We start from the raw sequence: 61389 nt of genomic DNA on the forward strand, positions 1-61389 counted from the left end.
GAAAAGTGAGTGCACTATAAGATAAATGGGAACACTCAATCTTCCTTTCATTGGCCTTCAGCACTATACAACTACCCGTATTTGTGAATGAGATCCTGTTAATTTTATAGTGTGAAATGAAGCAAACAGCGTTTTGAGAGAGGACTGATATGCCTTGTTGATGAAAATATGTGTGGTTGAATCGGCAAATGTGAGGATCGGACAATACACTGTCCTCTGAATACAACTTTGAAAACATGGAAAGCACACACCATATTACTAGAATACTTTATTTTATTTTTTATTGATGGCTGTTAAAAATAGATCCTGGTAGTGGTTATCTTGAACTGTGCCCGTAGGCAGTATGCACAAGCTATTGGTAGTGGGAACAAGGCTGATATTTAAAATTGAAAACGAACAATGTTTTTTGTTGCATAATTGCTGTTTATTTTTCCTCAATGTGAGTTGTTAGTTATACACACAGTTCTGTAGAAGTGGGTAATACAGAGAATTGGTTGTTAATAAAGGTTATATGAAGAAGAGCTTGTTCTGGAAGGTTCTAGAAGGTAGATAATAAGGATAGATAGATAACATATGGCTTCGAGGTTTAGAGGGCATGATCACAAGGTTCTAGCGTCCACAGCTGAGAGAGATAGTTGTAACATAGTATCCATAATGAGGTAAGGGTGAGACAGCTTGGAGTGTATCTGGCTTATACTATCCTAACAAACCAAAACAAGGGAAATCAGAACAAACATTTCCTTATTTAAGTTCTTGATTTTCCAAAGCTGGAAAAATCATTAAAAGGGTTTAATCCTACTGACTAACAGCAATTAGCTAGTTACACAATGACCTGAGGTTTATTCTAGCTGGTTTCCTGGCTGTCATACTAGTTGATTTTCATGGTTTTCATATAGGATTTCCTGGTTCTAATAATAGTGAATTTTTCTGGTTTTGAACTAGGTTGGATTATTGGTTTTATATAGCTAATTCACCTGGTTATCATATACTAGTTGATTCTCCTGGTTTCATATAGTTGGGATTCCCTCCGGTTTTAATAGTGGTTCTCCTGTCTCATTCCAATTTATTCTCCTGGTTCTCATACTAGCTGGTTCCCCTGGTTCTCATACCAATTGATTCAGCTGGTTCTTACTTTAGTGATGGTGAATATCTGCATGGTGATATATCAGAAGATACCACCTCAAGCTTTGAACCTCTGGCAAGACGGGAGTGTCTCCTCCGGAGAATGCCCGCTCCATGATCTCGCCATCACGCAAGTGGATAAACCCGCTGTGTCCTCCTCTCCCAGAGGCGCGAAGAGCTTGGGGACCTGGAAAACACCCCGTGTTAAATAAAGGTGACCCGATCCTGCAGTGTCTAAGGCTCTACAACATTCCGACGCTAAAGAAGACAGTCTAATCCAGGCACCTCCTGTATCTCCCCTGGCCTGGGATTACTGCAACTCACAGTTGGCTGGGCTCCCTGCCTGTGCACATTAAAAAAATCCAGAATGCGCAGAGCGCCGGTAATTCAAAGTCACCCCCCCCCTCCACACACTCCACTGGCTTCCAGTTGAAGCTCAATCTACAAGACCATGGTGCTTGCCTATGGAGAGTGAGGGAGAACGGCACTCTACACCTTCAGGCTCTGATCAGTCCTTTACACCCAAAACGAGGGCATTGCGGTCCATCCACCTTCTGGCCTGCTGGCCCCCCTTCCTTGCGGAAAAGTCCGCTCAGCTCAGGTCAAAACTGTTGTCTGGCACCCTAATGGTGGGAACAAGCCCCCCACGACGCCAGGACAGTGGAGTTTATCAACACTTTCCGGAGACATTTGGAAACCCACCTCTTTAAGGAACACCTGGGATAGATTATAAAATAAAAAAAAAAAAAATAAAATAATAATAATTGTAAAGTGGTTATCTAATGGCCATAGGGGTGAATGGTACTAATTTGTAGTCTTCCGCTCTGGGATAAGAGCTGTCTGCTGAATGATCGTAATGTGCCCTTTGAGCAAGGCACTTAACATTTTGTAAGTGTGGATAAGAAATGCGCTAACAAATGACTAAAAGGTAAATGTAAATGGTAGATTTTCCTGGTTCTCATACTAGCTGATTCTTCCTGGTTTTAACAATTGATCTGGCATGGTTCTCATACTTCAGCTGGATTTCCTGGTTTATACAATTGATTCAGCGGGTCATACTAGTTGATTCTCCGGTTTTCTACAGCTGATTTTCCTGGGTTCTAAGTAGTTGGTTTCTGACGCCTGTTCTCCACGGGAATATGGACTCAGATGCAGTGGAGACGTATTATTTATTTTCAGTAGTGGTACTGAGGTAAAGAGGGAGGGGGTAAATAAAGAAACGTATTATTTATTTATGGAACCTTCAAGCAGTAACGTTAACCAAAGTGAGTAAGCACAAACAGGGGGTGTATGCTGTGTAGTGTGGGGCTGTTGCCTGGGTGCGTTGGAAGAGGTATTGCTGAGGTATTGGGTGTGTATAAGAAGGAGATGGAGTTACATGACCTTGTGGAAGCTTTACTGGCTTTTGATGGAGTTTGTGTGGAAGTAGATGGAATGGCTAATAATCTCAGGATTGGAGTAAGTGTTATATGTATGGTATGTAGTGTATTGGAAAATGTTGTGAGAGAGGTAGTGAGAGAGAGAATGTATGCGTGGAGGACATCCCTTGAACCGGGTTTTGAAAATAATGATGATTAAAATATGAATAATGAGCATACCATTTTCACCCGAGGACGATTTATCCTCTATCGGGAATCAGGGAGGGGTGGGAGATAGACAGAGGTGGCTGTGTTGGTTGTGTGTGCTGGCATGCAGCCTTGTCTGTTGATAATGGACTACAGGGGCTTGGTAGGGGAAGGTGTTGTTGTGCAGACCCTGTGAAAAGGAGCCCCAGCACCTATACACCAGCCCCAGCTCCTATACGGGCTCAACCCCAGCTCCTATACCCCCAGACCCAGCTCCAGCTCCAGCTCCAGCCCCAGCCCTATAACACCCCCATAACCCCTACCCAATACTCAGCCTCAGCCCCAGTGATACATTCTAGCTTCACAGCCCCATCCCCATACTCCAGCTCCAATTATATCACTCCAGCTTCCCCTCCCAAACCCCCAGCCCCATCCCTACATCATGCCCCCAGCCTCCCCCCTCTCCCTACCAACAGCCTCAGTCCCATCCCCCCCCCTACCCCCACCTTTCAACCTCATCCTTCAAGCCATCACCACCCCTCTGCCACTACCCACCTCCATCCCTTTTCAGGCCCATCCCCTACATCCAGCCTTCAGCCTCTCCCCCAGCTAGCCCCCAGCCTCTCCTCCCCAGCTCCTCTCTTTCCAGCCCCATTCATGATATGTTATTTTGGGCAGCAGGGATTATGTGAAATCTCCTGACTATTCACTGCTTTTTTCATTACCTCCTCACTTTCTATGGAGCTAGACAGCTGCCCGTTCCCTTTGATTTAAATGCAGTTGCTTACCGGAATGGAAATGGATATTAGCAGAACCAGAGAAGAAATGTGTGTGTGTGTGTGTGTGTGTGTGTGCGTGTGCAAAGTGACAGAAGGAGAGAGAGAGAGAGAGAGAGAGAGAGAGAGAGAGAGAGAGAGAGAGAGAGAGAGAGAGAGAGAGAGAGAGAGAGAGAGAGAGAGAGAGAGAGAGAGAGAGAGAGAGAGAGAGAGAGAGAGAGAGAGAGAGAGAGAGAGAGAGAGAGAGAGAGAGAGAGAGTTAAAGAGTAAGAAGCAGAGAGAGAGAGAGTCAGAAGAGTGAAGAGAGAGAGAGAGAGAGAATTAAAGAGTGGAGAGAGAGCGAGAGAGAAGATGGTGGGGAGGGGTTGTTGCAGGGGAGTAACATTGAAAGAAAAAGTACTCTGGAGTTACAATGAAAATGGGTTTTGTTATGAATAGCTTGAACATGTCACAATATGCTCTGTACAGGGCCTGCATATGTGAGATGAACAATGGTTGTCGTAAGTATTAAATTATGCAGTAGCAGCAGTAGACTAGGAAGTAGAACTTGGAAATAGAGCTGAAATGATTAAATTATTATAAAAGAGAAGCTGGCCCAGAGGCTGACTAGCGGTAACAAACAAAGAGGTTTGCTATTTATTGTTATGCCTAGTGTATGTACTGTACGTAATTGTACTGGTACTGTATGCACGATATTGTACTGGTACTGGCAAATGTACGCACTGTACGTACATTTCTCTTCAATGCTCTGTAGAGAGTAAACCCAAATGTGTTTAATTATATTAAGGCATAGCAGAGTAGGGTGTTGGCCTGCTTTTGTTTGGAAGGATTAGTTATTTCACATGTGGTGAAGTCCGGTCACAGACGAGCAGCAAACATGTATTTATTTGACTTGACAAAAAGTTAATGGTGTGTTCTCTGGTGTTGATTACTTTCAGTCAGCCGTGAGACTGCTTGCAGGTTTGCTGTGTGTGTGATGACTGGGGGGTGTGGGGGGCTCCGAGTGAGTTCCTAGAAAACCAGTGAACAGACAGACAGTTTGGCAGACAGATAGATGTTTGTTATAATTCAGCAGTGGTTGTGTCTAGATGCTGGTTTTGAAATTTGAACGATGTGCACAGACACTTAGTTAGATACTAAAATAGCATTTTCAGGGAGAAGCAGTGGTATAGAGGAGTATCATTAATGTTTTTTCTGTTGGGCTCGCCACAATTGAAGAGGAGGTAACAAAAAGTTGGCAGTGTGGTGCCTGTTTAGCTTTCAAGTAGGAGTATGATGTAAACATGGAGATAAACATAAGGCCTGCAGCGGCTCTGCGCTACATGGTCACTTAGGAGGTGTGTGTGTGTGGTGTGCATGTGTGTGTGTTTGTATGGTGTGTGTGTAGTGTAGCTGTGATGAATGTGTGGTGTAAGGACATCCGTCTGCTCGTTCCATTTGGAATGTTGAAATACACGTCCACTCACTGTGTGTGTGAGAGGTCTGTGTAGGTTTACAATTACAATGTATGAATGTCACATTAGAACAATCCATGCCATCCTGTTGAGAGACAGTCTCAGGTCTCCTCTCTGGTTTGTGAGCGAATGTTAACACTGCATGGATGTGTCCTAAGTGGCACTCATTCATAGTAATGCTTTCCATAGTACATTGTGGTGTAGTTTGGGAACAGCAGATGGAGGGAGAGACAAGACAGTGCAGGCGGGGGTTTACTGGGGGGTGGGTGGGGAGATGTGCTGGGCGGAGGCACAACACATTTTAAAGACCAGCTCTTCAGTAAGAGTATGCTGTTTCCTCCCCTGTGTGTCCCTCACTCACTGAAGCTTAACAGGTCAGAGAATTAGAATCAGGAGTTATGGCAGAGTTATGCACCATGTCTTGGAGCACCATCCACCATCCCTCCTCACACTACTACTACAGAAGGGCACAGCTAAACAGGTTATTGGAAAAGCTATGCCATCATGGTGGGACTTCAGAAAAACTATTGATCCATTTTGAGATGCAACACTAATAATGGTAGATAGATAGAGATTATCCCCTCCCCTCTCTGTCTCTCTTGGTGGATTTGATGCCCTGAAATCCCTTTGGGGAGGGAGAAAAACAAGATGCAAATGGTAACGTCATATAGAGTAATACTTTTGGGCTCATTGGAAAAGAACTAATAGGGATAAGTATCATTTGGGACAGAAAATTAGTTTCAGGAGGATATTTTGGTAGAGCGCAACTCTGTTGAATGGGATGAGAGGACTGTCTGATCTTTACAGTAAGCTGCCTGCCTGCCTGGGTTATTGGGTGATAAATTGATGGCATCAGTATACTGAGGAGAGGAGAGTAATCAGTGAGGATCTCCTGGAGAGGACGCCATTGCTCGACCCTCAGTGGCACACACACACATACGCACGCACACACCAAGGTATTAAACCATAACTCCCGCCATCCTCCACGTGTTTCTATCCCAGCAGCTTCCTTGAGTATGTTGGGGTCAGCGGAACGTCGGAGGCAGGAAGATGGGAGAGAGAGAGGACGAAGGGAGCTGCTCCCTAAATTCAAGCCACTAATCGGGAGGATATTTTGGATATTTATATTATTAAAAAGAGGGGCACAAGTTCTGTTTTTATTGATATAATTTTGATTTTGCAGTTTTGGGATTGTACTGTAGTTAGGGGAGGTGGGTGTGTGAACCTGTAGTACCACTGGGGGATTGGCTGGGTGGGTGTTAGACTTGAGTAACACCCACAAGGATTGGCTGGGTGGGTGTTAGACTTGTAGTAACACCATTAAGGATTGGCTGGGTGGGGTTAGATTGTAGTGGCACTACTAAGGATTGGCTGGGTGGGGAATAGGGGGTCAGACAGCGGCATGGGGGGGTGATAGTTGGAGCTAGTAGTGAGATGATGTTTAAATGGGACCTGAGTAGTGTTTTTTCCATCTCTTTCCTAGAGTGGTTGTCTGTCTTGATTCCTCTTTGTTGAGAGACATGAAACACTCAGCTTGTTTTACTTATCTCATTTCAATAATGATATTCCTCTCACCAACAATATGGTGGAATACGGACAAATTTATGTAAGAGGGGATCTCTCTAGCTACGCAGTGCTAGTATTTGTTTCATTTAACTTCTCTCCATTATCCGTGAAGTGAGGGGCACCATATCCTCACGGGGCAGGAAGATTTAGCTGATTGTATTTAAATGTAGAATATACAGCCGATAGTGCTGCTGCTGCTGCTGGAAAGGAACAGTGGAATGGAGGAAAGACCAGATAGCCCTCACGGGTTCACTATAGTAGGGAAATAACACAAGGAGTTTTGAGAGAAGGATAGAGGGATTGAAAAAAACAGTATAAGCGTCTCGGTCTGAAACTGAATTGTTTTTGGATGTTTTGGAGTGATAACTGGAAAGTGAGAGAGACCACAGATTGGGGAGAGCGAGGGAGCGCTTGAGATGAATGCATCCCGGATTGAAAGATACAGTAAGATGTGTATGATCTGTTGTGTATATAGTCTCAATGCTATCAGCCCTTAAACGTCTAGGGACTGTTGGAGACTTTTCTTATTATCTTCGCCTGTGTAATCTAACTTTAATGTGGATATTTTTATTTTTCACATAGTCCTTTGTATACACTATGATGGACATGCGTAACCAGTAGGTAATGCAGGGACTCTACGATAGATATTATCACGATAGTTAAGTGCGAAAAATGATTGTATTTCACTATTTAATGATGATTGATACGTGATTTTATTGGGATTTGATGTTAAAATATATTATATATATATAAAGAGAGACATAATAAAAACAAGTTTTGATAAGAAATAAAAGTGCTGGAAAACATGTTGATACTATTTTAAAAGAAAATGGAGAAAAAGGAATGAATATATTTTGGAAGTATAGCTAATAGCGCTAAATAACGCTACCTAACAAAATCGATACTTGGATAAAATGATATAATGTCAAAATAATATCAGATATGTAACTGTATGGTTTTTCCCACATCATAGTAAACTGGGCCAGCCCAGCACAGCTTTGGCTGGCCTACAGCGGTGTGAAAATTGGATTGGTGAGATGTTTCTAGTACAGTTGAGATGATTTTATCCTGCACTAATAGCAGTATGAACATAGACTTATATCTGCTCTGAAAATGTAGGGGGTAAATCAAACTCCCATAAGTTATTGAGGAAGGGAATTGTGTGTGTGTGTTTGGTGTGTGTGGGTGTGTGTTTGTGTGTGGATTTTTGTTGGTGCGTGTGACAGTAGTTTATGTGTTGTGTGCTATATAATATTGAAACCAGCAGTAATTCATGAAGGGTAATCAGATGACTTCCTATTGATCTTCCGTTGAGGCATTCCTGATAGTATTTAGCATATCGAGGAAACAGTGAAAAAGCGCTCTCTAATTCTAGAATCTAATAACACCTTATGAATCTTTGGTGAAACAAATAGTGTCTATGTTTAGGGTAAAAAGATAATGGTTATTGTATGTTAAGGAGATAGGATAGTTTGTGGGATTGTAAATGTGTGAAAGACATTAAAAAACAAATTAAGGACTGAGATGGTAACATAAATATTTTTGTTATGTAAACAGAAAGCAGCATTTACAGCACTTGCATCTTTGGACGTTGTACTCGCAGCTTTGATGTGTAAAAAGGTTTAACATATCTTCCGGTGGTTAGGTGATAGGGATGAGAGAGAGAAATTGGGAACAGCACACACACACCCTCCCCCCCCCTCTCCTCCTCTCACTGTAATAGACTGTGCAATGCCTAATAATGAAGTCTGATAACCCCTGCTTTTTATGATAAAACTGCATCAAATGTTAATGATTTGTCACCGCAGAGAGGGCATTCTGTTGGAGCCCCAGAAAACACTTAATCATCATACACACACACGCAACATACACACATACAGCACACACACACTCACACACAACCTATGTACAGAAGTTACATGCATCACCATGTTAAAGAGCACTACATTTAACATGTTATCCTTTCAGTGAACAATCAATTTAATGTTTATCTAAACATTAGATTCTAGAACACTGTAGACTTCATGTTAGTACACAACACACAGAACGAAACAGGACAGGGAAAGCAACCAGTGCAATGATTATGAGACTCAACACTGTATAAAGTCATAACAACAAGAAAATGTATCAGAGGCGGCACCTAGTGGCCGGACTTTAATGGTGGGACACTTAAATCCGCTTGTACTAATTCTACCAGCATGTTACATGTGCAACAAGAGGAAATAGACTACCTTTACTCACACACAGAGACGTAAAGCCTCCCCCGCTCCATTTGGCAAATCTGGATATAATTTATCCTCCCTGATTCCTGCTTACGAAGCAAAAATAAGCAGGAAGTACAGGATCGCCAATACGGGAAGTGGTCAGATGACGTAGAGTAAGCTACAGGAGTTTGCGGAGTATACACATCAGTCAAGCAGGCTTCAACAATAAGTACGATTGATGACGTTGTCCCACAGTGACCGTACGTACATACCTCTGCAACCAGAAGCAACATCGACTGAGAAAGGTAGAGCGTTAAGGAGCGGAAAGGACGAGAAATCAGCTCAGAGAATATCAAACAGGCAAAATAAGGACTAAGAGATTGAAACTTACTGACACTGGCTCTGCGCACTCGGCCGGATGTGGCAGGGCTTGCAAATATTACGATAACAAAGGGAAGCCTTAACCTGCACAGCTGCCCAGTGAAACTATGAAAGAGATCGAGGCAAGCAACAAAGATGAGAGCACCAGCTGTTCGGGACGACTGTGAGATCACGCTTGTAATAAGAAAACAGTAATATTATAGTTTTGAGCTAGATGGATTACCAGGACGGTATCAAAGCATGTGCTGACCAACTGGCAAGTGTTTTCACTGGGACATTTTCAACCTGTTCTGGCCAAGTCTGTAATACCTTAAGCATGTTTCAAGCAGACCACCATTATGTCTCGAACAAGAACACCAAGGTAACTTCCCTAAATGATTACTGACCGTAGCACTACGTTGTAGCCATGAAGTGCTTTTGAAAGGGATTAATAACAATATCCAGAAACCCTAGACCCACTCCAATTTGCATACCGCCAACAGATCCACAGATGACGAAATCTTATTGCACTCAACACTGCCCTTTCCCACCTGGACAAAAGGAACACCTACGTGAGAATGCTGTTAATTGACTACAGCTCAGTGTTCAACACCATAGTGCCTTAAAGCTCATTACTAAGCTAAGTGACCCTGGGACTAAACATACATCCCTCTCAACTGGCAGCGTCCAGGTGGTAAGGGTAGGCAACAACAATCTGCCACGCTGATAAGGGGAACTCCTGTACTCCCTGTTCACCTGCAGACTCTGAACGACCAACACCATCATTAAGTTTGCCTACAACATAACGGTGGTAGGCCTGGATCACCGACAACGATGAGACAGCCTATACGGAGGAGGTCAGAGACCGAAGTGTGGTGCCAGGACAACAACCTCCCTCCCTCAACGAGGATCAAGACAAAGGAGATGTGATCGTGGACTACAGGAAAAGGAGGGCTGAGCACACTCCCATTCTCATATCGACGCTGTAGTGGAGCAGGCTGAGAGTTTAAAGTGTTGATAACACCAACAAACTATCATGGTTGCAAACATGAACACTGACAGTGTGAAGAGAGCAACGGCAACGCATTCTCAGAAGACCGAAAAGATTTATGGTCTGGATCGCATAAAGTCTACAGTTGTACCATCAGAGCATCCTGACTGGCTGCACACACCGCCTAGCATGGCAACTGGGGGGTGAGGGCTACAGAGGAGAAGGGAGTTGCAGTATATCAGCTAAGCTTCTGCCATCCAGGACCCCATAACAAGTCAGAGGAAGGCCCCGAAAATTGACAAAGTTCAGCCACCTTAATCATAGACTGTTGTTAATCGCAGAGGTAAGTGGTACGAGCGCTAAGTAAAAGGGTTAACATTTTTACAAAGATTTGCTGGAACAGCTAATCAAATGGCTACAGATCTATTTGGTATTTTCTTTTTACTACATGTACATATTACTTGACCAATCAAATGTACGCACATTGGACTGAAGTTTAAAATTTCTTTATATAGCCTAGTTATGATATTATTGTTGTATTTTTTATGTAGATTATTTAGTAAATATTTTTTTTAACTTTATTTTTTTAAATATATTTGGTAAGATAAAAGATTAAATCCGTGATTTGATTTGATTCACTGGCTGGGTACCAGGTTAGCCTAGCAGCAGATTAGGGTAAGGAATGAGTTAATGCATGCCAGTACTTACATCACTACGCTTAATGCAGTTAGATTTCCAGACGGTAGGCTGAGAGGCTGGTGGATGAATCATTGTCTGGGTTTTGGAATGACGCCACTATTCCATTCCTCCTAGCTCCCATACCGCACTGGCAGCTTGGGTTTTGGACAATGCTTCTGAATGCACAATGCTCTCTGAATGCACAATGCTCTGTGGAATGCACAATGCCCACTACACTGTATCATACCGGCATTCTAGGAGAGAGAGCTGGAACTTCCTTGTAGTATGCAGTATGTGATGTGCTGTCGTGTCTACTTGTCCTTCGGCCGGGGCGTCAGTTGGTCCGGTCCGCCTGTCGGACAGCAGTTTGGAATGAAAGTAAGCATGGGACTGTTTCATAGGGAGCTGGGAGCAGCAGGAGAGCACAGAGAGACATCACTAAAGAAAACCCATTCCACTACTGCCACAGCAGTCAGTCGTGGGAGATCCTATATTTGCGGAAAGAAAGGTAATAGAAATAATGTTTATTATACAACATGTATTCAGAACAGGGGAGGGGGAGATAATGTAAGATCATCACAGCAGAGTGGAGTTGAGCTAGTTGTAAGGTCTGGCGCTTGGATGACATTAGGCATGATGCTGTAGGCAGATGTAGTAGTAGTGGTAGTAGTAGTAGTAGAGTGTGGTAGTAGTAGTAGTAGTAGAAAGGTAGTAGTAGTAGTAGTAAGTGTGTATAGTAGTAGTAATAGAAGTAGTAGGGTAGATGGAACGTCTGTTGGACGCAAGATATAGGTAAACAGGACTAACATAGGATATTTGAAAGTAAGTAGAGTAGGGCTTGAAGGGATGAATGTAGTGGGGTATGTGGGGGAGTGTGTAGTATTTCACAACAGTAGCAGTCTGGAGGGGATTGATAGGGGCCTTAGGAATACTAATAACTCTAAAAGCATTTCTCAGTGTAATTGTAGTACAACCCCATCCCCCATGAAACACATACACACACACACACACCCCCTTCATCACCATGCCTGCTCCTACAGAGACATGCTGACAATGCAACACATACACACACACACATACCCTGCGGCATGTAATAGTAAAATATTAAAATCACTTGCCGCCTCTACCTTGGTTTTTTCCCGGGCGAAGCAGCGGATTGTTATTGTCGGAAGATATATGATAATGCATGAGCCTGTACAGTAAAAGAATGATTGGGTAAAAATAACATTTAATGAACCTGCTGTTGGAAATGTATTGGAAGTGTTAAGATAAAATAACTCAGAAAGCATTGGAGTCTAACATGTCATTGCCTCTTTTTTCCAAGAGGAAATGATTGTGAAGAGGAAGGGACAAAAGGAAATTAAACAAAGTTACAAAGGCTCCTAGAATCTTATTCCCATTTCGCCTTTGAGATGCTGAATGATATAAGATGTAATCTCTTTATGGCACACTACTTTGAACAGGGCCATAGAGCTATAAAAGTGAGTATATAAAGGAAGTAGGGAATAATGGGAGACAGTCTTTGGGGTGGTTTGTAGCTCAGCTGGTAGAGCACGGCGCTTGAACGACAAGGTAGTGGGGCCCGGGATCTCCGGGAACACCCAAACAAAAAAGTGACGCATGACTAAGTGTAAAAAAAATATTATATTATTATTATTATTACATAATATATCATAAATCTTGAACCAGTATATTATATTTGGCCCAAATAATATAGTGACAAAAACAAAATGGTGGCTGCTGCTTCTATATTTACTGTCAATGGATAATACTTGAAGTTGGTTGGAAAATATTATGAAGTGTGAAAGGTGAGTTGTAAAGTCCGGTGTGAATACAGACTGAGACGAAAAGTGTGACATGATCCTGCTCTCCATCCTGGTTTGACAATACCTTTAGCTAGGAACGACTACAGAAGGCTAGTTGTGTTGTATGTGACTCTACTGGATGTGTGGGAGCAGGAGCAGTGGTTTGGATGGGGATGGAGGGAGTAAAGTTCCTCCTCCATTATTACTCCCCCCCCCCCCCCTTCTCTCCCCCTCCCTTCCTCTCCCCCTCTCCCCCTCCCCCCCCCCCCCTCCCCTCCCTCCCTTCTCCCTCCCTCCCCCCCTTCCCCCCCCCCCTCCTCTCTTCCCCCCCCCCCCCCCTTCTCTCCCCCCCCCCCCCCTCCTCTCCCCCCCTCTCTTTTTTTTGCCTCCCCCCCCCTCTCCCCTTCTCCTCCCCCCTCTTCCCCTCTCTTCCCCCCCCTCCCCCCCCCCCCTCTCTCTTCCCCCCTCCTCCCCCCTCTCCTCTCCCCCCCCCCCCCCCCCCCCTCCTCTCCCTCCTCCTCCTCCTCCCCTCCTTCTCTCCTCCTCTCCTCCTCTCCTCGTCCACTTCGCTCAAAGTCGAAAGAGATTGTTAATAATCCTTTTTCCCAGCATGCTTAATTTAGGCACATTATAGCAAGTAAACCCCACTTCCCCCCCCCTCCCCCCTCCCCTCCTCCAGACAAGACATCTAAGATAGGAACAGAGAAATATAAAGACCGACCCCCCCCCCCCTCGACATGTAGTACACACGACACACACACACACACACTATTCATTTGAAAACACAAACAAATAGAAGTGGGTTAAGCACTGCGTGCTATCTAGCTGTTTTGAAAGATTGCAATAATTATCATTTAACCGTTTACAATAACACAGTAATAGATGGAATGAACATGAAGATGAAAGATGACATAGTAACAAAACCAAGAGGAAATGGAACCATATTATAGATCAATAGGATAAGAGAAAAATGTAAGAAATATAAGGAATGTATTTGTAAGACTGTGAATCTTACAGGAATAACATCATTTGTGATGGGAAATATTTGTTTGAGACTTAAAGGTTGTTGTTGAAAAGTGCCTTTTCAGGGATATCTGATTTGGGTTGGCTGCCATTTAGGCCCTAATATATTTTTTTAGGTGAAGAGAATCAAAGAAGGGGGATATTCTCCAAACCCCCGAGCTCAAAACTCCCCAGCTAAAACCCCAGCTCCAGCCCTGTTATGTGAGCTAGCGTAGGCTTTCATCAGACATCTATGAGTGTGTTTCTACTTGCAGGGGGAGTAACACAAAAACACACACACACACACACACACACACACACACACACACACACACACACACACACACTGGTGGCCACCCTGTCTAGGGAACTGCTGTGTTTGGAGGGTTTAGAAGGAGGTGTAACAGAGCAGAAAGCCCGAGATTTATCATAAGCATCAGGAGATTATATATGGTGATATAATGATATAAAATGGGATTTATGAATAGTAATATACAGCCTTCAAACCCCTCACTCAGAAATTATACTTGACCCACCCACAACAGTCTTTTTTTTTTTTGATTTACAGGGAAACGAAGCCTAATAGCATCCAGGATAAAACAAAAATGCGATTACAAAGGGGGAGGAGAGGGTCAGTATGCTCAGGGGGACGGTACATGCCCAGATCACCGCCCTGACTCACGGGGATGGGGACCTCGGCGTGAAGGCTCCACGGAGGTGGACCGAGACGCTGAGGGGCGCGCGGGGGAGTACCAGGGTGGGCGGAGCCGCTGGCACTACAGAGGACTAACTTGGACCAGGGTGATGTGGCCTACCCCCTCTAGGACGGGCAGCCCAGTGAGTAATGGAGCTGCAGCGCGCCGAGCGCCAGGATGAGTACCAGACACGCTAGCCGACTCCCAACCCGGGTGCACCTGGCCAAGCCCCTCAGCCCCTACGAAGAGCAGAAGGAGAATGCATGTTGAGGTGGAAGGACGAGAGGCGCCACAGTGATGTGTTTGGCCAACGGAGCAGGAGAGCCTCAGGGACCTGATCTCGCTTGTCCAGACAGCACCTGACCGAAGCGACTGCCCTCATGGGGCACCCTACTCCATGGACAGAAACCCCCCGGAGGTCACCAGATTTAATCACAGCCCACTCACACCGAGGGATGGGGGAAGGTAGGGGACATGAGGCGGGGGGGGACATAGTTAGGGGTAGTGATTATCTGGATCCCAGCTCTGCAGTAGGGAAGACTAAGAGGGAGAAGATGGACTCCATGTTGAGGAACGACCGAGCTCCGGGGACTGAGTCTGAGTCCATCCGGCCGCGCCACCAAAGCCCCACAAAACCAAAAAAGGGGGTGAAATATGGAGGGTCCTGAGAGCTGGGAGGGAGGAATCGCTACCACGCCGGAGTGGGACACCAGCTGTGAGGAGTGGGAGATAGAGAGGTGAGTCTGTCAGGAGAGAGGAACACCTCCCCCCCTTAAAAGGGGAATCTGAAAGGAACATCCCTATAGAGCAATTTATAGGGTCTCTTTACTAGGGTGAGATAGGAATTATCATATAGTAAGTTGTATATAGGAATAGAGTGCCATTTGGGATGCACAGAGTTATGTAGAGATAGTCAAATGACTCTTTGCATTATTCATTGGGAAGTTTATTCAGTGTCACTGGTCAGCTCATGTTGAAACATGTTTATTGACTAATTGCCACTGTTACATATTCAGTGAGTTAGGTGGTACGACAGTAGTTGTAGTCAATGTTAGGACTGAGGATAGCATTGATGAGTAATGAGTAGCCATACCATCACAAATTTCTTTCTCAGTCTCCTTAATTATATGAAGTAAACTAGAGAGTTTATCCGTAAAAACAATACAGATGTTATTACTGTTCTGTTTATTGTATTTGCATAACTAAAGTGACTATTTGATTTTGGTAGAGAGAGTGCAGTAGTGTAGTGAATAATGTGTTTAATGTAGTGGCTAGTAATCTCTGAATTAGTTAATCATTTTCATGTATAATAATGTGATATGTAGATTCTGATAGGAATTTGATCTTAATGAGTCGTAATAAAAAACTAACCTTTATTTCACAGAGTCTATGTCCTGTCGTGTTTTATTACGTGATCGTCTGTTCTGTTCTGTTCTGTTCTTCTGTGTGTGTGTGTGTGTGTGTGTTTAAGTCTATTCTACACTGTAAAGTCAACTGCGTGGAGGGAGTTTTATTAAGGCCGACAGGGGTTGGCCAGATGTGTGTAAATGTTATGCAAGAGAGGGTGTGTGTGTGTGTGTGTGTGTATGGTGTTGGGGTAGATATATTCTCCTGTCTCTGTCCTCCGTGGCACACACATTGAAGGGCCTGGCATGACTACCACTGCTGCTTAACATTAATCTGATGTGGCTGGATCTATATTATATAACAAGAGAGAGGAAGAGATAGAGATAGGAGAGGAGAAGAGAGGAGAGAGGGGGAGAGAGAGGGGAAAAGAGGGAGAGCGAGAGAAGGAGAGAGAGAGAGGGGGGGGGGAGAGAGAGAGAGAGAGAGAGAGAGAGAGAGAGAGAGAGAGAGAGAGAGAGAGAGAGAGAGAGAGAGAGAGAGAGAGAGAGAGAGAGAGAGAGAGAGAGAGAGAGAGAGAGAGAGAGAGAAGGAAGAGGAGGAAGGTGATATGATGAATTGTAGGTCTGATACTGTACATTTATAGTGACAGGAATACACACTTCATCGCACACACTTTGAAAAGCGAAGGGGTGAGGGTGCAAAGTTGTAAGGGTGTGTGCTGTGTGTGGGTTAAAGGATAGTGCCCAGTCATTCTTGCCTATAGGGAGTAGACAAAATAGGTGGTTAGTTGTGGTGTGCGAAGGTGAACAATGTATAGTTATATTAATTAAGTAAGGGTGAATAATTAGGGTTTCTCCTGTAGGATTCTAGCCCTTGCAAGCCACGTGATCTCGCACGCTTACATGAATGGTTCATTGCACTGATAAGCTCGGCGAGATCAGGCGGCTTGCAAGGCCAGTAGGATTCCCCTGCACGACTCAACTAAACTCTGTAGGATCAGCCATGGAGGACGGGATGGGATTGGAGTAGACAGTGGAGTTGAGGAGCTGGGCTGAGTGGAGGTTTGGAGATCAAATGGCTTTTGAATGGCTTACACCTAGCCCTTACTCCTAGCCCCTACTCCTAGCCCCCTAACTCCTAGCCCCTAATCCTAGCCTGTAACTCCTAGTCCCTAATTCCTAGCCCTAGCCCTAACTCTAGCCCTAACTCCTGTTCTCTCTCCTCAGATGCAGTGAGTAGATAGTTGTTATGTATTATAAGGTCATACTACTATTCATCTCATACTACTGTACCACAATGCTTCTGAACGATCGAACCACCCTCGCCCTCTGGTGATGTCATAATGTTAAGGACACTAACAAAGTCCCAGATAGAGGGAAAGAGAGAGAGAGAGAGAGATTAGGGCTGGGCTGGCAGAGGAGCGGTCACCGTGCTGAAAGCATTGCTACACTGGCGGCAGGCTGGCTTTGGGGTTTACATATTAGCCCTTTAAAAAGGCAGACAGCTTCCAAAGGCGTTTCAAAGTGTTTGTAGAGCTGTTTCTGAGGAGTGACCTATATAGATTCCCCTCTAAAGCAGACTGTATGGCACATCTGCAATCAAGGGTTACTTCCCTGTGTGGTGTCTCTGTCTCCTTTGTATGACTGTGAAGGACTGAGTGAGGTGAGTTAGTCCCTCTACATGGTCCCTTTCACATAGCTTTAAAGTGAAGCAGGCATAGTTCTTGTTATTTGTATTTGTATTTATTATGGATCCCCATTTGCTGCTACCAGATATAAAGCTGCAAAAATCGAAATATACAGTGCATTCAGAAAGTATTCATACCCCTTCCCTTTTTCCACATTTTGTTACGTTACATTTTGTTACACCTTATTCTAAAATGGATTAAATAAATCAATTTCCTCATCAATCTAGCACACAATACCCCCATAACAACAAAGCGCAAAACAGTTTTTTTTTGTGTGCAAATGTATTAAAAATAAAAAACAGAAATACCCTATTTACATAAGTATTCAGACCCTTTGCTATGAGACTCGAAATTGAGCTCAGGTGCATCCTGTTTTCATTGATCATCCTTGGAGTTTGCCAAAAGGCACCTGAAGGACTCTCAGACCATGAGAAACAAGATTCGCTGGTCTGATGAAACCAAGCTTGAACTCTTTGGCCTGAATGCCAAGCATCACGTCTGGAGGAAACCTCACTACGGTGAAGCATGGTGCTTGGCAAAGGGCGTCATGTGGGAATGTTTTTCAGTGGCACGGACTGGGAGATTAGTCAAGATCGAGGGAAAGATGAACGGAGCAAAGTACAGAGAGATCCTTGATGAAAACCTGCTCCAGAGAGCTCAGGACCTCAGACTGGGGCGAAGGTTCACCTTCAACAGGACAATGACCTAAGCACACAGCCAAGACAATGCAGCAGTGGCTTGGGAGAAGTCTCAATGTCCTTGAGTGGCCCAGCCAGAGACCGGACTTGAACCCAATCGAACATCTCTGGAGAGACTCCAAAAATAGAGGACAATGATCAACAGGACAATGATTTAAGCACACAGCTAAGACAACGCAGGAGACTCACTTCCACGCAGGTTCACAGTCATTAGTAATTGCAAATTGATTTCAATGAAGGCAGCGCTGTAGACAAAGGAAATGACCCTAAGCACACAGTCAAGACAACGAGAGTGTTGGGACAAGTGAATGTTTGAGTGAATTTTAATTAATTTAATTTTTTAGTGTTTAGCAGATGCATCAGAGGTATTTACAGTTAGTGAATACATATTTTTTTATATTTGCATGGGAATCGAAAATAAACCTTTGGATTGCAAACGCATGCTTATCAACTGAGTTGCTACATAATTGACCCAGAGCCAGAGCCTGGACTTGAACCCGATCTAACTTCTCTGGAGAGACCTAGAAATAGCTGTGCAGCGACGCTCCCCATCCCCCTCCCACGGGGTGCCAGAAAAAAAAAAAAAAATTAATAATAATAATAATAATGTATGTACTCACTAACTGTAAGTCGCTCTGGATAAATGACCAAAAAAAAAAATCTGCAGAGAAGAATGGGAGAAACTCCCCAAATACAGGTGTGCCAAGCTTGTAGCGTCATAACCAAGAAGACTCAAGGCTGTAATCGCTGCCAAAGGTGTTTCAACAAAGTACTGAGTAAAGGGTTTGAATACTTATGTAAATGTGATATTTCTGTTTTTTATTTGTAATACATTTGTAAACATTTCTAGAAACCAATTTTTGCTTTATAATTATAGGGTATTGTGTGTAGATTGATGAGGGAAAAAAACTATTTAATTAATTTTAGAATAAGGCTGTAACGTAACAAAATGTGGAACAAGTCAAGGGGTCTGAATACTTTCCAAATGCGCTGTATGTTGTTCTTGAAGAAAAGCTGAGCATTAGGATCCTCCAGTAAATGGGCAGGTTGACGTTTATTGTCATGTGTCTTGCCCTGGAGGTAGAATTGAGCGGTTTACGCTAGATAGGCCAATTGCTAAGTCAAAATGGGCTATATCGTAATAATTCATGAAAACAAAAATTTGCATTTTGGTCTTAATTTAAGGTTAGGGTTATGCATTAAGGTTAGGTTTAAAATCCGATTTGATGACTTTGTGGCTGTGCCAGCTAGTGACCACTCTGCAGAGCTGCCTCCAGGGCAAGACTCATGACAATAAACGCCAACCTGCACTAAATGGTTGGCAAATATCAACATGAATCAGCCTCATCATGTCGGTTTCCCTTCAACACTATAGGATAGGATTCTGGACAGGATAGGTATTATACTGTACGACATCTGTAAGGGTTTAAGGCCTGTATTTCAGATCTCCACTACTCCTACAGACAACTACATGCTAAATAGCAACACACAGACTCTCCCCTGTCCCCTGTTCCCTGTCCTCTAGCCTTCCCACTTTTATGTTACAACAGGAAATGGTTATAGACAAAGGGTTGTTTTTCATTCTCCTGCTTCTGAACGAAACTCTCCCCTTGACACACACACACACACACACACACACACACACACACACACACACACACACACACACACACACACACACACACACACACACACACACACACACACACACATTGAATTAAACCCAATTTTCGTACAGAATTAACATCCAAAGCTATCCTTCAAGCAGTTGGGCCACTTGACTCACTCCACGCAGGCCCACAGTCATCATAATTGTAAACTGATTTTGTTGTCAAATCTGTAATTATGGGGGCTTTTACCTTGGCGGCGTCAAAGGCAGGAAAGACGGATGAGGAGGAGAGGAGAGGAAGGAGAGAAAAAGAGAGAAGAGGAGAGGAGAAAAGAGGACAGGGGAGGAGAGTAGGAATGCAGAGCTGCTTCGCAGGGAAAGAGGTAAGGAGGAGGTGGAGGAGGAGGAGGAGGAGGAAGAGGAGGAGAATCCAGGCAGTCAACATTCCCCAGTCCCTGTGTTATGTAACTGTCTTCCTCACAGAGGGAGGGAAGTAGCACATGGCTAGGTTAGCTCAAACTGGCTCCATATTGAAGTGTACGGATCGAGGGGGCTTTCCAAGGTTTCACACAGACCGATAGACAGCAGATAGATGACGAAAACACAACATTGTATTGTGAAGGTCGTGGGCCTCCTGTAGCTCAGTTGGTAGAGCATGGCGCTTGCAACGCTAGGGTTGTGGGTTTGATTCCCACCGGGGGCCAGTATGAAAAATGTATGCACTCACTAACTGGATAAGAGCGTCTGCTAAATGACTAAAATTTAAATATTAAGGATCATGGTATTGGTGGGGTCACAGAGTAGTTTGAATGTGGGCTGCTGAGGTGAGCTTCTGATGTAAGGTTTTGTATTTAGGGGGGGGGGACGACGACTTATATTGTCTTAGACTGTCTGTCATTAAAACCCCTGTCCCGAGTCTGTCAAACACCTGAATTTAACATGCATAGTAAGCAAGCGCTCAATGATTAGCAATAGGAATGGTGTCTGGCCAGCAGAATTTTCCCTTCACCCAGTCAGTCCAGTGTGACATTGAAGGACGAGCCATAACCAGATAAGCAGAACATACATTCTAATAGCTTGGACAGAGGGGGGAGAAAGCTGAGGGTAAGAGTAAATAGGCAGAAAGCACCTTTTGGCCATCTGTGGCCAGTCAGCAGCACTATGGTCTGCTCTGCTATGTAGTGCACTCAGTGAGCTGCTTGACTGGCCTGGAAGGGCTCTGCTATGTAGTGTACTCAGTGAGCTGCTTGACTGGCCTGGCCTGGAAGGAAGGGAGGGAGGCCGAGGTGGGTGAGGTGAATAAATGGGTGTGTTATGGCAGGCTAAGCACGCCTCGTGCCATGCTCTCTGACCCTGGGCACTCTGGGGGTCTGGGGTGGAGGTGAGGGAGGGAGAGATAGGGAGGATGTGCCATCAGTAATGGCCTGAGCTCCTGGCTGCCCCTGGCTGGCCCGTCGGTAGTGAGGCTGGGAGACTGATTTAGTGTGACGTCCCTCTCCCTCTGTTTTCCTCCGTATTGATCTCCTGACATGCCGCCTCATGATAGTGCAGGCAGGACAGAAACGAGAAAAGAGGAGAGGAGACAGAGAGAGAGAGGCAGTGAGGGGGAGGGGGAGAGAGGGGGGAGAGAGGGAGGGAGAAAAGGAAGGATAGAGATGAGAGAGAGGGGGCGAGCAAGAGAGCGAGAGAGAAAGAGAGAGGGGGGGGCAGAAGAGAGAGAGAGAAGTGGATGTTGTGTAGTGATAAACCAGACTACATTCTCATTACAGCTCTATCGCTCGTCTGGTTCTGGAGGTTTCGTGCTCTGTCTGTTAGGACAAGGACTAGTCCAACATCACCCTGCTGAATAAAGGGCATTCTTATGTTCAATGCCAGACAAAAAAACTCATCATATTATAGTGTGTGTTTCTACATTGTAATAACAGTACATTGATTATTATATATATATTTTTTAAGCATTAAGTATTGAATAAAAAGCATATGACCTAAATAATAATTGATTCTGTAGCTCTTTAACCTGCTACACATTGGATGTTTTTGGACAATCTGCTTTCACACACACAATCTGCTCCCTTTCCCTCACAGCATGGATATGTTTAAACATACACAATGTTTCACCTCTTTCTCTCTCTCTCTCTCTCTCTCTCTCTTTCTGCTCTCACCCCCCAAATTGTAGTAAAAACAGCATCAATAATTAATGATCCAATTAATAGTTTACACTGGTTTCTATTGAGTTGTCAAAGTGATGGATGGCCTGCTGGCAATGAGCTCTTTCGCCGCTGTGTCTTCCCCACGTTGTGCTGCTGCCGGAACCCTGAATCAGCACTTTGGTGGTGGGCCTCCGCTCCTGCTGCGCAGAGCCCGAGTGAAACCAAATGGGGGGCCGGGAGGGAGGGAGGGACGAGGGAGGGAGGAGGGAGGGAGGAGACTGCTGATGCTCACAATTTACAGCCGTGATGAGTTTCCTGTTGGCTGAAGCACCCTCAGTGGGGTTTTTACTGGGCCTCACCAGGGCCACACCTGGGATCAGGGCCCAATTGTGGTTGGCACTGTTAATAAAACAGGAGGGAGAGGGAGGCAACAGAGGGAGACCACATTCTCTAGACTGGGACTACAGTAGCCTAGCCCAGCCCCCATCTAAGGCATGTGGCAGCGGCGGTGGATGGTGTGTGTGTGTGTGTGTGTGTGTGTGTGTGTGTGTGTGTGTGATAGCCTTCAGATGAGCTGGAGAGAGAATGACTGCGGTTCCAGGGACTCACTCTTAGTTTAACACACTGCTTCGGTTCTGCGTCTATGTGATTTAAACATGTCTATGTGATTTAAACGTGTCTATGTGATTTAAACATGTCAATATGATTTAAACATGTCTATGTGATTTAAACATCTGTGATTGTTAGAATTGCAAGCCGTAAGCTGTTTGGGGCTATCATGAACACAATTGCAAAGTAATTTGGTTGCAGCAGCTGAGACAGAGAGAGGCAGGGAGAGGAGAGGCAGCGATGCTAAAATGTGTTATTGTGTTTATGGCGAGTAGCATCAGCAGCTCGGTGTGTTTGTGTGTGTGTGTGTGTGTTTGTGTGTGTGTGGCAGGGAGGGTAATCAGTGTTGAGTGTTGTCAGCTGTTGGTTTCAGCAGGTCACGGAGGGCACAGCCCATCTGGGGACTTCCATAATGTTTTATCACTGGGCATAACTGTATACAGTAAGTGGTTTGAGCACCCACAGGGACGGGTGGAGGGGTGAAGGGATGGAGGGCTTGAAGCAATTATGGATGGATGAGGAGTTGTTATAGATGAGGTGGTGTTAGCAGAGACTCGCGGGAGGGTGAAGGGATGGAGTGTTAGGACGGGAGGGGGAAGGGGGATGGAGGGTCAGAAAGGGACAAAGGGTGGAGGGATGGGGGGCTTGTTATAGACATGGGAGGGTGAAGGGATGGAGGCCAATGGACATGGAGGTGAAGGGATGGAGGGAAGGAGACCATGGAGGGGTGAAGGGATGAGGGTTGTTATAGACCATGGGAGGGTGGGAAGGAGCGGAGGGCTTACAGATAGAATTATGGGAGGTGGAGTGGAGATGGAGGCTGTTATAGGACCAATGGGAGGCAGGGAAGGGATAGTGGAAGACATGGGAGGTGAAGGGATGAGTGGCGATGATCATGGGAGGGGTGAAGGGATGAGGACAAGACCAAGGGGAGGGGGTGAGGATGGAGGGCTTGTTATAGGACCATGGGAGGTGAAGGGATGGAGGTTGAAAGGACAAGTGGGAGGGTGTGGAGGGATGGAGGGCTTGTGAAAGGACAAGGGGAGGGGTGGAGGGATGGAGGGCTTGTGATAGGACCAGGGGAGGGGTGGAGGGATGGTGATAGGAGGAGGGTGGCTGGTTGTTTTGTATAGAACTTGACCTTGCTCTGCCATGCAGTGTCTCGGCCAGGCTTGAAAAATATTCATGAATATTGATGTCGACGTTTTTTACTGTTTTCTCAGCTTCCAACGACATGATCCTCAACCCTCTTGATAGCAACCCTAGAGTAAAGCTACAGGCCAGGGCTATACATTTAGAGAGAAATATTGAGAGAGCATCTTATCTCCCCCCATTCCCTTCCCATCTTACCCAAACCCCCAACCCTAACAGCATATGAAGCATAAAGCAAATTTGATGTCCTTCCAACAGAATTCCCTGACTTCTCCCAGATGTAGTTATGTATTCACCAGGCTAACTGCTTTATGGAGAGCTGATGCGAAGGAGATGATGCGTGCAGCTTTGGGTTGCATAAATGCACTGGTTCTATTTCACGTTACCTGTGCCTGCAGACATATGGGCACACTGTGTAGTGTGTATTACAGTCGGTTGAACTCACACACGCATACTATTAAAAAAATCTAGTTGTTTCAACTAATTATTATTAAGTAACTTGTTCCACAGCCTATTTTTTGTTGACTCAACTTTTCCGGCCAAGTGTTACCTGAACAAAATAAAAGAGTTTGCCCAAACTTAGCTTCAATTTTAGAAAACGTAGGCAAAAATTCAGTCAACTTAAAATGATGTGTTTGCTCAAATTGTCTCATATGTTGATTCAACTAGACATTTTTATTTGAGTGTCTTACCTAAAAAAGGCTGTGAAACTAGTTACACACACCGCACTTTTAACACACAATGTTTTCACCTGTATTGCTACACTTTGCACTTCAAAGTAAATCTTAGCTCTGTTAAAAGTACATTCAAAATTGCTGAAATAAGTAAATAAAATAAATGATGGGAGAATAGTCAGATTAACTGATAATTGACACAGACATTGTGTCATAGCAGGAAAATCGAAATGCCATGAACCAAAAGGTTGGGAGTTCAAATCCCACGTGAGGACATGTTGAATATGAATTACTCTGTAAATGAACATGCACAATGTCAACGTGTATCAAATTTGTAAGTTGAAAACATTGTATGTTAAAAACCGTGTGTGTGTAACCAGTTGCAAAGCCTTTTTTTTTGTTCAGATGCCCAAATAATAATTTATAGTTGAGTGAACATATGAGACAAGTTGAGCAAACACATCATTTTAAATGGACTGGATTTTTGCCTACGTAAAAAAATAATAATAAAAGGATTAAAAAAAAATACTGCATACATACGCTAAGCTATATATCGCCACATCGGCAATGAAGACAGATCCAGTGTCCTGAACGGTCCATTGTGACAAAATCTGTGAGCAAGTGGCTGGCCATACCTCATACTATGTAGCTGTATGCTTTTAATTTGAATAATTTCATGATGCCGAATTTTTATCTTATTGGGTTGTAAAGTGAGTGGCCTATGGAAGCTAATAGTACTACTAAATAGGAGTGTTTATCAGGAGTGTTTAATGTGTTGATATATTTTCCGTTGGCTGAGAGAGACAGATAGAGAGAGAGACAGACACTAATATCTCATGTTAACTTCAAAGAAAGAATGCTGCAAAAGTACTCATCCTCTCCTCAGCCCTCCGTACCTCTCCTTCTGTCTGGGAAGACTTCAACACTCACTACTTCTCACTCTTTTCATTAGCTGGCTTTACAAGCCTCTTCATCAAATTGAAGTGCTTGTTGCAATCTCTCTCTGAACATCCACCACCCACCATCATCAACCAGAGGAAACGCTGCTGAAGTCTATAACGAGATGATGTCGTTCTAGAAAACAGGTCCAGAAGTCATGTTGGATATAAGATGATGATCTCTCTATCAGGAGAGAGATGGGTTGAGAATGGATGGAGGAGAGAGAGAGATATATCGGCATTTACAGGGACTAGTTGTTGGTTTGTCTGAGGGAGCCAGTCTCCATCGATCCCCCTGAACCACATCAGACAGATTACAGACAGACAGACTGACTGAGCCTTATTGGAGAAAGTGCACACACAGAGCACAGACACAGAGAAAAATATGAACTCTCTCCCTGACTGCTGAAGTCCCTGCCTGGCCTGCCGGGTTGAGGGAATATGACTGCTACTCACTCAACACAAAAATAAGGGAAAAACTGAACATGTAATGGCATTATAGCCATTTGCCCAGCCTCCATCTCTCAAGGCTGTATCCATCCATCCCATCCACTGATGCCTCCAGTACAGATTTGGGCAAGGCAGTAATCGGGATAGCATCTTTAAAAGCTCTCCCAGGTGCACTTTAGGTTGAGGTTAGTTAAGGTTGCTGGGGCATTGCCGTCTTTGTCCCCGTTAAACATATTACATCCCAGGAAGCACATTCCTCTCTCGCTCTCTCTGATCCAGACCCAGGCTGGTAAGATAGCAGGACGCACAGACGCTATCTTAATTTGAACAATATTAATTCCTGTCTGTCTGTCTGTCAGATGCTTTAAAGTTATGACTGCAGAGAGTTACAGCGATATATTTGGCTAGTTTGCTTCAACAGAATGTCTTGGAAAAGAGGTTTGACTGGCAACATGAGTGAATGATTTATGAATAAGTGTGTGGGGCCTGGTTTGGTCTTGGAACCAATGAGAATTGTTCCAAGACTAAACACAGCGTGAAGATACTGGTTATTTTTTTTGGGGGAAACCTGAATGGTCTGTGCTTGTGCTGTCTGAATGTGTGTTGTAGTGGTCATGTACTCTGTGCTGTATACCATCACAGTATTGACTTCAGAGAGGCCCATCTACTGTATGTGGGCTGCATGTTTCTACTCTCTTCACAGGAGCTATTGTTGTTCACCTGTGAGTGTATGTGTGAGTGTGTGTGTCTGCGTGTGTGTGTCAGCACTGTACGTTGGGGTTCTGTGGTCCTCACCTGTCCCTCTCGCTGTCCTGTCTTGTGTGTGTGTGTGTGTGTGTGATGTGTGTGTGTGTGTGTGATGTGTGTGTGTGTGGCTCCCACAGGAGATTTGGATGGCCACTGGTTGGACCATGCGTCATGGCATAGCAGCGAGGCCTCCCCCAATGTCTTTGGTGAGACATGGAGCCCCCTAACCCCCTCCTTTTCCCCTCTGAGTCCTTTGTCATTTCATGTTTTGTTTTATTTACACCTCCGCATGTGTTTTCTTCTTTCTTTCTGTTTTTTATCCCACACCTGTAGGGGACAGTCAAAGGGGAAAAAGAAAAACTATTGAGCAGGCATTTTTGTCCGACTCAACACACAACACCTTAACTGAGAGGCAAAAGAAAATTGTGCGCTTTGGGGGCCACTCATTGGAAGAGGACGCAGAATGGTGCGAACCCCAGGTTAAAGACTCTGGCGTTGATACGTGCAGTAGCACTACCCTAAACGAGGAGAATCAGCATAGCTATAGTGAGAAGGTACTGGAGACTATGTAGCCAAACTATCTGCATTTTCTTCTTTATTTTTTATTTTATTTTCTTTAACTACCTCCTCCGGTCTTTGTTTGCTATCTGTCTCTAATAGTAGACATGTTTATTTGGTTTAATTTGAATTGATTGATTTTCCTTTGAGCTTCGGTTGTATTATTATTCCGGGGAATTGATTTGATTGATTTAATTTCGACAGCACCTTGCTGGGTGTTGCCGAAATAGGAGATGGGGAAACCCTCTTTCTTGCTCTGCTGTTTGCTCTCTGGCAACATAAAGATTCATCCAGGAGCATTCAAACACAACTCTCTTTTTGTCATGGCACACAGGAATGTCCACTCCTCTAGTTGCATGTTGTTAGTTGCTCTTAGTCTGTTGTGTTATTGTTACTGTAGCGGCCATCTTAGTAACGTTACAGTAGGGTAACGACACCTACCTCTCACAGACACAGGCCTCCAGTCCCTCACTGGAATGACCCCTCCTCTCCCAACGTACACTACCTAGTCAAGTCATTATCTCCCCTAGATCTCCACTCAGTCCAATACCAAAACTAAACCAAGCACTTATAACTTATAACAGGGACGATTAGATTTGTTTTACACAAGTTACGTTTTTATTTTTTCCCTTCTACTGTCATGTTTGTTGTGATTTCATCTTTTTCGTCTTGGCCTTAATCATCCCTCTGTGCTGTTCTTTTGGGAGTTTTCATCCATAAATCCTACTTTGTTTTTTTCCATAATGAATTGTGTCTAACTGTTCCATTGTGAAGGTGTAGTGCTGTGTTTAGCAGAGCAGGGCAGAGAGTGGTGGAGTGCAGCCCTGCCTTCAGCTAAGGCCTCCCTCACAGACCATCAGACAAAATCTACACTCATCCCAACTCAACTGGATTTGATGCCAATGTGGCTGAGTTGAATTGAGATGTTCTAGATTGAGTGTGCAGTGATTAGGACTTTGAATGGTGTTTGTGCCAGGTGGTGGTTCGAGCGCAGGACCCGCGAGAGAAAGAAAAAAGATGCAGAGGGAAAGAGCGACAATGAGAAGAAAACTAACCTAATTCAGTGCAGATTTTCTCTGATGTTTTGTGTGGAACTTCTGCTTTGCTCTGTGGTGACTAGGAGGGCGGGATGGTTTGCCTGTTTTACCCTGTATGGGGTGCTGAATGCACTTTACCTCTACCCTGTTCGCAGGATCACACAAGCCCTGCCATTGGATGTGCAAAATTTTTCATTTTAATTGAATAACACTTTTATACATTTAGCATAACATAACATACCAAGAAAAATGTGTATTGAATATTTTTAGTGAAAATAGTACCAAAAATCAGATTGAAGTACTTCCATGAAATATCTTTATGGACATAGCTAGTCAAAATGTGGGCTGTGTTATTGTGAATATAGTTTTGCTTGTATTACGCCTTTGATATAACATATGCCGTAAACTACGGACGCAGAAGAAGATGATGATTTTTCGATTATTTTTGTTATTTTGGTATTTTATTATCTAATTGTGACAATCCGGCTAATCCCAAAAGAAAAGACAGGTTCTATAATCTGAAATAGAAAGGATAGAGACAGAGCTATAATCACCAGATTAGATAACTAACCAGAGCTTGTATGATCTTTCATTAAATCAAATTAATTGAACACCCCCCCCCCCCTCACCCCACCTCCTCACATGATACCCACTTTTCTGTAGTAGTCTTTTTAAAGTGTTGAAGTGATTGAAGTGAATCTGGTGTGATGAGTTGAAACACAAGGTGTGTTGTTGCTGTGTGTGCTCCTGTAGCATCCGGTGACATGGCAGCCCTCCAAAGATGGGGACCGCCTAATAGGGCGGATTCTGCTCAACAAGCGGATGAAGGATGGAAGTGTACCTCGAGACTCAGGAGCACTGCTGGGGCTGAAGGTGAGTCCGTCTGTCCGGCCCACTAGGATTGACCCGTCTGTCTGACCTCTCTGTCTGGACTTCTGTCTATCTACTGGGACCAGTCTGACCTGATGGTCAGAGGCTGTTTATTATTACAGTTGTCCATCACTATTTAAAGGTTGCTTCCCAAATGGAATAGGTTGGCGTTTGGGCCTCACTAAAGAGTATACCCAGCGGACATAATTTGGCAAATTATGTCTTATTGACATAATTTAAATTTTATAAGACTAAAACTGATACGTATTAAAAAAATTAACATTTTGAATGATATTTCTGAATGGTATATATAGTGGCACTAGCCTTTGTATCAGAACAAAATAATAAGTAATTCTTCACCCAATAAGCATTGTAAAAACTATGTTGTGGCTATTTTTACTGTGATACATTTGGGAGAAAGGTGGCTTAATTACATCATTGTATTATTCATGATTTAATATTCATTAGGCGGCTAATTATTTTCCTGATTAATACTAATGAGCTGTGTCTTGATATCAAATACTTTATGTTCATGCCTGTGTTCCAAATGGCACCCTTTTCCCTATACAGTGTACTTATTTTTACCAGAGCCCTGGTCAAAAATAGTGCACTATATGGGGAATAGGGGGCCATTTGGGATACACATGCTCACATTGAACCGTTTTAATGAACGACATTCGTTGGCACAAACACATCTCTCCAAAACTCTCTCTGCATCCCAAACTGCAACCTATTCCCTATATAGTGCGCTACTTTTAACCAGGGACCTGGTCAAAAGTAGTGCACCAAATAGGGAATAGGGTGCGATTTGGGATGCTGTCTCTAAACTACCAGATGCTGTGAGAGCGTACTATACACTATGGTTATGTAGAAAAGCCTATTTCAAATGCTCAGTCAGAGACAATTCCCCATTATGTACAGTACTGTAAGTAGGCTACTAAACATATGCCTCATATTTACAGTATATAATGATTAGACGGTTAGATTCTCTGATGAAAAGTAGCTTGGGTTTTCCTTACTCTCCCTAATGCGTTCAATTGAACGATCTGTGCGGCCTGAGCAGCGTGGGCTGGTAAGAAAGCTGAGCACACACAGCTAGCCAAAGCACAATGAGAGCTAGCACAGTGAGGGCCGTCAGAGAAAAGGAGAGTGGCAAGATCCGAAAATCATTACTGATTGAATGAGCTTCCTGAATTGGTATGTTTGTGTCTGGTCAGTGCCTCTTTGTGCTGTACGGTACGCTATGTGTTTTTCCTCGCTCAGCAGCAAGCAGTGACCAGCCAGTCTGTTTGTCTCTCTCTCTCTCTCTCTCTCTCTCTCTCTCTCTCTCTCTCTCTCTCTCTCTCTCTCTCTCTCTCTCTCTCTCAGTCCCTTTCCTCTTCTCCCACTCTCCCGCCCGGCTGTTACATAAAGCCATTTCATTTAGGAGACTTCCCTAAGCTCCTTTGTATGTTGGCATTCAACTGTCATTAAGAGGGGATTTTATTTGTCTGATGCCTGTGGAGGGAGAGTGGTTCAGGGGCTTACAGAGTAGAGCAGAGCTGGGCTACCTGGCCTGCTATAGGCCCCCCAGGCCTCAAGTGTTCCAGCACAATGGAGAGAGAGCACCAGACAGAGAGAGCACCAGACAGAGAGAGCACCAGACATAGAGAGCACCAGACAGAGAGAGCTGGCCCCAGGGCTCCAACACAACACAACACACAGGGACATTCAACATTATGAAAAGAGATGTACATTTTCACTAAACATGTAGCTACTTTCTCTATTCTCTATTCAAGAATAGCACCCTACGGGCAGAATGACGCTATGTGGCTACATATGCAATTAGAATTAGCTCTAGATCTGCAGGTTGCAATTTTCAAACATGGTAAATAAATATGTTTCTGTGAAACAAAGTGATCAGTGCATCCATATTCCTTCCCTGCCAGACCGCTTACACTATATTGAGGGTGTGATTATGTTACAGTATAATACTATATACTAACACTACATGTTGATGTGTGTCACCTTCACAGGTGGTGGGTGGAAAGATGACAGAATCTGGTAGACTTTGTGCTTTTATCACTAAAGTGAGGAAAGGAAGTCTAGCCGACACTGTTGGACACCTCAGACCAGGTACCTACTGACCTCATTTTATACTCTAACTACGTCCCTTACCATGTTTAGAACTACACTTATAGATACAATATTTTTTCAAGCACGCTGAAGATTGTCAATACATTTCTCATGTACACAGCACTGTAGATTTAATAAACAACTTCAGTGATTCAAGAATCATTTTGATTACTTGGTGAGCTGGTGTTGAACTGGGTCAGAACCTTGTTTTAACTTCTGATACCCTTTGACCTTCATTTAATAGCACTATTAATTACAATAATATCATTTGTTTTTTAATTACAACATGTATGAACTGGACAGATGTTATTTGTTACCATAAGGGTGGCGACCGAGGCCTGTTCAATGATTTATAATATTACCTTAGCAGGAAGATAACAATGATGTACTGTTTGTTTATGTGTGCCGTGTTTTCTATAATACCATTCATATTCTCATTTTTTTTCCATAATGTGGGCCTGCTCATGTTTATAACTACACCTGTCATGTTTTTAACTACATTTATAACTATGCTTCCCATGTTCAGAGCTGCACCGTGCCAGCTGACGTCTTGGTGTGTGGATGACTGACTGCATCTCTTGTTTTACAGGCGACCAGGTGCTGGAGTGGAACGGGAGGTTTTTACAAGGAGCCACATTTAAAGAAGTTTACAATATCATTCTAGAATCAAAGCCAGAACCCCAGGTGGAACTGGTGGTCTCAAGGCCCATAGGGTAAGACCTCACAACAACAACCACACGTATTACTACTGAACCAATAAAAACTGGAGTGTATTCTCATTCATACACTTGTAGAAATATGTGTCTTGCGTATGTGTCTTGCAGAGGAGAGAGAGGATGTGAGAAATGGAAAAAAGGGAGCTGAGTGTATTTGAATTTAATTTGTTTTGCACCAGCTTGTTTATTTAACATCTCTGCCTCCCAACCATCCCCCCTTCCTCCCTCCCAATATCCCTCCCCTCCATCAGTCCTCCAGTGTGATGGCAGTCAGAGGCTCATATGGGACTAGCAGTGCGGCACAGTGAAATGAACAGTGGCTGCCGCCTCTCTCTCTCTGTCTCACTACCCACTCTCCCCCTCTCCTCCACAAACAGCGGGATGCCAATCGTTTTTGAAAGTAGAGATACCCAGAGAAATCAGAAACCCCTTTGCTTTGTCAGTGTCTATATTTGACCTGCTTTGTGTTGCTGAGGGAGGGAGCTGCTGTACGGGAAAATGAAGACTAATGCTCTGCTTAGAACTATTCAAATACAGTGCATTCAGCATTAGCACAAATTGATCCCCTCCTCCTTCCTCATCCCTCCTCTCCTCTCTCTCTCTCTCTCTCTCCTCTCTCTCTCTCTCTCTCTCTCTCTCTCTCTCTTTCTCTCTCTCTCTCTCTCCTTTCAGAGATATTCCTCGAATACCAGACAGCACACATGCACAACTGGAATCAAGTAAGTCTGGCTAGGCCTATCTTTCATTTCCCAATGATAGCTAATTAGCCTCTCTCTCCCTTCCTCTCTTCCTCTTCTTGAAGGATGTTACCAAAACCACATAATCTTCATAGACAGACAGTGTTTCAGATTTAATCATGTGACCTCCCCACTGTCTGTCCTGTCTCAGGTTCGAGTTCCTTTGAGTCTCAGAAGATGGATCGCCCCTCCATCTCTGTCACGTCTCCCATGAGTCCCGGGATGCTGCGGGACGCCCCACAGTACCTGTCAGGACAGCTCTCAGTGAGTACCCTACTACAATACCCACAATACACCCTGGCTCTGTCTGGGCCTACATTACCTGCAGGAAAGGATCATACAGTGTAGCTTCACACAGAGGGTTTGAGAACAAAGGCTTTCTTTCTCTCTTTCTCTGCAGTATTCAGGGAGAGTAGCTGGAGCTCTGAGAGTAGCTGGAGCTCTGAGAGTAGCTGGAGCTGTGGGAGTAGCTGGAGATCTGAGAGTAGCTGGAGCTCTGAGAGTAGCTGGAGCTGTGGGAGTAGCTGGAGCTCTGAGAGTAGCTGGAGCTGTGAGAGTAGCTGGAGCTCTGAGAGTAGCTGGAGCTCTGAGAGTAGCTGGAGCTGTGGGAGTAGCTGGAGCTCTGAGAGTAGCTGGAGCTCTGAGAGTAGCTGGAGCTCTGAGAGTAGCTGGAGCTGTGGGAGTAGCTGGAGCTCTGAGAGTAGCTGGAGCTCTGAGAGTAGCTGGAGCTCTGAGAGTAGCTGGAGCTGTGGGAGTAGCTGGAGCTCTGAGAGTAGCCGGAGTTCTGGAGAGTAGCTGGAGCTTTGGAGAGTAGCTGGAGATCTGAGAGTAGCTGGATCTCTGTAGCGTAGCTGGAGCTCTGGAGAGTAGCTGGAGCTTTGAGAGTAGCTGGAGCTCTGAGAGTAGCTGGAGATCTGGAGAGTAGCTGGAGCTCTGGAGAGTAATGGAGCTTTGGAGAGTAGCTGGAGCTTTGGAGAGTAGCTTCGAGCTTTGGAGAGTAGCTGGAGCTCTGAGAGTAGCTGGAGCTCTCTGGAGAGTAGCTGGAGCTTTGGAGAGTAGCTGGAGCTTTGGAGAGTAGCTGGAGATCTGGAGAGTAGCTGCGGGCTCTGAGAGTAGCTGGAGCTCTGGAGTAGTAGCTGGAGCTTTGAGTAGCTGAGATCTGAGAGTAGCTGGATCTCTGTAGCGTAGCTGGAGCTCTGGAGAGTAGCTGGAGCTTTGAGAGTAGCTGGAGCTCTGAGAGTTTGGTTCAGTTAGACCCATCCCAACCCAACATAGGACCATACATCATGTTACCCTGAACCATGTTGCTTATTATCTGATGCCTAATATACTCTTGGGGGAGGTGAGTAAAAGGCTTGTCAGTTGAGATAAACATGGGAGGAATGAACTCTGAAACTCAGGAGGCCAGACGGAAATAGACTAGTGCTAACCTCCAACACCTCTTTTGTTGTCTCAACACTCAGGATATTTCATTTCTTGGAGAAAATATAAAGATAGTTATGAAATTGTCACAGCTTTTCAATCTCTTCCCTTATGAAAACACATCCATATTATATGTTATTACAAATAAAAAGATATCAATTAAATATATCAAGCTATCAAAAAATATACCAGTCTATATCAGTCAAAATATATCAGTCTATCAAGAAAGTCCATAGTGTATTTGTTTATCAGAAGACATGAGAATGTTTGATAGTTGACTGTGTGTCGGTAAACACTGTAAGCCTTGTACTGTAATGTTGCTCTCTAGTAAAACTGCTCCTAGAGCCAGAGAAGGAAGGAAGAGAAGGAAGGAAGAGAAGGAAGCTTTTGATGTCAGTGTTCTTTCTGCTTGTTGTTGTTTTCTTTGGTGAGGAGGGGGAGATCTAATCTGTGCTGCTGCTAGCGTCTCCGCCTGGCTCCTCTCCTCTCCTCTCCTGTCTGTATGTAACAGGAGCATGGCAGAGCAGAGTGAGAGCCTGGGTGAGAAGGAGCGCAGAGAGAGGTGGCATACACACACAGGCCCTCAAGTATTCATAGGCCTACACCCAGGAGGCCCGTGCTGACAGTTATGACGCAAATAGAACCCAGTCAGCCAATCAGGCTGCAGCTCTGATCTCTGCAATCCCTACCTGTAGCACACAGACACACAGCACTCAGATCCAGAAGTTCTCTTCATTTCATCAATGAGCTGACCTTGAAACCAAAACAGGAGTATTTGAATCGTACTGTAGTTAATATACTGTAGTTATACTGTAATTAATATACTGTAATTAATATACTGTAGTTATACTGTAATTAATATACTGTAGTTGATATACTGTAGTATATTACCTTGCTGGATCAAGTGCCAGCTGAATAATACATTGGATGCAGTTATAAATTGTATTGTGTTTATTATTATTATTTATATTCATATTCATATTATTCTCAAACTGTGTTGAGGGAACAATTGGAATTGAATACGTCATCGTGACACAAATGTTAAATGAAGAAAGGAAGGAAAGTTACAGTCCAGAGAGCAAGGAAGGGAATGCTTAGTTAGAAGTCATCAATCATTTTCTGTGAAAACGGGAGCGGAGCAGCCTGAGGATTACAGTGTGGAGGTACAGGAACCCACAGATAAGGCTCCAAGACAATACAACACATTAGTGAATAATGAGATGCAGATTGATGCTAATGAACGGTGGGGAAAAACACACACAGCTAGATTGACTCTCCATCCCCTCCTCCTCAAAATGTGTTTGTGTTATTGTGGCACTGGTTAGAGTCCAGTGAGTGTGTTTTGTTGGTTGTTTTATGTTTTTTTGGTTTTATTGCATTTTTCTTTGTTGTTGTTTAATTTTGCTTACCCAGAGCCAAAGCCTTAGTAGAAGAACAGCGCCTTTTGTCCCTAGGGTCCAGGTAAACACCTGTCTGACTCACAGACTCACTCTCTTTGGTCTTCGCTCGCCTTTTTCTTTTGCCTTTTTGGTTTCTTCCATCTTGGAAAATGCATACCAGGGAAATGGCAGCATCTTTCCCTTGCAGTGCGGTGCATTCTATCATCATCATTATTATTATTATTATTATTATTATTATTATTATTATTATTCATTGATACCATATAACATGATCATACCGTTATGCCAGGAGTCTCGACTCTTTGCATGACTAACTAATCTAAAGGAAATATTTCAGAGAGACACTCTTCCGTTGCCAGATCCTGTAGCCTACGCTCAACAGCAACAACAAGCTCAAACACATTGCTCAACATGTTAGCTGACATGGGACTTTTGGACCTAGTCAGCTGCAACAGTGCTCCACATTGGCAATTAAAGGAGGGTGTCTCCTTAAATGTTTTAGAAAAACTATTACATTTTGTGGGACAAATAAATGAGCTTATTTGTTCTGTGGAACATGAAACTAGACTGGACCCTCATCCTCATTGGCTTGAATCCCTCAGGTCCTGAATAGGTTGCTATAATAACAGCGGTCAACAACTGGTAATCATGAACACAACGTTTGCCAAATATTTATGTTGACATTTTTGAATGGCCGTAAATGTCATATTGCCCCGTGTAGCTCAGTTGGTAGTGCATGGCGTTTGCAACGCCAGGGTTGTGGGTTCGATTCCCACGGGGGGCCAGTATGAAAAATGTATGCACTCACTAACTGTAAGTCGCTCTGGATAAGAGCGTCTGCTAAATGATTAAAATGTAAATATTGCAGTTAAAAGTGGGCTAAGATAACTGTCCCTTATTTTAAAGCAGATTTAAAGTAATATTTTACCATTTGAATTCACTTGAACCAAACATGCAAGGAGTCTCTATCTTTCTGTGGGACCTTTTTGAGGAGTTGTCATTATTCTGGCTAGCTTGTGAGAGTTGGAGTGTGGAGTACTCATGTTATTTGGGAGATCATATTTGTATATAGGTCCCATCATGTCCTTGTCAAGCATCAGCTTAGCTTAGAACAAAATATATATACTGTATACTGTATAGGAGTTTCTGGTATGATATGCATTGTTGGTTTCCTCGTTTAAAGGTAGGTGATGTATAGCCAACACCTCACACTATCTGTCAGATAAGGAGAGGGTGAGAATGGAAGTCTATAAATAGGTGTGTAGTGTACCCTTGGCTCAGCTCCTGGAGGTCGATCTATTAGCCTTCTGTAGAAGTAGTGTTATGCTCTACTTAACCAGGCCATGCAATAATGTCAATGTAAATGATGTAGCCGACTGTACAGGAAATATAAGCAGTGTAATGTATTACATCAGGGGTATCATTTCAATTTCAACTTTTCAAGGTGAATCTGTTGCTTAAGAGTTATACCATCATTCATATGGGGGGTACTGTAGTATGGTCAGAGCGGACTTCAATGTTGAGGAAGTCTTCCTAGTGCAAGCTGTTTGACCTGAAGGCCCCTACTGCCTATGTTGTTTGACAATATCAGATCTCCTGACTGATCTTGTATGTATTAAATGATTGCTGTTGCTTTTTGTTGCTGCATGTATAAAGAGATAACTGTGGTAGTCAATGCAATGATTTAAGACTCCTCCCGTCATTATCTACATAAGCAAGTATGGGCAAGAGCTTAGAAGGCTTGATTTTCCTCTAGTATTTCATTTATTTTCTTTAAACAAATATTTCGGTTATTTTTTAAAAACAAATATTTTCGTTGATTTTCTTTCTTTCATTTTTTACTTCTAAGTGTTCTCTGTTATGTCCATACTTCGCTCTGACAAGTGTGAAGTGTATTTGATGCCACTCATGACAGCATGATTGATTTATATGTATATTTTAGCTATACACTGAGTATCTGACACTGCATTGCAGGGCTCTACAGGGCGACCATTTTACTTGCATATACGCCAAATATTTTGCTCTGCGTCCTGGAATTGTAATTTAGGAGCACTAGTACGCCTACAAAAATGAAGGATTCTAGGTTTAATACCTCAAATATTTGTAATTGTGCTCCTAAATATCTTTGTGTGCGCCTATATTTTTCAACTTACGTGCACATGTGCTCCTTGTAAAAAGGGTCAGCGTAGAGGCCTGCATTGTGTTGTATGTTTCCAAATACAATTTCACAACCAAAAGCAGTAAGTGTTCATTTCAAAGCATGTTAGTCTAATTCTCATGTTGTAATGGTTCAGATACCAAGAGCCAGGATACTGTAGATATTAATATAGATACACATACTGTATAATCCTTTCCACACAAACACACCTAGAAAATGTGGATAGAGCAGCCGCACGGTAAGATATAGGTCATGCTACATAGAGTACATATCTGTTTTGTGGACACTATTAAGCTAATTTAAGCTCTCATTGTTCAACCTTTGCTACTCTCTTTTCTTGATATGATCATATCATCTCCTTATTTCCATATCTCAACAAACAAGAATGCTTTTAGTACCCCCATACCCCCCACCCCGCTAAGCATGTGACCTGCTAATGCCTAATAGGTAAACCAGGGGGGGCCAACCCTCCTCCAGGAGAGGTACTGGGTGTGCAGGCTTTTACTCCAGCCCTGCTCTAATATAACACAACTCAGTGATTCTACTAATCAGCTGCTCACCATGCAGGACCTTGATTAGCTGAATCAGGTGTGTTCGTTAGTTAGTATAGAGCAGGGCTGGTGCTAAACCCTGCACACCCAGTAGCTCTCCAAGTGGAGGGTAATGAGGTCACCCTGATATAGAGCCCCCCCCTCCCCACTGGCAGCCCAGTGACCATGTGACCCTGTTCTGTCCCATCCATAGGTCAAACTGTGGTATGACAAAGTGGGCCATCAGCTAATAGTCACCATCCTGGGAGCCAAGGACCTGCCTTCTAGGGAAGATGGTCGCCCTAGGAACCCCTACGTCAAAATCTACTTCCTCCCTGACAGAAGGTAAGAGTAGAGACAGTAACTACGGGATGATCTAGCTAGCAGCATTTCACTTCATTCCATCCACAGCCATTGCTTAGTGGCTAGACCTATCCTCCAATATCCTAAAGTTGCCATTGGTTGATTGATACAGATATGGGCTCTCGCATAATAGTGGAATTTATGGTAAGAATGTCTGGCTTTATTTACTTATCATTTTTTATTTATGGTAATTGAATTTGGGGACATGTCACATTGCATTTAAACTGCTACCATCACAAAGATCATCATATGTTTTACTCTACATTTACCGACACCTTCACTGTGCTCAGAGAACCCCTTCTCAGACACATGGAAGTAATAATAGAAAGTTGAACAGGGCTCCAACATCACTCACTCCCTCACCAGCTCATCCCATTGTGCTGTGCTTTGCTGTGTCGTGTTGACCTGTTCGGGAGTCTTTTCTACCATGGTTGTAAATAAAAACAGTTTGAATTATTGTTCCTCCAGCGACAAAAGCAAGAGGAGAACAAAAACGGTAAAGAAATCCTTAGAGCCCAAATGGAACCAGACCTTTATGTATTCTCCTGTGCACCGGCGGGAGTTCCGTGAGCGCATGTTGGAGATCACGCTGTGGGACCAGGCCAGGGTCAGGGAGGAGGAAAGCGAGTTCCTGGGAGAGGTAAGCCCATCCATCTCTTTTTTTTTCATAATAGTTTTCTATTGTTTTATGGACAGTGACAGTCAGAAGGTAGAGAAAAAGACATATGGTACAGAGGGAGACAGAGATAAGGGGCTGAGGCGATATTCATAACAGGAGTCGGCAACGCTACCACTTAACCAGACTCAGGCACTCATCCATCTCTGATATAATACCAAACATACCCATCCAGTCAGGATTTGGACAGTAACTCTGATAGCTCAACTAATCCAACCAATAGGGTCAAGCTCTTGATAAAACCCTACATTCCATAAGTAGGATGATAGGCTACTGGAGGTTGATGTCATCGACCCATCATACCTACTGTAACATCAGCACATACTCACTCTCTGTCCTCACTGCCAATAGGGTTGCAGAATTCTGGTAACTTTCCCAAAATACCCAGGTCTTCCAGAAATCCCGTTTGGAATATTCTGGGGATCAGGAGGAAATAAGCAGGAAATCCAGAATGTTAATAATAATAATAATAGGTGCGCAGACTATTAAAAACATTCAGGGACCGTATTTTTTTTTGGGGTGACCTCGACCCATGTTCCAATCAGGATTTCTGGAAAACCTCATAAAAAATGTTTTATGTCGGGCCAGGCGTGTGGAGGTCTTGATCTGAGTCCAGTTATCAGTGGCTAGTGTGTTGAGGACTGTGAGTGTTTGTGTGTGTGTGTGCATGCATGTGTGTTTGTATGTGTGGTGTGTGTGTGACGTTGGTGTGTTTCTTCTTTAGATCCTGATAGAGCTGGAGACAGCCCTGCTGGATGATGAGCCTCACTGGTACAAGCTGCAGACCCACGACGTGTCCTCCATGCCCCTACCCCGCGCCTCGCCCAACCCCCAGCGCAGACAGCTCCACGGAGAGAGCCCCACGCGGAGGCTACCCATACAGAGTAGGTTACCCCTCCGCCCTAACATCCATAACCTGTATACTAGTTTATACTAGAACTGTGTAGGAAAGCTCCTGTCTGTTCAAGCCCCAAACCTCAGGATAGGGAATGAGACATGAGTGGCGAACCAACCGTCCATTTCGTAAGACATGCACTGTGAAAAGTGACAGAAAGTCAGATAATTTTGAAAAGCCAATATGGTGGCAGGCAGGTGCCCTGTTACCAACTGTCTTTGCCTGTCTGCCAAAGCCTGAAGGATTTATGAAGTATTTATTACTGTTAGTATGTTGATACGGTGTTGTCTGTTTTCTTATCCCTCTCAACTCAACCTGATACTTACAGAAAAAGGCCCGTATTCGTACAATTCAGGTAACGGCCCCCGCATGTTGTTCCATGCTGCTCTCGCCACTGAGCTCTCTCTCCACTCAGTGTTGCTGTTCACAAGAAGACTCCGTCTCTCCCCTCTGCTTCAGTCCTATTGCACTGTTCTCTACCTCCAGTGTTCTCTCATGCCACTCCTCCATTAGCTATCTCACAATTCCCTTCGATCCTCGCTATGCTCCCTCTCCGCTCCACCTCAGTTCTTAGACAAGATGGCCGCCTCATGGTCAGCCTCAGACCCAGCAGGTTTCTGTTTCCCAGTCCAGATCCTGGTGATTTAGCTATATCAAAGAGCTCTGTCCACTCCTCTGTTTATCATTTGAATATGTTGACCACTTGTTTTCCCAGTGCAATGCATTGTCTCATCTCCCGCCCGATGCCAACATTTTCCCTTTGAAAAATATTATGATAATTATTCTGGTTTTTGTTCTTCTTCTCCTTGGCTTGTGTCTGTGTCTCTGTTGTCTGTTGGGTGTGAACTTGTATTTGCACTTGACTTGACATATTTCTAATGTATGTAACCGGCACATGTATTTCCAATGTTAAGGCTTGAGATTATTGACAGTGATAGCTGAGTTTTACCATTTTTACGGGGCGTTTGTGCGTGTGTGTGTGTGAGGTGAAAGAGCTGACCGCTCTAAAACAGGAGCATTAAAACAGTTTCTGCCCATCTGAGATGTGAGGGAGAGAGAGAGAGTGTGAGAGAGAGAGAGAGAGAGAGAGAGAGAGAGAGAGAGAGAGAGAGAGAGAGAGAGAGAGAGAGAGAGAGAGAGAGAGAGAGAGAGAGAGAGAGAGAGAGAGAGAGAGAAGAGAGAGAGAGAGAGAGAGAGAGAGAGAGAGAGAGAGAGAGAGACAGAGAAAAAGAGAGGGAGAGAGGGAGAGAGAGAGAGGCTGAGAGAGCGGCTGCCAGAATGCAGCTCTTGTCATTTCTGTAAAAGCCCAAGTGTCCAGTTGATTTAAGTTGACTGAACAGTGAAGAAGTCAGAAAAGCAGCCAAGTTTAGAGTGAGTGTGGGACGACTTGGAAAGAGGGATGAGGGAGGGAGGGAGATGTTCTGAAGACGGTTGAGACGGTAGAATACCTCTCAGACTCGATCTTCAGATGTACAGTTCAAAGCACCACCGTGAAAAACATGGAAGCTATTGCCAATTAGGCTAGATGGAGAGGACCACACAACATTGTTTACATCACATCCAACATCATGTCTCACACTATCTATATGTTACAGTTGTTCTCTTTAAATTCTACTTTATATCACATTATAGCTAAAATAGGCAGCTCCCACGTTGGTGGGTAAAACCAGAAGAGGCAGACTTTATATTTCTGGAGAGTATATGTAGGTCTTGGCTCCCTTGGTTGTAAAGTGTGGTCAGTATTGGTCAGTGTAAGAACGTGACTTTGAGATACAATATAATACTGTTAAATAGTGTTCTAAAAATAAATAGTGTTCTATTTCTGTGTCTGCGGCTTTCCCTGACTATGTCCAGGACTGGAGCATTGGTCTAGACCAACTGGACATCACTGGTGACAGCTAGGCCACAGAGCCATGGTCTGACCAGGGGAAGAGGACAGACCCTGCAGTAAACTAACCTCTATCCTTCTCTTCTCTTCTTTCTTCATCTCTCCTCCAGGATCTCAGAGAATCAGCGACAGTGAGATCTCTGACTATGACTGTGAAGATGGTGTTGGTGTTGTGTCAGGTAAGATACTACTGACAGAGTCACACATGAATAATAATCATAGTCGCTCACAGTATAATGTTGATGCAGCTAACGCAGGGGTAAACAGTATATGAACATACAGCTGTATGTATGTCTATGTACTGTAATGTATCATATTATGTTTTAGAAGAAGGTAGCTAGCTAAGATATTGCAGCAGCTCTATAAGGAGCAGTGAGTTTCTTTTCCTTCCCTCTGCACTACAGTAGATAGCTGCTCTCCTCTACGCAGGCAGCAGGCGCCCACGCTAGTCGCAGCCTGATGCTGCTGCACTTCAAATGAGAGGCTGTTGCGAGAGAGAGAGAGAGAGAGAGAGAGAGAGAGAGAGAGAGAGAGAGAGAGAGAGAGAGAGAGAGAGAGAGAGAGAGAGAGAGAGAGAGAGTTAGAGAGAGAGAGAGAGAGTGAGAGAGAGTTAGAGAGAGAGAGAGAGAGAGTTAGCGAGAGAGAGAGAGTTAGAGAGAGAGAGAGTTAGAGAGAGAGAGAGAGAGTTAGAGAGAGAGAGAGAGAGAGAGAGAGAGAGAGAGAGAGAGAGAGAGAGAGAGAGAGAGAGAGAGAGAGAGAGTAGATTACTGTAGCAGGCTAGGCAGAACCCAGACAGCTGTGTGTGTAATAGATGAGGAGGAAACCCTCCCACCTCTGTAACATTCTCATCAGTCCCCCTCTCTCACATCACAGCCTCCTCCCTCACTACGCCCACGATGTCCCTTCACTCAGTGGGAATACCCCTCTCCTCTATCTTCTCTCTTTCTCTCTTTCTCTCTCCTCTCCTACCTCTCCCCTCTCGTTTCCCCTCGCTCTTTCTTCTCCCTCTCTCTCTCCTCACCCTATCTTCTCTTCCCTCCACCCTTGTTTCCCAGAGATTTTTATAATCCCCTTTCCTCCTATCTTCTCCATATCAAACTACTGATACTATACTAAGGGAGAAGAGATGATACATTTTCACAGGAATAAAAGATTGATTGGTTTTGTCCTCTTGTCTCTTTTAGTAGTTTCTCTTCTCCCTGAATTGAGATGTCACTGCTGTGGTTTTAACTAAGTGAAGCTGTGATGCAGTCACTCTTCTCTGCTGGTTATGTCCTGTTAATTAAGATCTGAGGTTTTCTCCTCTATATATATATATATATGCTTAACACACAGTTTCTAGTCATGTGTGAAGCGGCTTGTCAAGAGAACCAATGAATTACATTTGGGTTGTGCACGCAAGGCAAGCTGATTGCAGAGCTGGGTACTTAGCTAGCCCAGTGTTGGGCAGATGTTAGATAGTGAAATGTAATGATGTCAGGTGGAATTGGTTTAATGTTTCTCTATTGTTTCCACTATAGTAAATATGTATGCTGTAGTGTTATGCAGGACTTGATTGTGAATCATTTTAACATAATATTCATGCACATAATACTGTCCTTTTATGTTAACAGGGTTCCTTCTATGCATAATTTGAAGAAATTCAGGTTTCACAATGCAGCAAACTCACTTTCAAACATATTTCTAAGAGAAAATCAAATTATTTGGAGATAATTTATAAAAGTATAAAAGTATCAGACTAAAGTAGCTGTGAAGGTGAACTTTTCCTCTCATATTTCATAACGTCTTGTGTTTCCTTCCTAATCCTACCTTTGATTCACGGTTACGTTTAACTCATTTTAATGTGCTATACACTCTATTGAATATTAATCAACGTTAATAGTGCAAAGCGTTGACCTTAACCATGGCTCCTGGCCATGGATGATTATTGAATAATGAACTCATTCAAGTTCTATGGACTAATCAGTCTAGCAGGGAAAAGTCATTATAATGTTTCTGATTTTTGAAAGCTATTTTCATGTTTAATGCAAAAATGTTAACCGCAATGACTTGAATCACATGAACATCGATTTGAGACCAAGCCCTCATTTATTTGAATATAGAGAGCCTCAGCATTTTGAAAATTGAAAGCCATCAACCATTATGCCACTGTGTGCAACTTCTGAAAAGTTTGAAAGAATCCTCTGAAAATGAATGTTAAGAAACCTAAATAATTTTTGTTATGCTAGGTGAACTGCTAAACCATATTTTATTACCGTTGACAGTATGGTTGTTATTTGCAGCAGTGTGTATGGTCAATAGGGAGGAAAGGTTGTAGCCTGGTACCAGATCAGTTTGTGCTGCCTTGCCAACTAGACAAGACAGTACACACAGATCTGGGACCAGGTTAGAAAGGCTGTGCTCAGAACAATGAGTCTGTCTCTGAATGACTTCTGACATCTCTCGCTCTCTCTCTCTGTTTCTCTCTCTCTTTCTCTCTCTGTTTCTGTCTCTCTCTCTGTTTCTCTGTTTCTCTCCCTGTTTCTCTCTCTGTTTTTCTCTCTCTCTCTCGCTCTCTGTTTCTCTCTCTTTCGGTCTCTCTCTTTCTGTTTCTCTCTCTGTCTCTCTCTTTCCCCCTCTCTATCCAGACTACCGGCAGAACGGCAGGGACCTAATAGTTCCACGTTGTCTGTCCCCGAACAGGCGATGTCATCCAACCACTGCTCGCGGGTCGGCAGATATGAACCGGCGCGGTCGCGGTCTCCCAGTGCCCTCCACAGAGGTAACTCCCCCACCTCACTTATCCCCCATCTAGCCCAGCATCCCAAGTTGTATCCCTTACACAAAAACAAACAGTATGTGCCAAACTGCACCATACTGGGAACTGAGAACCACAACTGATATCAGAGGTTGTCCTTTAAGTGGTATCTCTGTGATAGTTGTCTTGATAGTAGAACGTTTAACCCAAATAACCGCACTGGGATCTCACTCACACTGACAGTGATAGCATTAAGGTGAGTAGGTGCATCCCCGAGCCACTAGGGGACACTGTGGGGAGTTTGTACTGTGACTGTACAGTACTAAGGGGGTGATCCAGTGATTCTGTTGTATACAGCAGAAGTCTGGACCCCGGCTATGACATTGACCCCGCGTCGTCTCAGTACAGCTCCTCCAGTAGAGTGGACCGGCGCAGTGTGTCCGATGACCACCACTCACCTGACAGGTAGATATGCCTGTCTCACACAGCTTGACACAGCTTGACACAGCCCTAACACAGCCCCACACAACCTCGACACAGCCTCACACACCAGCTCCTGCAGACAACACAACCAACTGGGACTGACAGGGTTCCAACCCGGGATGTCTGCGAGCCACAAGACTGTGTAACTGTTAGACCTCTGAGCTAAAGGCATTAGCTCTGGAGCTAACCCAAATGTTCAGGTCTCAGGCACGGTTACTAATCACATGAGCGTGGTTTCACTGAACTGCCTCTGTTACACAACCATACACCTGTTTAATCTGCCTGATGCTTTCACACCTAGAACTGCTATACGGATATCTCACAAGTGCTCACATGTCAACCTGTCCCTTTCCCTAAAACGTCCTATGAACTCAAATCTCCTCTCTGATGTCCTGCAATCGGTGGATCTTAAATTAACCTCTTCTCTTCTTTGTGTTCAAATCCTGTTGCCTTATTAATACTGAGCGGGGACCATTAACTCCGGTGCTCAGACTCATTAGAATCACAATGTGTGCATCCCAAATGGCACCCTATTCCCTATATAGTGTACTACTTTTGAACATGGCCATAGTTTCAAGTTTCAAGTTGTATTAGTCGAATGTACGGGATACGCATGGTATACATGGTCCAACGAAATGCTTGCTTGCAGGTTCCTTCTGGACAATGCAACAACAATAAGAACTAAGGAAAGATAAGGACAGGGCTCTGGTCCAAAGTAATGCGCTATGTAGGGAATAGGGTGCCATTTGGGACGCAACCCATACAACTACATTTTAAACACATGACAATTTACTAGAGGTTATAGTAGATAATTATATATGGATATATACCATATAACTAATGTAAATGCATGCCAATATACTGTAGATAGATCTACAGTGACCATAGAACCAAACACATTCCAATCACCCTTTAATGAGTGTAGTAATAGAGTTTAATAGCAGCTGTTAATCTGTGAGAGGGAACTAAACTACAGTATAACACCACTGTCTCTTCTACTGTTCCTCTTCACTGGAGCCTTTTGCTGTACCCATATGGCATCCTATTCCTATAGAGTGTTCTACTTTGTCACCAGAGCCCTATGATTCTTGGTCAAAAGTAGTGCACTATGTAGGGAGATATTGTGCCATTTGTGACACATCCGCTGTTTGCCTGGGCCATGTGGTGTTATGATGTTCCTTCCTCCACCACACCTGAGACTTAGTAATATAATCTCTAGAATGGACAACCCCACTCAAGTCATTACATCAGTGTACTGTCAAATTGCTTGTGGTCTGAGGGGCCTTTCCCATTCTAGTCATACTGTTTCTATGGCAGTGCCAGACAGGTCCTGCTTACAGCACCAACACCAGCCCAGCTCGTCTCAGACATACAGCTCAGCCTTGGCACAGTCTTCTCCTTACTTACTTACCTCCTCTCCCATCGTCCAATTAAGTTGATTTGATATTTCTGAGGCGAGGATGGTTGAGGGCAGTCTAAATCAGGGCCAGACACAGGAAATGCACTTATCTAGATTGTGTGTGACAGACAGTTGCTCACTAAGACTGTATTTCAGCTTCTCCTTAATCAACTACTGCTGTTATTTATAAAAACAGTTGAAAATTAGGGAAACAGGAAATGAGTCATTCAGTGTAGGTTATAATACCCTATTTCCTATAAAAGTGAACTACTTTTGACTATAGCCCTATGGGCCTGGTCAAGTAGTGCATGTAAAGGGAATAGGGTGCCATTTCCAGATGTATTCATAGATCATTTGGAAATGACCCAATCTATCTCATAACAATAATAATATTTTCTTACATCATTATCTTTGGGGAATTTACATTTTTAGAGAGGTTGTTTATATTGCCTCTGCATGTTATTTTTTGTTTTAAAATCCCAACATATGAATGTACTTTAGTTTGTTTTTCCAGTTTATTTGTAAAAAATTTAACTAATGCAGAAATTGATGTGTTGAAACTATTTTGGACAGTTAGGGGGCCATTCTGAATTGGATTGCGAATCCATACAGTAAACACCCACAACGTTCAGTATCTTACAAGGACAGCTTGGGATCCACTGTGCAGCATGTAGTGTTGACGTGTTGTAACAAGTAAGTTAGGAGCGCTATCATGCATCGCAGAATGGGTTTTCTAACACGGGAGGAAGAGGAGGGGGGTTGCACCAACATCCCTCTCCTTCTTCTCCTCCGGAACACTGTACCGCTTCCCTCTCTCTCTCTCCGTTTCTGCTCTCTCGCTATCTCTCTCTCTCTGTCTCTCTACTATCTCTCTCTCTGTGTCTCTAAGCCTCTCCCTGTGATCTCTCTCGCATCTCTCTCTGTCTCTCACTGTGTCTCCTCTCATTCCCCGGGTGTCTCTCTCTTCTTCTCTCCTCTCTCTCCCTCCCCGTGTCTCTCTCTCGCTACTCTCTCTCTCTCTCCTGTGCTCCCCTCTCTCACTCTCTCTTCCCCGTCTCTCTTGTTATCTCTCTCTCCCGTGTCTCTCTCTAACCTATCTCTCCTCTCTCTCCCAGGTCTCTCCTGTCTCTCTATCTCCCTCTCTCTCTCTCTCTCTCTGTGCCCTCTCTCTATCTCTCCTCTCTCTCTTTCTCTCTCTCTCTCTCTCTCTGTCCCTGTGTCCTACTCTCTACCTTCCTCTCCTCTGCATATCTCTCTCTCACCTCTCTCCTGCCTGCTCTCTCTTGTTATCTCTCTCTCTCTCTCCTGTGTCATCTCTCTCACTATTCTCTCCTGCCCAGTGCTTCTCTCTTCACAGCTCTCTTCTTTCCCGTGTCTCTCTCTTTCTTCTCCTCTCCATGTTCTCTCTCTCGCATCTCTCTCTCGGTCCCCACTTGTGTCTCTCTCTCTTGTTCCTTCTCCCGGTCTCTCTCTACATTCTCTCTTCTCCCAGTGTCTTCTTCTTCTCGCTATCGCTCTTCTCCTCCCCGTGGTAGCCGCCATCCCTGTGTCCTCGTGGATCGCCCACCCAATCTCTGTCGCCATCTCTCTCAGTCTCTCTCCCCGTCTCTCTCTCACTATCTCTCTTCCCAGTGTCTCTTCTCTCAACTTTCTCCGGTTTCTCACCATCTCTTCATGTCTCTCTCTTCTCACATTTGTCCCGTGTCTCTCTTGTTATCTCTCTCCCACCCCATGTGTCCTATTCCTCCCGTGCCCTCTCTCTCTATCCCTGTGCCTGTCTGCTATCTTCTTCTGTGTCAGCTTCGCTATCGTTCTCCCCCCCGTGGCTCTGCTATCTTCTCTCTCTCCCTGTGTCTTCTCGCATCTCTCTCTCTCTGCCTCTCTTCGCTATTGCTCTCTCTCCTCCTTCTCTCTGGCCACTTTCCTCCCAGGCCTTCTATCTTCTCTTCCCCATGTCTCTTCTCTCTGCCATCTCTCTCTCTCCAGGTTCTCAAGCATTCTCTCCCCATGGCCCTCTCTACTTCCCTCTCTCTCTCTCTGTGCCCTGCCATTCTCTCCGCCATTCCTCACGCTCTGCCTGATTCCTGTGTCTATCTCGCCATCTCTCTCCCTGCCCTTTGCCATATCTGCCCTTGTGCCCTCTCTCATGCCATTCTCTCTCCCCGTGTCTCTATCGCTCTCTCTCTTACTCTGTGTCTCTCTCTCGCTCTCTCTCTCTCTCTCTCTCTCTCTCTCTCTCTCCCTGTCTTTCTCTCCTCTCTCTCTCTCCCTGTGTCTCTCTCTCTTCTATCTCTCTCTCTCCCTGTGTCTCTCTCTCACTATCTCTCTCTCTCCCAGTGTCTCTCTCTCGCAGTCTCTCTCTCACCTTGTCTCTCTCTCGCTCTCTCTCTCTCTCTCCTGTGTCTTTCTCTCCACTATCTCTCTCTCTCTCTCCCTGTGTCTCTTCTCTCTCTTTTCTCCTCTCCTCCTCCCCATTCAGCCCCATCCAACCATGTTCTCTGTTCTCTCCTTCATCGTCTCGCAGCGATTTTCTCACCCCTACCTCGATCAGACGCTGTCCAACCTAGTGATGATCATCAGAAGGAATCCACAGGTAGACCCTTACCTGACAGTGCATGTTCCTCTCCTCCCACCCTCCACTCCAGGCCCCTGTCTGTCTGTAGAAAGCTGCTGGCCTATCAAGCTTCAAGCCTGTGTTGGTTTAATGGCAATGGCACCAAACCTATTCGACCCCACATCCCAAGCCAATGCGACATTGGACACAACGTGTGGTGTGGTGTGGGTAGCCAGGTATATATTTCTCCCTTCCAGGACAAGATATACTGTATATGCATCAGTGTAGTGTGTGGCCTTTTGTAGAAAAAAGGTGCTATCTAGAATCTAAAGGGTTATTTTGCTGTCCCCCGTAGTAGAACCTGCTGAATAACCCGATTAGGCTCCATGTAGAACCCTTTTCCCAGAGGATTCTATATGGAACCCAAAATAGTATTTGTTATCTTAGATTGTACCTTGAGATATACCTCAAAGAAACCCCAGCCTGTCAATACTGTGAAAATGGATGTGATCCTGTGGTTTGTGAAGAGTTGTTCAGCAGAGGTAGTTACCCCTGCCCAGTGTCCACCCTGTGTTGTACCAGTGTATATGACGGTATATGAATCTATATATCTGATATACAGTCCTTATGATGGATACCCATCCACAGCGGTCAAGGTGGAAGTTGTGTTGGGATCAAACCACAAGAGAATAGCAGAGGTACAGAGAAGTTGGTGGCGCCCCCATCAACTGTCCCCTTAAAGTCCTACAGAGAGTTAGTGTCTTCCCATCAACTGTCCCCTTAACAGTCTACAGAGAGTTGGTGCGCCCTCATCAACTGTCCCCTTAACAGTCTACAGAGAGAGTTGGTGCTGCTTTCCATCCAGTTGTCCCCAGGGTCATGTGATACCAGGTTCCATCCACAGGTTCATGACCTTCTCTCACTCTGTCCCACCTGACCAACCTGGTGTTAAGGTATTCTTAAAACACACATTGACTCCTCTGACCGCTCTCTTTCCGCCAGCCGCAACCACCGCATATCCAACATCAGTCGAGAAGAGGCAGTCCCAGGTTACTGCGCTCCACTAGGATGTCTCGAGCCCACTCTGAGGGCGGCGTGCTCTTTCCTCTGCTTCCTTCGACTATGACTACAAGAGGTATTCACATTACAGTGTCTCTACGTATATATCCACAGTCAGCCATTTTGTGGGTCTTTTTCTCTGTAGTCGTCTGTATGACATTAACATTTTTCTATGTGATTGTGGTGATGAACCCCCACGTGATATCCTGGGTGATATCTGGTTCCCGGACATGTCATCACAGCTCTGCTCAGTTGTGTACTAGACCCATAAACAACACACAACTGCCTCCGATTACTGTGTAATATTGAGGCTGCTTGCGAGCTATCGTGTCTCGACATCCAGTTGTGACACGTATGTACTCTGTTGATGTTTTGTTGTCATGCCTACTAGTCTACCATCAGTGGTTGTTTTGGTGATGACTTCGGTGTCCTGTTTGTATCTGGGTAAATAAAGGTTGGTAGCTCTGATGCTCAGCTCTGCAGGTAATATAAAGGGCTGCATTGAACAAAAGGACACATGGCCTTTTGATGCATACTATATTATGCTGCTGGTGGTAATGGGCTGAAATTTACCTTACCTTTATTAATGCATGGTTGTTCTCTAACATTACCCCCACGCCATCTTGGATGGCCTGGATTATATTAACAGTGGTTAACTGTATGTCTGCAGTTGGTATTTTATCTGGCCCTCTCTGTCCTCTTCAAACTATGTCGTTTTCATTCTGAGTGAAGGCCAATATCGGGTGGCGAAAAGGTCAATACCACTTAGAATAAAGGATATTTTTATAATCTCAAGAAGCGAACTATGCCTAGCCATTCTCCTCATGCTGACTCTCAGAGGGTCTGTCTGTTTCTCTTCTGTTCTGGACCTGACTGACTTTCTCTATGCTAAGAGTGCTGGGTATGGGAAGCTCAGCCTTGCCCCATTCCCAGGCCGTGCCAGCACTATGATGGCTAGGTTCAGGTTCAGGTTCCCCCAGTGTGTGTGCCAGGCCCAACATGTTGTGATGTGCCAGTTCAGCGGGCTGGGCCGAGCCGGGCACCCCAAATGATGCCCAAGTTCCTTATATAGTGACACTACTTTTGACCAGAGTCCTATATGGAACTGGTAAATGTAGTGCACTAAATAGGGAATAGGAAGAGTTGTCATTCGAACGCAACATCACACTCTCAGCACCCCCTGGAGTAATGCTGGCAAATATGCTCCTCCTGGGTTCCCATCGTGCCATCTGGCTGTCAGTCAAAACGCTGACACGCCGTGCATTTTCTCTCCAGCAGAAAAAACGACGAGTCGTCAGAACTTGAGGCAGCGCAACTGACTTTATTCAAGTGTTAGCAAAGTTTCCCTGAGCGAGGCCGCTACCCAGATAGCTTCTCTCTCTCTCTCTCTCTCTCTCTCTGTCTGTCTGTAGATTGGCAGGGAGATGAATGGTTCTCACGTCCTATGGCAGTCACACAGTCACAGAGGAAAGGTGAGGAGAATAAAAGTCCCCTCCGCTTCCATTCCAACTGTGTCTTCTCTTTCTGCTATATTCAGACAGATTAGGGAGAGAGAGAGAGACAGAGACAGAGGGAGAGGGAGAGAGAGGGGAGAGAGAGAGACAGAGAGGGAGAGTAGAGAGAGAGAGGAGTGGCTGAGAGCCCCGGGTGAGTCACCTGGGGCCCGGTGAGGCCCCTGAGAATAGGGGCCCTGCCAGCACAGTAGATCTAGACAGTGACTCGATAGAAGCCATGTCTCACACATGATTGAAGCTGTAGAACCAGAAAGCAAAGTATTTGTCTGTGTCCCAAATGGCATCATATTCCCTTTATAGTGGACTGCTTTTGACCAGGGCCCACAGGGCCCGAGATGGCAAGTCTATATTGTGGGGGACTTCATATTGTAGCTACTTCAGTAGATGTATAGTTTTAGTAGGAGTAGTGCAGTGGTAAGCAACGTAATAACAGTGTAGATACAGAGTAGATGCATATATGTCTACAGTAGCACTGGTGCTAGTAGTAGATCTAACTAGAGGTTTTAATGTTTTCTACTGTGCAACAAAGGTGTGCAAAATATTATCCAGAGTATATACTAACCACGCAGACTTGGGCTAAGTTTGAGTTAATATTTAGACTGGGTTGAAATCCCAAGGGAATATTCTGAACCGGTAGAGAAGAGAGAGCAGAGCTATGGTTCTATGTGGTGTACTACAGTATCCATCACAACACACCTCTAGTAACTAACAAGTTGTTTGATTCTGAAATCTCCTTACTGTTCAAAGCCATCAATCCCTGGACGAATCGACCTGAGGATCGTAGACCACTAATGATTATGATGAATGGTCACCATCGAGAGTCTCCAGGCAACGTAAGGTCATTCACTGGCTGATGAAGTGGCTGTGTTGCGATTGGCTGTGTAGAACAAGAGTGACCCAACGCTGTGTTGCGATTAGCGTGCTTTACAACAGGAAGCTAGGAAGCATAGCCCTGCTGACAACTTTCCACTCAATTAACATTCACTATTTTAATGTGCTGCCACCGTGTTCTCAGTGTTTTGTGTTTTTGACTTTGCAAATGCTGCCTCATGTCAGATGATAATCCACATCTGGTCAAAAATAAGGTATTTTTCTTGATGAGCATTTGCAATGACAATGATATGTCTAACTGATGTGACCTGATCTTCAAGATATACACATGCTATTGAGAGGTAACAACACTTATTGCCTATGAAGATGCTTATGGAACAACACACAACAAAACAACAGAATATTCTTGTTTTTTATTGTACATAATGATACTGTGTACATGTGTATGCATGTGAAATGCATTTTTATTCCATTTTATTTCCAAACTGCTCAAAAGTGCCAAAAATATATTTTCTTGGTCTTTCCTTCCAATGCATTTCAGTTACATTTACAATGGCAGTGGGCGTGGCGACAGCTTCAGGCATGTACCTGCAGGAGTATTGTAAGCTAGTAGGCTGAATGGAAACCAACCAACACATGCTATTCCACTATTTTCTCACCATCTCTCCTGTGCCCAGATTCCAAAGGGCCTCCCACTAACACTCACTCAGTCACTCAGTCACTACCACAGATGAGGGACACATTGTCCCCTGCCTGTCCCCTGTGTCCCTGTCCCTCCCTGTCTCACCACATACCACTGCTAACGCCTGTTCCTACTCTACTGTAGGTGCCAGCAGGCCCTCTGGGGCCCAGCCTAGGACTCCAGGCCATGCAGCACTCTGCTGTATCCCATATCACCTGATCATCATCAGCAGCTCCACTGAGCCCCCTCCTTCCTTCCTTCTCTCAATCAACGTTTGTTGCAGGAACCCACGGAGCCGTTGATAGGCATGAGTATCACAGCAGGTCCAGGTCAGCTGACCAGGCCCGCTAGAGCGCACCACCACCTCCCGCTCGCGGTCCACGGAGCGGCCCGACTACGCCCTCATGAGGTCCAAGTGCCGTCTTTACCCTCCGGACGCTCGCCCCTCCCTCACCTGCCTTAACGAGGTGACCAGACAGATACGTCTACAGGAGGCTGGATGTCATTTTAAATCAGACGACGGGTTCATTGTAATGGCTGGGAATGGAGGAATGGGATGGGAATCAAACACATGCGTTTGATGTGATTCATACCTTTCCATTTCTGCCATTGCAGCCATTAAAATGAGCCCATCCTCCGATTTCTCCTCCCACCAGCCTCCCACTGCATAGCTACTGCCCCACCAATCCAAAGAATAACCAACAACCACCACCCAACCTCTCTCTGCCTGTCTCACGCAACCAACCACCACCCACCCAGCATCCAATCAGCATCCAAACAGCTCACCACTTATCATTTACACCCCCCCACCCTAAAGCAACGAATGGTGCTGCATTTCCTTCCCCATCCCAGACTGGTAGTAGACAGATACTAACTCTTTTTCGTTTTTGGAACACACTACTTATACAGTACTTTGACTGAGTATAGTAGTGCTGGACCACAATTGTGATTTTCTTTCTTTACTAACATGACCTATTATTATCTAGTAATTACATTCTTTATTCCAGTTTTTATTTTTATTTTTTTTATTTTTTGTAGACCGTCAGATCGCATGGTGGCATTGGTCCACATTGAACGAACGCCCATGGAAGTGCCTGTCCTCACTCTTTCCTTGCAGCTTGAGTGGGTCGAGGAAACATGCGATTCATCACCTGCTACTGATGCTACATTATCTCTAGCATGTCATGTGCCAAATGTAATTTTATGTGTTCTTAGAGTTCACCGACTGAACAGGTATAACATGTACCAGTAAAATACAAGCCATTTTCGGGCAATAACTTTTAGGTCATTAGAAAATTAAGGATAATTCAAGCACAGTATTAAATGGATGCTTCTACATAGCCTGACTCAAAACAGATTCTCGAAAGCCCTTTTGAATACAGATTTGTTTAGCAGACACACATGCTCAACTGGCAGATGCTTAGAAACATAATAAAAGTCTTATGGGACAAAGAATATCTGTTGAGAATACGTTCAATACGATATATTTTTTTAAATACACTACAGAAAGTAAAAGGCATTTAGTTATTAACTGATCAGTTAATTGATCAGGTAGTAAGTGTCCAGCTTTCACCGATCCAACAACATGGCAGCATCCCTGGTTGAGCATGGACATGATTGTTCACAACATGTCCAGTATATATATGAACTGACATATATATGTGTTTGATACAATCTTTTTCCCATGTTTGGTTCATTAGCAACCCAAGTAGACAGTACTAGTTTGTTTGTGATGTGTTGATGTTTCTACAAAGCAGCCTGAAACCATCCCTATCCTCTTACATAACAAAGCAAAAGCACGCTGGGAAATGCTAGTCCTTCTCTGCTTGTCCCAGGGCCTTCCCAACCAATCACAGGTCAGCTCTGTGTGCATGACCTCTGATCCTTTGACTCACCCAGACTGTACCACTTTATGTCTGAGTGGTGCTCCCCACTAAGGGCCTAACCCCGCAGCTGGATCGGTCAAACCAGCCCCACCAGTACCCGATGTCTGACAGAGAGGAGGTCGGCAACTACCACAGCTTCTACCCACAGGACCAAGGGCAGAAGTAAGTTCTCAGCTTATTTTCTTTAATCAACTCTTGGGCCCTCAGTGGCATCACTGTCACTCTGGTAAGCTCCTTTGGTGTGGTTTGGTGACAACCTCAAGGCTTTTCTCCATTGGTCACTATGGTCACTTACTTTGGAACAGGTTTGACTTTGATTGAAGCATTTCTTTGTCAGAAGAATGTGTTTCTTGTTATTTGCTGTTCTTTAGCTGGGTATGGCATCCTTGAGATAGTGTGTTATTTTTGTGCCATTAACCTCTGAGTGGGAAAAGGCTCATAGCAAGTTTAACAGATACTGCTGTCTGTTGGTTCACTCTGGTCAGTTGCTCATGAACGACAGAGCTTGGCTCAGAATTCTCTCGACTCTTCCAACATTGTTAAGTTGTGTCTTCTGTCTTAGTGAGTTTGTTGTGTGTTCTATGTTATCAGTAGATTAACCAGGGTGTCCCTGTGGACGTTTTAAAACATGTAGTGTAACCTTGGTCGTCAGCGATATTGGTGATGTTGTCTCTTCATAAACATTTGATGTTTTTATTTGTAACATACACTACCGGTTAAAAGTTTTAGAACGCCACTCATTCAAGGGTTTTCTTTATTTTTACTATTTTCTACATCGTAGAATAATAGTGAAGCATCAAAACCATGAAATAACACATATGGAATCATGGAGTAACCAAAAAAAGTGTTAAACAAATCCAAAATATATGTTATATTTGATGACAAAGCATGTGCACTCAGGCATTCTATCAACTAGCTTCCATCATAGAAGCCACACTGGAAAATGACTTAATTAACAGGGCTTCAAGCACTCTACATTATTTCTTCTTAATGTGCTTGAGAATCAGCTGTGTTGTGGATAAGGGGGCGTGACAAACATGTAAGTCATAGTATGTCAAGAATAGCTTCAACAAGCAAAGGAAATGACAGTCATCATTATTTGATATACACACACGGAAAAGTTTTTGATGCAGAAACTATACATCATGAAATGGCTAACAGACACCACAGGAATGGAAGAACGAATACTTTCATGTAGAGGATTACAGAGATTAATTTCAGAACAAACAACAAAGTTAGCACAGAATTCAACATCAACTAATGGTGAGGAGACAAAGTATCATTAGTTCATGGTCAGGTAAATTTACAAAAGAAACCACTACTAAAGGACACCAATAAGAAGAAAGACTTAAGTTAGCTGGCAAACACGAGAATGGATATTAGAATGGGTGGAAATTCTGTCCTTTGTTGAAATGAGATTTTGGTTCAACCACCTTGTGTGAGATCAGTGTAGTTGAACGGATATCTCTGAATGTGCATTTCCCTCCGTAAATGTGATGGTGGGGGTGCTTGGTGGTGACACTGTCTGAGATTATTTTCAGAATTTAAGGCAACACTTAACCAGCATGGCTGCACATAACAACATTCCTGGAGCGTAGTACGCTTGAGTTTTGGACTTAGTGGGTACTCATGTTTGTTTTTCAACAGGACATTGACTAAACATACCTCCAGGCTGTGAGGGCTATTACTAAGGCGCGAATTGATGGGAGTGCCATCAGATGTCCTGGCCTTCCACAATCCCCCGACCTCAACCAATTTGAGATTGTTTGGGATGAGTCGGACCGCATAGTGAAGAAAAAGCAGGGCAACAAGTACTCAGTGCACATGGAAGGACTCCTTCAAGACTTCGTTGGAAAATTCCTGTAGTGAAGCTGGTTGAGAGAATGCCAAGAGTGAAGGCTGTCAACAAGACAATGTAGATAAATAAAAATAAAGAAAAACCGCTTGAATGAGTAGGTGAAATTCTAAAACTTTTTAGCGGTAGGTATATATTTGCCATTCTGGATTATAGTGATACAGAGTATAAGGCAATATAGAGTATGGTTTCATGATATCGAGTTAGACTGAATCTGTCTGCAATGGAAGACCAGACTAAGTTCTAGTAGAGTACAGCATAACAAAACGTTTTGGCAATGATGAGAGAATCTGTGTGGACAAGTTAGAGAGTACCTGCTCTAACGTTTGTAAACGCTTTCCTCCCCACGAACACAGCCCTGGACAGGGGTCACAGCAATCCCTGTCCTTGCTCTATGTCACTGTAAAACACTGTCCCTCACCCTGACTGTGTGACCTAGCAGTCCTGTGTCCTAGCCTAGCCTCCTCATCTTTCTTCTGGTTCCTAGACTGCAACACTAGCATCAGTAGCTTCCATGTGTTTCAGCCGCTGTCCAGTTCTACGGTGTTTTGTGTTCCTATGTTGACAAACAGTCGTCAGTTTCGTGTTATGACTTCGTGCTCAGGAGAGGGTAGACACAAAGTGTTAAACGGTTATTCCGTAACCAGTGTTTAGTGTTGTTAGTAGAGGAATTTATCCAGAAAACAATACATGATTTCTGTTTTAGAGGCTGAGAAGGCTATAATGTAGTGACTTAACTCTCTTTTTTTAGCATGACTTCTCCTGGTATTTTACTGAGCTCTCATTTCAACGTTTTTATGCAGAACCTATGTAAGAGTCTCTCATTTGACTAGTACTCCTGTACTGTAGTTACTCTCTCCTTAATGGGAGGAATCAGAACTTTGTACCTCCCTTGACTGTAAGACTCTCCTTAATGAGGAATCAGAACTAGTACCTCCTGGACTGTGAAGACTCTCTCCTTAATGGGAGGAATCAGAACTAGTACCTCCTGTACTTGGTAAGACTCTCTTCTCCTTAATAGGAATCCATCGAACGAAAACCTCCTGGACTATAAGACTCTCTCCTTAATGAGGAATAGAACTAGTACCTCCTGTAATGTAAGACTCTCTCCTTAATGAGGAATTCAGAACTAAGTACCTCCTTTCTGTTTCTTTTACTAACTGATGTAAAGCACTCTCCTTAATGAGGAATCCAAAACTAGTAACCTCCTGTACTATAAGACTCTCTCCCTTTAATAGGGAATCCAAGAACTAGTACCTCCTGTACTATAAGACTCTCTCCTTAATGAGGAATCCAACTAGTGACCTCTGGAGTAGACTCTCTCTTAAATCTTGTCTCTTTTATGTAGACTTGGCGTGATCTGATTTCTCTTACTGAAGCTCTTCTGGGTCACACAGAATCCCATCTAACGTTTGATTCATCAGCCAAATGTATTGTTCTCATTCGATCCTCAGTGTGCTAGTTAACTCTCCCTAAAATGTTCTGACAGGTTATGGCCAGAGCGTGTCACACATGGAGAGGTACAGGTGATGTGGAGAGGCCTGAGTCTGTGGTGAGATGACGGATTAGCTGAGTGGTGATTGGAGGGGAGCGGGACGGGGAGAAGGAGGAAGGGAGCAGCAGAGAGAGATGGAGGAGAGAGAGGCAAGGAGAGAAAGAGAGGGGGGTGAGAGCAGATTAAAAGAGAGAAAGCCTAGGCGTGGTGCTGAGAACTTGTCGAGAGCACTCCCGAGAACTCCTTCATCATTGTCAGAAACCATGAGCACTCCTCTCTCCTCTAGTCTGCACAGCCAGATAGTCGTCTCTGCCCAGGATCCCATCTCTCTCCTATCCCCTTCCCATCTCGCCCCATCTCTCGACCTCTGTCCCTCTCTCTCCCTCTGTCCCCATCTCTCTCCTCTTCCCCCCTTCCCCTCTCCCCTCTATCCTCTGTCCCTCGGCCCCTCTTTCCCTCTTTCCCTCTGTCCCCCACCTCCCCTTTCCTCTCCCGTCTCTATCTCTGTCTCTCTCCCCTCACCCCTTTCCGTTTCTCCCCTGTCTCTCCCTTCCTCCCCCATCTCTCTCCCTCTCTGTGATGGGGGTAATGGGAGCGGGTGGGCAAATGGGGGGAGGTAATCTATGGTTTGATCCAACCTGGGTTGCATCCCCCACAGAGCCCTTATGACACAGCCGGGACTTGTGTAATCATGGCACTAATGCATAAGGGTCATGGTGGTGTCTGATCCATAGCCCCGGGGGGACTTTGGCTGGAATGGGCACCAGCTGGCTTGACTGGGATTTAAATAGGAGGGTTGTTTGAATATGTTGAGGTAAATCATGCAGGGAACAGGGAATGTAGGACCAGTCAGGTGTGTGTGATTGTACCTTTGTATTTCCGTAGACAAGGATCACACATGTTGGTGCGCAACGCTTCAGTGATTGTGAAATTGAACCTTTTTTGTTGAACCAGAAAGTCCCAGTTGAGCTCGGGTAATACCTATTATAACAAGGTAGACCTGGAAGATGTTGTGGATATATTATCTGTGGTAATCCCTGTTGATCCACCCTGCCAGATGCTTTTGGTTCCTTTTGTGCAGGAAGTTAAACATTGACACCTGAACTTAGCCTGAAGGCTGTAGCCACAAACCAGGTGAGAGTTATCTAATCACCCCTGTTCTTTATAGTATCTATCTGTCTCTCCTCTGACCCCTCACTGATCAGAAGTGGGAGCTTGGGAGAGGAGAAGCGGACTACTGGTGACCTTTGCACCAGAGCAGTATCAGAGCCAGGTGTGGTTATCAACTGTAGTATCTATTCACTGGTGGGTTGGACATGAGCGGACTCACCCACTTCTTACCACTAGTAGTCTTCTGAGTAACTTTACCCAGATCTGGGTATTAATACATAATAGCAATTAAATACTTAAACCAGAATTTAATTAGTTGGCCTTGACACTACAGAAACCAATGAATAGTCCAGAAACACTGCAAACCCCTAATTGACCCTGCCTGGTCTGACAGGCCTGTACTTGGGACTATGATGTTGTACCATCTTTATAAATTTCAATAGCATTCTGGCCCACAGCCAAAACCTTGTAAATGTGATAATTTGTTGAGCCATAATACTTTGCATGAATGTATTGAAGCTGAATGAGAGTTTAGGTTGTAGCAGTGATGAGAGTTTCTGCAGTTCCTCTGTTCCCAGTTCCTCTCACCCATCTGTCTGTTCATTCATTCAGGTTGGGTTCTTCTGGAATGATATTTGTTGTGAAACATGCAGTATATGGTTTTATGTGGTGTGGGTGCTGTGTATGTGCTTGCATAATGTGTGTTTACATGTGTGCATGGGCACCACTGCAGGGTAGCAGTGTGGTAGCGCGGGTGGTGCGCAGACAGCCAGAATCCGCATGATCTCACAGTTCACGATCTCACATAAAGACTGATTGTGGGTCACTGCCGCTCAGGATTTTCAGGAGGAGAGAGGGGCTGCACAGCCTCCTGTGGAATGGGAGGAAAGGCAGTGCACTCAGGAGAGGGGTGGTGTGGTTTTACAGTGCGAGTGTGCAAAATAGATATATAATCTTCCTTTCTTTGTCTTCACCAATATATAATTGAGATGAACGACAGATATGGGTGATTTTTTCAGGTTTAACTAACTGGAGGAACACTACAGGTAGATGATAACGAAGGATGATCTTTGAATGGTGAGTATGATGATGATGAGACTGATGCTAATATATCCAGAGTTTTGTCTCCTAATTCATATAGTCGTGGCGCGCCTCTGCAGCCCCCTGCCAAAACTGACACACAAAATTAATCTACTTCCTCTTGCTCCTTTAATTGAAGGGTTTGAGAATCAATGTTCAGCCCTCTATGCCCACGTCCTAACCACGCAATTCAATAAAATATTATTAGTTAAATATACGCAATTAAATAAAAAGGAATTCAAAGATCATTTCAATTAGACATGTAAGATCTCGCAGCCCAGTAAAGGTACTTATTGAGATTGAAGCATCTTAGAGGAAAAAGGATGCATGCTGTGATTGCAGCTGAAGAGTTTGTGAACCAGTCACCAGAACAATATCTGCTGAAGCAGCTGGCTGCTGGTCAACAGATGTAGAAAGAATTGTATTAAACTCTCTATAACAGCTTGTAAAATATCATCCTTGATAATCGCCAACAAAAAGATGTAATGATCTGCTATCTGGAACTGATCACACTGTTGCTCAAGAAGAGAGTTACTTCCTGTATGTCAGTAAATAGTGAATGTAGTTATTAAGGTTTCAAAGGCTAAAGTTTGTAATTTCCCATTTTAAATGCTTAAACTGATAACTTAACGCATAAAATAACAACCCACATGTAAATTTAATAATAATTAACATTTCTTGTTGCTGCAGATTATTCAGAGAACAGGTGGAAACCAGATATTCACTTCGTATATTTAGTTTGAAGTTGGTTTGAAGATTGGCCTGATGTTCCGCAGGCTAGCATGGGGCGTTTCCTCTGTGGGACTTCGACTATTACCACTCACGGCCACAGCAGATGGCAACCAATTTTTTGCAAGAGCTGCCCATGATAGAAGCAAAGAACCTCAAGGCAGTCTTTCATGTCTTCCACTGCATTCACAATAAACAGAGCTTCATCGCAAATTAAATATATTCACATTAATCATAATAAAACAGATTAATTAATACAGCTGTAATTTTTATTTTAATTTATCTGTAGATTTTTTTTAACAATATATGGTACTCATATCTATTCAATGTA

The 61389-nt window shown here is 44.2% G+C and overlaps 1 protein-coding gene across 1 annotated transcript; it reads left to right on the forward strand.

The window, feature by feature from the left end:
- The first annotated feature begins 14872 nt into the window (after nucleotides 1-14872).
- LOC123481127 (regulating synaptic membrane exocytosis protein 2-like) lies at nucleotides 14873-49943 on the forward strand. The gene is made up of 16 exons (XM_045208345.1): nucleotides 14873-14955; nucleotides 16792-16796; nucleotides 26613-26833; nucleotides 28628-28747; nucleotides 30760-30859; nucleotides 31449-31572; nucleotides 32248-32294; nucleotides 32464-32576; nucleotides 38037-38167; nucleotides 38654-38825; nucleotides 39586-39745; nucleotides 41755-41823; nucleotides 44272-44300; nucleotides 44392-44405; nucleotides 44739-44846; nucleotides 49820-49943. Exons 1-16 carry the CDS (start codon nucleotides 14873-14875, stop codon nucleotides 49941-49943), a joined length of 1620 nt encoding a protein of 539 aa, XP_045064280.1.
- The last annotated feature ends 11446 nt before the right edge of the window (nucleotides 49944-61389 follow it).

This window comes from Coregonus clupeaformis, chromosome 28 (assembly GCF_020615455.1).
Source record: "Coregonus clupeaformis isolate EN_2021a chromosome 28, ASM2061545v1, whole genome shotgun sequence".
Taxonomy (NCBI): domain Eukaryota; kingdom Metazoa; phylum Chordata; class Actinopteri; order Salmoniformes; family Salmonidae; genus Coregonus; species Coregonus clupeaformis.

Coding starts and splice junctions, on each gene's coding strand:
- LOC123481127 (XM_045208345.1), top strand. CDS start 14,873: ATGGAGGGTCCTGAGAGCTGGGAGGGAGGAATCGCTACCACGCCGGAG. Junction 28,748..30,759: donor GAGCACTGCTGGGGCTGAAG/GTGAGTCCGTCT, acceptor TCACCTTCACAG/GTGGTGGGTGGAAAGATGAC. Junction 44,847..49,819: donor GACCACCACTCACCTGACAG/GTAGATATGCCT, acceptor TCTTTCCGCCAG/CCGCAACCACCGCATATCCA.